The sequence below is a fragment of the Schistocerca piceifrons genome, chromosome 8 (genome assembly GCF_021461385.2).
Source record: "Schistocerca piceifrons isolate TAMUIC-IGC-003096 chromosome 8, iqSchPice1.1, whole genome shotgun sequence".
Lineage (NCBI taxonomy): Eukaryota > Metazoa > Arthropoda > Insecta > Orthoptera > Acrididae > Schistocerca > Schistocerca piceifrons.
The window spans coordinates 225,064,006-225,136,094 of NC_060145.1; the positions used below are offsets into that span (position 1 = coordinate 225,064,006).

The following is a 72,089-nucleotide window of genomic DNA, read 5'->3' on the forward strand; positions in this document are numbered from 1 at the left end:
TGAAGGGAATTTGAGCGAATGATCTGCCCACCCACGTCTCCCGGCATGAATCCCATCCAACATCTACGGGACGTAATCAAGAGGTCAGTTGTCAGTTCGAGGACCGGCAACACATTCACAATTATGCACGGCTACAGAAGTGACTTGCTTAGTATTTCAATTTGTTTAGTCCATGCCACGACGAGTTGCTGCAGTGTGTCGGGACAGAAAAGATCCGACACGATATTAAGAAGTATCCCATTACTTTTGTCCCTCAATGCACAGAGTTTTTACGTGAGTGGCCCTCTCATCTTGGCACCGCATACTACCGCTTGCGTCGCATTGACCTTGATTCGACCTTGAATATGTCTGTAGTCAACAGCAGCATTTCGCCTTGCTATCGCTGGCCGCTGTCGTAACCACGTTTGAAACAAACTGACAACAGTTTAAGCAATCCCCCGATGTAGTTTCCCTTCCCTGGTCATTAACATGCGATGCGTGTAAAAGTCTATAGTGTAATTAGCAGATACATATGCTAAATTGGTAATCTGACGGGCGCCCAGACGATTAACAGCTATCGCTGTTACCTTCATTAACAACTTACTCTTGTTTCCTTAGCCGGGGGTATCGGCTGGTACATAAAGGGTGACGTTTCTGACTCGGGCTGTAGTCCGCCATGCAGAAAACACTCCTCGTCGTCGTGCTCGCGGCCTTTGTCGGTAAGTCCCCTCTACGAAAACTGTCGGCGGGAAATGAATCTCTGCTTCGACTACATTTTATGTTTGGCTTACAAGGGCACCCCATAGCAATCAGTTTCTTGTAACGATTTATATTCATGGTGTGTGAAGTTCAGGAACCCAGTATACCTCTCCCAAACCATTTCGGTGCAACTCTCAAAAATACTCGACAAAGATAGATTTTGAAATTTTGCTACCGGCATAAGAATGCTTAGCTAATGTGATGTTATTTCGACAAGGAACTAGTGTGCTCACCTACTGCATGGGGAAATGGATTCGACACTTGGTGAAATCAAATTTTCAAGCAAGGGTGCATGTTCTGTGTACGCTTCCGTGAAGGGTAAAAGAAATGTTTTTGTAATTTATTAGTGATACAATCTTTTATAAAAGAAACGTAACTAAGAAATATTGTTTCCAAACAGAACTAGATCTTCGTAATTAGAACTAACAAGACACGCTTTTTTTATAAAAATTCTAATAGTGTATTTTCATTAGCATATAATTCATTAATTTTATGTTTAGATGACGGGGTATTCGAATAAAACGAGAAAGAACAATGACCAAAACACGACTCGATCTACCGATTTACAGTCTTCCACACTTAATATACACCGCGGCGACAAAAGCCATGGGAGACCTGATATGGTGTCGCACCTCCTTCTTAGGAGAGTAGTGCATCATCTCGACGCGACATGGACTCAAGTCGTTGAAAATGCCCTGCAAATATACTGAGCTATGCTGCCTTCAGTAGCCTTCCGTAACTGTGAAAGTGCTGCCGCTGTAGGATTTTGTGCCCTAAATGATGGTTCAAATGGCTCTGACCACTATGGGACTTAACATCGGAGGTCATCAGTCCCCTAGAACTTAGAACTATTGAAACCTAACTAACCTAAGGACATCACACAGATCCATGCCCGAGGGAGAATTCGAATCTGCGACCGTAGCAGCTGCGCGGTTCCGGACTGAAGCACCTAGAACCGCTCGGTCACATCGGCCGGCTGCTCGAAATGACTCTTGAGTATGTCCCATAAATGATCGATAGGGTTCATGTCGGGCGATCTGGGTGGCCAAATCTTTCACTCGAATTGTCCAGAATGTTCATTTAAACAGTCGTTAGCAAAAGTGGCCCAGTGACGTGGAACACTTTCACCCAGAAAAATACTGTCGAATTTTGAGGACGTGACTGGCTGCAAATGGTCTCCAAGTAGCCGAGCATAGCCATTTCCAGTCAATGATCGGTTCGACTGGACCAGAATATCCAGACCATTATGGAGCCACCACCGGCTTGCACAGTGCATTTGAGTTTTTCTGAAGTTCACGTGCCATAAATACAAGACATTAGGAAGATATGACTGTCGGGTGATCGCCTTGCTAAACAGAGACAATGAGCGGGACGTTCCGTTCATTCTACGACTTTCGATTTTCATCTGTCTCTGTGAAATTTAATTACCAGAATATGTAATTAGCATTATTTACCATACCAGTTTCACAACAGTGTCCCACTTATTATGCTTATTTCTTTTGCACTGATTTTCCTTTCCGGTAGATAAGAGTGATTAGAAATAATACCTGGGTTCTTACAAGTGTACAGTTATTAACACTGTATTATAGAAAATGTCACCATACTGACCACAAACCCATATTACGATATTAATAAATAAATAATAAGCACTTGACAATGGCAGAGGAAATCTATACCGAAAGCTCGTGGGTTCAAATGGCTCTAAGCACTGTGGGACTTAATTTCTGAGCTCATCAGTCCCCTAGACTCAGAACTACTTAAACCTAAATAACCCAAGGGCATCACACACATCCATGTCCGAGGCAGGATTCGAACCTGCGTCGTAGCAGCAGCGCGGTTCCGGACTGAAGGGCCTAGAACCGCTCGGCTATAGCGGGCGGCGAGCTCGTGGGCAGCTAAGCACTTGATACGGCTAGAAACCGGAAAATACTTTATTAATCAAATCATAAATTAATTCATAATATCCCCAGTAGTTTTCCATATTTCGCAGTTTTGAACAATTCTATTGAGTTTAGAGATACTCCACGAATTTGAGATATTAGGAATCATATGCTTCACAATGGAAAAATAATTCAGTAAAATGATTCGTAACATAATAAGGTATATGTCGAGTTATCCGCAGATCAAAGTAAGGGAAGATAATAATTTCACACAGTTTAGAACAGTGTATGATCAATATGATTTTCGTTATACTAAAAGACCTCTATGCCGTGAAGTATTCCGAAAATCGTGGTTCCCACTGATTCTTCATTCGGTGAAAAGAATGATAAATAAAATAAATTTGAATGTCAGATGGTATGCTGGAGTGATATTCCATGTGAAAAGTTAAATAATTGATTGAAAGGCCACCAAATATTACAGTAAAATGAAATTAAAAACAGAAATTTTAGTTTTATGGGCAAGACACACAGAAACACCTGTCATTCAGCACACACTTAGTATTCCTAACGAGTACTTTACACGGTATTGACGAAAGATGAATCAATGGAAGATGATGGAGGTGTGATATCGGCCACCACTCTATCATTCTTCCGGGAACACAGATTTTAATACTTACGGTGTGCAAAAGGGCTTAATTTTATGAACTGAAGTAGTATAGTAACACAATTCATTTGGTGGCTTTCAGAGCTTCATGTATTCCGCTGCAGATGAGTGAGTAGCTGCTACTCTTAATTTTAGATACTGAGCTGCATCTGGGTGTTGAATCCTGAGTGGCAATAGGGGGTGTGTTTTGGGAGTTACTGGAGTTGGTAAGACAACCTCGATTTTCTGCGAAGAATGGAATGAGGAGGACTGTAACAGAGTTGAAGTAAACATTTATTTAAGTAATTCTGAATCAGAAAGTGGGGGTTTCTTAACATAACCTTGTAATAGGGTTTGAAGTTGGTGGATATGAAGAGAATGAAGTATATGATACCAGTGTGAGAGAGGGGTGCGGTTTGGTTGAGGAGTGGGGACTGTATGGTATTATGGTATTTTGTTTATTAATTCTCGCAATACTGTCAGGAGGGGGGTGGGGGGTGGGGGTGTACTTCATGCCTATCTTTTGCAAAATTGTCATGTAATCGCTTTTTTTGTATTTTATAAATCTAGAAGAAATGTTTGTTGTCTTTAACGAACTGTTCTACCAGATTCCAGAAATATCTAAAATTTTTCAGTTACACTTAATCCACGAATCTAATTCTTACTGGCAAATATCACTCTTCCCAAAGATGGCCATACTGAATATTTTCAAGCTGAGGACCTTACTTACACATTAATACTTATTTAAAAAGTATGCTATGAGTAAAAGTCAGCAACAATTACCGAAATTTTCATTTTAAATTTTTTTTGTGGTCATAGTTCCGTTGTTAATACATTTTACTCACAGTGCCTTAATATCACTAAGAGGGTGCTAAGCAACATTTAGATGTTCTGGACCCTAAGTACACACCATTTCCTCTTTAAAGAGAATGCTGTTAACACAAATAAACAACAGTTAACGAATTTTACTTTTCTTGGACTATAAAGTATGCACACCCTTTGGTAACGCGCTTTATGGAAAATGCATTGGTATTGGTAGGATTAACACCTTGAGATGTATAGGATTTTTGGAGTTGTTCTAGGAACTTGAGGAGTGCTGGCAGTTCAATTAGATGATGACGGGTACATTCACAGGAATGTAGATGAATGTGGAATGTAAGAGTTTTTTCTTGTAAAGAGTGGGATATTGGAAGGTGGCCAGAAATCCTAGCAACAATGCCAAAGGTAAAGATTGGTCATATAAGAACTTTGTAGATACGGTGGAAGGAAGTGGTCTCCATTATGAACCAGTTTGCAATTTTAACCTGTTTTTGCCACAGAGTAACCTAGTGGAATTACAAATTAGTTCACAGTTGAAAGATAGACAGGTATTTTAGTATTTTAGGACGTTGGGTGAGATGCCTTTGTGCTTTCAAAGAGGACTCATGTGGGTCGTCCTATAATTATTGCGAGAGTTTTGACAGGATTGATTGTTAGGTACCATACGTCGCACATGGAAAATTTATTGTTTCGGAGTCACTGGAATCTTCAGTTGCTGGACGGAGGGCCACGAACCCAGCAAAGTGGTTTCGCCGTAATAGAGCACGAGGACAATAAAGAAGGTATAGCAGTGGGAAGCTGTCAGACACTTCTGCGCATAGATGATTGAAGATGAAGAGAGTGTAAACATGGATGACGAACGAAGGAATTACATTGTTCTTTACTGGTTAATATACAGGATGTTCCATCAATTGACTTCTGATACCGTTTATGATATCGCAATTAATCGTTCCCTTGCAGGAAGTCTGCAGAAGTTGTCAGTAAATCACGGTAAGCCTCTTTTCATAGCTATATTGATTACAGAGATATTGGTATAAGATTTTTCAAATATAACTATAGTTCCCTCTGATGCTGGTATACTAGTTCTAAAAGGAACAAATTCAACGGCGTTTCGCTCTTGAAAATCCGATTAGCAGTTCCGGAGAAATTACAATATTTAGAACCGGATTAATCTGTTTTGAATATGGAAGCAATTAGTGTTGTGGGCAAGCGGTTTCCTTCTACGGGACCGTCGTTTTACACTGTACTCAGCTAAGAAAGTCCACTTAAAATAACGGAATAGTGATGAAATGTTTACGTTTACGTCACAAAATTACATCCGGAACAGGAACAAAAGGATATCGCAAAAGAATCTGGTAATAAACACCTTATTATTCCATATATATATATATATATATATATATATATATATATATATATATATATATATATATATATATAATTCCATATATATATATAATAAGGTGTTTATTACCAGATTCTTTTGCGATATCCTTTTGTTGCTGTTCCGGATGTCATGTCAGCCCAGAAGTATTTACACTACCGTCTGCCAAGTTGTATTGCAGCCGACGATAGATTTTTAGCACTTTTAATTGTATATATATACTTTATTATTACGTATATATATATATATATATATATATATATATATATATATATATATATGTACGTAATAATAAAGTATATATATATATATATATATATATATATATATATATATATATATAATTAAAAGTGCTAAAAATCTATCGTCGGCTGCAATACAATTTGGCAGACGGTGGTGTAAATACTTCTGGGCTGACATGAAATTCCATCAGCATCATTATACATACTGCAACAATACATTCTCTTCAATCCTGTGGAGTATTTCGCACTTACGAATAAGCTTCATTTTTGAGTTTACACCAGAGAAAAAGTTGCAGTACCGACAAATCAGGTGAACGTGCTGACCACTGATGACGCTTTCATGTACTACGCAGCCACCAGGAAAAAACTAAGTTAGCGCTTCCGTGGCCACAAGGCAATAGTGAATCGGTTACCACATTCCTCTATACATTTCGAACTTCACTTGGTCTAGGAGAGCCGGTAGCATTCCGCTAGGAAATTGGACGTCATCTCCAGTTCGTTAAGGTATCTTCGATGAAGCAAGGACCAATCACATTCTTGAATAATCCCACACTAAACGTTGCCATCACACAGCCTGTGATGTCTAACATTTATCAGCCTGTGTAGATTTTAAGCGTCCCAATAATATATATTTTCAACACTCATTTCCATGATTTGTAAAGGTATTTTTATAATGAGGACTCTTTGAAGAAAAATTCTTCTGTGCTTAGGTCGCATCAGAAACGATCGACAGAATTCCATGCGTGTACCACAAGCCCACCAATTAATCTGTTAGTGAAGTGAACATGGTAAAGATGGGCGCTGTTGGCGCGCTAAATTTGAATAATGTTGGTCTGACTTAATACAGAAGCAGTCGTAGTTTCTCTGAAGGTACCATTCGCATTCCGAGCAACAGCTGCCAGAACACCTGTTTCACTGATCTCGCACGGTGCACCTTAGCCTCTGTCTAGTATTCCAGTGCCCTTCCCCTAATTACTTTTGGTACATGCGACATAAGTTCATTCTTTTTGGACATCATGTGTTCGGATATCTTCGTGCATACAACTAATCTGTTCTCTTTGCTTTCCTTTTGCAATCTCAAGAAGGAAGTATCCCATAAAAGCTCTCTTGGTTTGCGCAAGATGTTTGTACTATAGCCAAGTAAACCACGACTCGACACGCTTGAATGGAATAGCCACGGTGAAGGCTATAATTCTTCTGTACACCTTTTATACCGTTATCCGACATGACATATTTTCTTGTTAAGTAAGAAATCGCTATTATCTGCGTCATAGAGCAAACGATTTTATGTTCAAATTAGAATAATGCCATACTGTAAATATTGTAACCACACTGAAACTACTAATCGCATTTTGAACCTTAAAACGTCATTTAATTTGTCTCTTCTAGGTATACGGTTCTAGTACCAAAAAGTACCATACACTGAGAAGAAAAGAAGTCATGCGACAACGACATGCACATGTACATACTTGGAGCTGGACGCAAAGGACATTCCATTTCGGAAATCTCTATGGAATTCAATATACCAAGATCCACTTTGTCAAAAGTGTGCCTATAGCGCCGCATTTCATACATTACATCTCACCACGGACAACGCTGATGCCGATAGCCAACACTTGACTACCGAAAGCCGCGGCATTTGCGTGGAGTTGTCAATGCTGACACACGAGCAACATTTCATGAAATAGCCGCAGAAATGAACGCGGGCCATTCGACGAACGTATCCGTTAGGGGAGTGTGGCGAAATCTGCGTTTATGGGCTATAGCAGGAAGCGACTGGCGCGAGTGACGTTGCTAACAGTACAACACCGCCTGCAGCGCCCCTCCTGGGCTCCTGACCATATCAGGCTGGACCCTAAACGAATGGAAAATTGTGGCCAATCAGATGAGTCCCCATTTCAGTTGGTAAGAGCTGATGGTAGGGTTCGAGTCTGTAGCAGACGACACGATGCTGTGGAACCAAGTTGTCAACAATGAACTGTAGAAGTTGGTGGTAGCCCGATAATGGTGTGGGCTCTGTTCACATGGAACGGACTGGGTCGTCTGGTCCAATTGAACCGTTGACGGGAAATGGTTATGTTCGGCTACTTGGAGACCACTTGCATCCATTCATGGATTTCATGTTCCCAAACAACGACGGAAATTTTATGGATGAGATTGTGCCAAGTTATCCGGCCACAATTATGCGACACTCGTTTGAAAGATATGCTGGACACTTCGAGAGAATGATCTCGCCACCCGCATGGCACATGGCCCTATATGAATGCCATAGAAAACTTATTGGACATGAACGGGGGGGGGGGGGGGGGGGGACGGCTATAGAGGCAGCGTGGCTTATTTCTACAGGGGACTTCCTACGACTTGTTGAGTCCATGCTACATAGAGTCATTGCACTACGCCTCAAAAGGAGATCTGACACTACAGTAGGAAGTGTCCAATGAATTTGGCACCTCAGTGTAAGTCTGTTTGAAAATTGATGTTGATAATGATATCAGTGTAATCAGTACCCTTATGAAAAACGGCCAGACGTCATTCGCTGAAGACCTGTTAAGTGTTCAGGTGATTGCAAACAAAATTACGATATTTTGAATGATTCCGCAAATGTTTGAGACTAAGAGCTCAGGTGACTTAACGTATAGATACATGCATATACCTTCAATGGAACGGTCTGAAGTCTTCAAAAGTTAAAACAATCAGCAAGCGGATTTTAGCTATAGAACCTAACCCATCAGTGTCCGGACAGTCTATGTGGGGGCAGAATTTTGTAAGTATACTGTTGAATCCCGATGCTTCAAGCGTTACACCGTGGTGCTAACTACACTCATGTTCGTATTTCACCTTAGCTATGCCTTGATTTATTGTCCGTTTTCCGAAATCATGCGGCACGCTGTAGGGAATACTGACGTTTAATCTCCAGCACAAGTTAAAAACAGTCAAACTTTTTTGATATAAAGGCACAAAATATTTGATCAGACGAACGTATTCATAGTATAAAACATCATCTTCAGTAGTCAGTAGTTTCTTCATTTACAGCAAGACCGGTTTCGGAGCCTAAAGCTTCATCACCAAATAATTCAGCAGTGCAACAAATTAAGAAATTACTGGAAACTAAAGCGTGATTTTTGTTTTATAAATATAAGCTGAAGGCATAGCAATAGTATTTCATATCACGACAGCGTAGTCCTCACATAGCCCCAACCACCAGATGTTTAGAAACATCTTTTCTCTTGCACACATACCCTCTCCACACATAAAATCGAGCATGTTGATCACGTTTTGCAGTTCATACTGCCTTCGAAGATATCCCACACATCCAAAACTAATTGGCATACCTTTTCTCCGTTTCACTGTAGTACTGATCCATCACAATTTTCGCGAAATGTACTTTGTTTTCTGTTCACCATGGGCGGTATGGCACTATAGGCCCCAGACATTCTACGAGATTACACAGACGAGAAATCTAAGCCAGGACAGTGAAGCTCGACACCATTGCCTTTTTCTTTCTCGGCTGCGGCTCTGGATACGAACGCAAAGGGCGATGGTTTTACAGCCCCATCTCGTGGAAGCTTCATTTTTGCCGGCGAACTAGCGTGTAAATTGGCAAGCTGCAATGGCTAGCCACAATAGCATCTGAAGATGACGATCAGTTATCTGGTAGAAATATTGCGCAGTTTCAACAGTATGATACAATGATTTGCTCTAGACCTTTTCAAGCAGTCGCTATATCGAGAAAAATTCAAATAGGCCCTTTTGAAACGTCACAAATAATCACCACGGCCTACCTTTGTCTTACTGTGCCTTTTCTCTCCCATAGCATTAATAACTAGCAGCGGCGATATGTTTGTGTCCACGTCTTCTGATCAAACCCCATACATCTCATAAATTACGGAAAATATAATTTGATGATCTATTCCATGACGATTTATTAAAAAAAATTCTCTAAAAGCATCAGCTATAAAGGCATGCTGTTAACTCAGCACAGACAGTAGACTTTAAAGGCTATACGTGCGGAAACGGTTAGCATCACAGCCCCGGGAATTTTATGAGACAGCCATTCACCACCTTTTGTCACAGTGGGACAAGTGTCTCAACAGCCAGGGTCAATACTTCTGACATACAGGTATTGGCTTCTGCTAATACGCTTCCGGTTCGTTTCATTTTGAACGCCCTTTAGAGGTAGGTTTCAGTAAAAGCAGATTCTAACAGAGGTCGAATTTCATAACTACAGTCCTGGGCAGAGGTGGTAGTTCCTGTAGAGGTATGACAGTATAAATATTAATCTTCTGTTGCCGAGATCAGTGGTTGAATGTAAAGAACCAATGTAAACCAGTCTCAGCGGCATAGTACACACATGTTCAGGAAAATCAGAATACCTTGAACTAATAGAGATAGGCCGTTCGTATTCACAAGACATGTAAATAAATATGTTCTGCAGAGAGGATTAGCATTTGAAACGTGTCGGCCCGTGGGTTCAAGGTCAACATCGATATCGCGGCCCAACACCATCTACCAGTAAAATTTTCCTGCGGCTCCCGTTGTCGCTATAAAACAGAGGTAACGGGTCAGTGTGACTTTAGTAGACGTACAGGACGCCTCGCAGACGTATGTGTGAACAGTTAAGTCAGTGAGTTTGAAAGCGGACGCATTATTGGCATGAGAGAATATGATCCAGCCATTCGGAAATTTGCTGCTGGTGTGGGATGAAGTGTTTCGGCAAGTGCAACGGGTGACTGAAGAATGGTTCTCGGAGAGCTGAAGAATACGACGAGATGGGGCAGAGAATTCGAATGGCGTTGCAGGACAGATCTGTGTTATTCTCGGCTCCATCGCAACAGCGGAACAGTGCAATACATCATACACGATGAGGTGTGACAGTCCGTCGTCGTTTATTACGGCATAGGTTACGTGTGCATTGTCCGCTTCTCCGCCTGCCTTTGCCAAATGTGCAGATAGATACTAGATGGCAATGGTGTGTGGAACAACGAATCCAGGTGCGGTTCGTTTGAAAATGATGGCCACATTTAGGTTCGCCGCAGACAAGGTGTACGGCATCACTGTGACTGCATTCGCACAAGACATACAGCGTCAACTCACGGCCTTATGGCGTGGGGTGCTCTTGGGTACAGCCACACATCACACTTCGAACGTGTCCAGGGCACTATGACCAGTGTGACCTACGCGACTGACATCCTGCGACCTGTAGCCACACCCTTTCTGCTCAACACCCCACATACCATTTTTCAGCAGGAGAATGCACGACTACATGTTGGTGCATGATCCGTGTCTTATTGGTGTCACAGGATATCAGCCTTTTGCTGTGGCCTGCAAGATCACCAGACTTGTCGCCAATGGAAAATTTTTGGGATATGGTGAATGTCTGGTGCAGTGCTGTGACACATTGCCAACCACCAAAGACGAACTCTGTAACAGGGTGAAGGCAGCATGGATGGCTATAGCACAGGGCGCCATTCGCGCCTTATACACGTCGATGTCTTCACATATGGAGCAAGTCATCAGAGCCCATGGCCGCCCCAGTGCCTACGAGATAAGATGACACATGCTACCGGCCGGGGTGGCCGAGCGGTTCTAGGCGCTACAGTCTGGAATCGCGCGACCACAACGGTCGCTGGTTCGAATCCTGCCTCGGGCATGGATGTGTGTGATGTCCTTAGGTTGGTTAGGTTTAAGTAGTTCTAAGTTCTAGGGGCTGATGACCTTCGAACTTAAGTCCCATAACACTTAGAGCCATTTGAACCATTTTTTGTTTTTTTTTTTACACACGCTGAATGGAGGTGACTGAAATGCTAATCATTTCCGCAGAATATACTAATGTACATGTCTTGTGAATTTGAACGCCCTAACTCTATTCGTTCAAGGTATTGTGCTTTTTTCTGAACATGAGTATATTTGCATTGAAGATGCATATTTGTGAGCAATGAGCATCAACAGTCGTTGCAGTGTCCCTCCGGAAGCGTTTCCGCGGCATGCTGAATGCAAGTACTACGTTGGACAAGCACTTAGGTCTCTTCAGTCGTCATATCGCTGCAGGAAGGACTGTACATTAGGGCTTCACGACCCGCCGACATTGTGGTATTAGAGATCATAAGCTTCGAATATTTCAAGGATGGGGAAGGAAGTCGGCTGTGTCTTTTCTACATAAAGATCACGGGGATTGAATGGAGCGACTTTTGGAAATCACCGGAAACCTAAATGGCTCTGAGCACTATGGGACTTAACTTCTAAGGTCATCAGTCCCCTAGAACTTAGAACTACTTAAGCCTAACCAACCTAAGGACATCACACACATCCATGCCCGAGGCAGGATTCGAACCTGCGACCATTGCGGTCGCGCTGTTCCAGACTGTAGCGCCTAGAACCGCTCGGCCACCCCGGCCGGCTGGAAACCTAAATCAAAGCTGTGTGACTCCAGAATTCGAGTCCAGTGTGCTAACCACTTTTCTTTTCTCCAGTGGAACATTTCCGCCGCCTGAAGGGAGGGACGGGGTAAAAGTCGGCATGGGCCGCAACCCGAGGCGTAGCCACCATCTCCTGTCTCAACTGCAAACAAGGAAAGTGTAGGGGACGAGGAGCAGAATTACAAAGTATATCAATGACACAAGGTTTTTTTTGTTTTGTTTTGTTTTTTTTTTTCCTTTTTTTTGTTACACTAATATGCGTAGCAGGAAACTGGCATCGCGAGGAGGAGGGAACCTCAATTCGTACACTCGGTGAGACTATTGATGCATATTTTCTGGGAGAAGACCTTTCCAGTGGCCAGAGGTCCATCGTAATGAGCAGTGGAAAATGCGTGAATCAACTGCTCAGTGCAGTAACAGTCCAACTCCAGAGTGTGTTAAAAGCAGTACTAGAAAAAACACACACACACAGAAAAATTATTGGGATTGCGCAACTACAAAATGTTGGTCACTAAGGAAGTCCCAAATTAAGGACGTTTTCCTTGCCATCAGCAAAGAAGTAATGAAGTGAGTCTCCACAAACCCAAGGAGTTCGTAATCGCTTGTCCCGAGTCCATGGAGTTCTGAGTCCAGAAAGAGGACCAGGAGAGGAAATATTTGATGAGGAGTCGCACAGGTAATAAAGGCCAGTATCTGTCGCACCGAGATCCAGACACCTATCGCCGATCCCCACACCAGGCGATGCTAGTCACTGTCCGGAACACCACAGGCGACACAGTGGAGTGACTGCAACGTGAATCCCTTGGAAGTGTGACCGTGACAGGCACACCTTCCTCCTATCGACCATAAGGTACGAGGCGTATAGGACGTCAGTACTGAGATAAGGAGTGCACACGGATCGCCAGACGGCGCTCCAAGCGTCGTGGGACTGCTTCCATTCTGCCACATCCACTGTCGTGTTCTGCTGCAGACAGCCATAGATCACCTTCGTGGACACCAAGCGCATTGGCATTAGCGCTTCACGGATACAGTTAAGTTCGAGTGCGAAAAAAAGCGAAAGTAATAGATGGGTAGCAGGATGTCCTAAGGCTAGATAAGGATTGAAAGCGTGGAGCAAGAGTCTCCAACAACAGGCTGGTTAGGCTCGTGGGGCAACGGCGCCACCATACCATTTGAAAGCTGATGAAGAAGGCTCTCGCCCTATCACGGACATGATGCAGGACTAAACCGTCTCTGCAGCGTCGGAGGGTGAAGGTCTCGTACCGAAACTTGAACAGTAAGACGTGGCAAACATGCGAGCCCAATGCTGCTACTATACAACGGGCTATGTAGGGATGAATGGGAAGTGTCTCTTTCACATAGGGGACACTTGACGCCAAAATTCATTAATATATTGCGTCCATTGCATAAGATCAAGAGCTCGTAAACGATGATGTAGGAGCCCAGCACGTAATTACGCCAGTAAGCCTCAGCAGTTGACGGTAGTAGTGCACCGCAGATCACCTACTATAGCCATAGCGTTCGATTTATGTACATTGAAGCAGCTACCACAAGCTACACCGCAGGTGGTAAACCATATTAAAACTCGCTGATCTTAGCAGCGCTATGAAGAAAGAGGACGAGATCTTCTGCGTAAGCTGTTCAGCTAAAGACATGTCCACCGAGAGACATCCCAGGCAGGCGTTGACAGAGCAACGGTTCCATGGCGGAAGACTACAACAGTGTAGATAGCGGACAACTTTGTAGCAAGGCACTGTGGATTAAGATTCGAATAGTGAGACAGCCATTGTAGAGTACACGGGACGTCGCTCCGCGAAGGAGACATTTTACGACCTCGACGGTAGTATAAGGCTGTCCCATACTGCAGACCACCCCTTCCAGTAGTTGTGATCAACCCAGCCGGCCGGGGTGGCCAAGCGGTTAAAGGCGCTACAGTCTGGAACCGCGCGACCGCCACGGTCGCAGGTTCGAATCCTGCCTCGGGCATGGATGTGTGTGATGTCCTTAGGTTAGTTAGGTTTAAGTAGTTCTAAGTTCTAGGGGACTGATGACCTTAGAAGTAAAGTCCCATAGTGCTCAGAGCCATATGAACCATTTGATCAACTCAATCAAAAGCCTAGCTGAAGCCTAGAGCAGCCAAAAGCCCATGCAAACGATGAACGTGATCAAGCGACAGAGAACCGTGATTATAGCGACAGAGGACAGTTGGCGACAGAAAGGGTATCAGGTCACCCCTTAAAACTAACATGCCACATACGATTAACCAGCAGACACCGCAAGTCGGGATAATTGCTTGGTAAGAGAGAGAGCGACAGAGGACAGTGCGGATGTTATTGGTACTACCCAAAGATGTTTGACCTGGGGAAACTTCGTACTGGGCTGTCTGTTTAAGCCACACATCCAATAGCTGAGTGAAGATCTTTGTGTCGCTGTTGAGAAACGTCATGTAGCGATGATCATAATTCCAGTTTATCAGTGGGAATAAGGGACGACTGAGGAAACCGTCAGGAATCTGCACAATGGGCAACAGAAGGTCTCGACAAATTTCCGTCCAACCTGGCACCAGTAGGTGACGAAATTTCCAATACCGTGGGAGCCCGTCAGAGCTCGGCGACTTTTTTATAGAACGCGCCTTGCTAGCATAATGGACTTCGTCCTCCACCATATCGCCCAGCAGATCCAACGTTTCATCCCCAGGAGCTAAGGGCAGTGGACAGGTTGCTCGTTGTTGGTGGGTTGGTGATGTACAAAGGACTGTGTAAGATAATGTGCATGTAGGGAAGACTCTTTATCACATTGTGTATCTAAACACTGTCCATTGTCTGTCATAAGAACATTAGCCAAATTCCTTCGATGATGGCACTTTTCTGCTATCATGTGGTACATATACGGACTCCCCTGCACTAACCCATCGTGTGTGTGCAACCTGACTGTAGTTACTTTAAAGTGGCGTCGAGAGAGTATAGTGAGTTGCGCTTTGGCACGATTCAACATTTCCTAATGCTCTGGCGATTACAGTGACATATGACATTCCTGGATAACGGTAAAGTAGAAATCGTGGATTCGTCACCTCCACAGCGTGAGCTCCCTTCTGTATCAAGTCAAGGCTTTGTGGAGGAAGGTTTGCGCAGAGGACCCACCATGTTAGGGCATTTCCATGAACATGTCCCCAAGAGACCACAAGGCTGAGGCGCTGGACAATTGTAGCCAGTGCCGCTCGTGGAAAGTAGTCAACAGTTGGTCTTTGGCCGCCTGGTGGAGCTGAAGTCGTCTGAGAACGCAGGAAGAGGTGCGTGACCGCCCTGAAGGAGAAAGTAGAAGGTTCATGGTGGTGACCTGAAACAGATGCTGCTTAAACGTTGATCATCCTGACGCCATCAAATGTGAGAACCACATCTCGAGGGTCTGGGAGATCGGCTACTGCATCAGAGTGTATAATGTCATCTAAGAGGATCGCCACCTACCACTAGTGGGGGAGCGTAGAAGTCGTCTGATTTAAAGACATGGTGAGCACAAAGAGCTGCAACAAGCAACTCCTGAAGGAGGGCAATGTCATCACCTGCACCATGTAGAATTTCATGGAGTAATGCCAGCTTATGGCGTTTGGAAATGGCATTGACATTGACTGTGGCTATGCAATAGGTTGGAAAAGCTATATCCAGTTGGGCGGGTGATGAAAACATAGAAGAAGCATTGGGAGCTCCCTGCTCAGCCCCAGTGGAAGTGCGCATCACTCTGACAGAAAGGAAGTCCAAACTATCAAGAGGGCCCCATCACCCTGTACACCTCCAGAACGTCCATCCTCGGAATCAATGGGACGTTTTTTGCAACGCATAGCGAGGTGTGCTCATAAGTAGCATAAGACACAGAAAAGAGGGCAACTGCATCAGACGCAGGTGGGTGAAGGCTGGCGCCCTTACTTGTATGCTGAATGAGAGGGAGAGACATCGTGTTGTATGGTACCAAGGCGTCGGAGGACAGAGCATCATCCTGGTCATCATCCCATCCACTCATCTGATGGAAGCAGTCATCAGAAGGGAGACAAAATTGTCTCTTACGCTTCCGAGGTGTCCATTGCTTTCTAATATGCTGTCCCATTTTGGATGGCAGACAACTGTAGTCCAATATGAAAGACAGCAGAACAGTGGAGGTCGGTACAGTTAGTTGCATGATCAACAAAGGAGGTGTCCCGTTGCTTCTGACGGCCATCGTCTGTTAGTACTTCTGCCGACGGCAGAGTAGGAAAGACAGGCAAAACGTCCATCTCGTTTTTGAGAGGAGTTGACGCCAGTGTCGACTGATTCAGAGAGGGTATAGCGGGCAGCCCCGTTGCAGACGTGTACGATAGAGGTAACACAGTGGGTGCCATAGGTAGATTGACGTCTCCGATCGGCTGCTGAACCAGTCTGCGTCAGAGACATTCCGAACGGACTTGGTGTATATGTCGACAGCGCTGCAGCCGGAAATAATCAAGTAAGAAGGCAATTGTTCCCTCCGTTCAATTTTTATCTCACATTCACCACTGAGGACATGGTAGGTATCGAATGTCTTCCACGTTTCAGCAACGCAGCTCATGTCAATGCTGTAAGGTTTAAAGGCGACCATGACACCTCAAACAGAAATTCTAACAATTCAAACACCTTCAATGTTCCGTGGCCAAAACCGGCTCGATCTATCACGACAGCCTCTATGTGGCCGTCATTGTATCGAACTAGAGATAGTGGGCATGGCGCTGCACAACGTTGACGCACAGCTCTTCATTCCCCATCCTAATATGCACAGTACTACTAATGACAGAAAAATTAATCCTGAGACTATCTTGAAGAGGCTGCCCCATTTTATCCAACAAAAACCGTTCATTTCATACGCTTTTGGTCCTGCATGCTCCAACGGAAAAGATAATTTAATCGTGGTTTGGCGATCAGATGGTGGATTAATACGACACGGACACAAACCATTATGTGGACGTAGACGGAAGCGAGCTCGCTCGCAAGCAGCACAACAGGCGGGAAAATAAACAAGATGTGCTCGCCTTACCACTGGCGAAGGCAGACTGACCACTTCTGCTTCAATGTGATATCGCCGTGAAGGTTGACCATTCAGGATCTCAGTTATGACCAGACATGTTAGATAAACTCAACCAGAACACGAGACTTTGCACGCTTGAGTAACTTTTGTGGCAAATACGCTGATCAGCCAGAACATTATGACAACCCATCTACTACGGATATAAAAAAAAATCCAGGCGATAGCAGCGTCATCGGCGGGGAATAACTGCTAGTTAAACACGCACATGGGCATGTAGTAACAGCGACCGTGCTGTGTGTGAGTAAACTGGGAAGGCGCGCAATCAACTTCAGTTGACCAAGGACAGATTGCGATGGCCTGGAGGCTTGGCACGAGCATTTCGGAAACCGCACGACTTGTGTTCGAGAAGTGCTGTGGTGAATGTCTTCAGTGCGTGGCGAAACCAAGGTGAAACCACGAGCAGACGTCGGAGGGCTGGGTGGCTATTCCTCATTACAGATGTCGGACGTCATAAGCTGGGCAGACTGTAAAACAGGACAGGAGGAGAACTGTGGAGGAAATAACATCATACATTAATGCCGGACAGAGTACATGTGTGTCTGAATAGACAGTGCACTGAAAACTCCAAACAATGGGTCACCGTAGCCGACGACCAATGCATGTGTCAATGTTAACACCAGGACTTCGACAACTACGACTGAAACAGGCACGTGACCATCGACACTGGACATTGGTGCAGTGTTAGAGCGTTGCGTCTCCATTAAGCTATGGGGAACGCTTCAGTTGGGCATTCATGGATACAGTGGAACTCATGCAAGGCACCATGATGAGCAAGGAGAATCGTACCCTGGTTGCATGTTTTCCGAAGGCAGTGGTGTTTTTCAACAAGATAATGCTCCATGTCCCAAGGCCAGCCGTGTGATGGAGTGATTAGAGTAACGTAGTGGCGTGTTCAAATTGATGTGCTGGTCCCCCAACTTGCCAGATCGGAACCCAGTCGAACAAATCTGGTTTGTGTTTGAACGTGGCGTCAGAGTTCATAGCCCTCCTCCGGAATTTACTTATGTTTGCAGATGTGATGCCAACTTTCTGTAGCGACCTACGACGACCTCACTGCTTCCACGCCACGCCGTGTCCCCGCTGTTATCAGTGCCAAAGGTAGACATACCGGTTATTAGGTAGGTGGTAATCATGTTATGGTTGATCAGTGCATACCTCAATATTCATCATAAGAAGAGTATATGTGAATTCGCTAAGGAAGATGGAGAGAAGATTCTCACGCCGAAGACATCTGAGAAGATGCACTTCCTGAAGCTTTCACTTCACGTTTCAATCATTCCTATCGAATTTCCACAAAGTGAAAATACTCTACCTTCCTCAATAACCACCTCTCCGGTTTTCTATCAAAGGAGACCATAGAAATCCTGACAAAACCTTACAACTGATCTCGAAGAAAAGACTTGATATGTGTAGACAAGTGAGAATTCTAAAGAACGCTAGGTTTTTTGGTGGCTATTTGCTCAAGCTTTTTCCAAAATATACGCTGAAGCCTTGAAAATCATTAAGTTGTCCTAAAACCGAAAACCAATGCTAGAAACACCATTAGTATGTTACATCAACCACAAAATTCTAATCGCCTTAAATTGACATCATTAAGGGTTACTATTCTGATACATATAAAAATCTACGAAGCATTAATGCTATACCCAACCTAACGATTTGGCTGACTGTAGCAGCATAAAGATAATGGTTTCATCTCACATACACCGCAGCGTCTCTAGACGAAAAATAGTTCCAAAGCAAATAAATTTTCTCGTTGAGAATAATCTCTATCACCAGCTGTGTTCTGTTCTACCTCTGCCCGCTATTCATTCCCCCCAAAATGTATGACACTGGAGCAGTTGTTGCACGGGGAATGAAAATGACTTCTTCTGGAAATACTGGATAAAATCATCAACGATTTGCCGTATTATTGTTCTGGATAATAACTCTCTCCCAGCTTCGCTGCACCATGCTATTCTGACACCCTCAATTTTACCATTATATCCCTTAACTCAATTATAATATATATATATATATGTATTACTCTGAAACTATGCTTGCAAGGGTTTTTCATGTTATGACGTCCAGAACTTGTATTTTCTGTATTGGTCTCGTCGTCAACATTATATGGTTTCCTTACTGTGGATGTACAAACTACCTAGGCGCTAATTCAAAACATGCCTGCTTGAGTTACTGCTTTTTTATATCTGGACATGAGCAGTTGATTCTCTTCAGTAAACAATTGTTTTTATTTTCTCAGGCAGCAGCTCTGCACAGGAGAGATGCTCCCCGCAATGCATGGACCTGGCAGAGGGAGTTCACAGCGCCAATTTCATTAACAGACGTAAGTATCGAACATCCGGTTATTAGTAAATTTACTCTTTCATAAGTAATAATTTTTGTAATAGCTTTAGAGAGGTAAATAAGCTGAAAGAAAATTTGCCTGTGGTTCCTAGATGTTGCTTCTTCGTATTAATAAAAACGTTTGTTAATTATTTTATTTACGTATTTATAGTTAAATAGTCATCTCGCAATGTTTCGTAACTGCTAAATATGTATGGGTAAACCTCATGATTTCCTTCTCTTCTTTTCCTCCGTCCTTCTTCTCCCCCATATGTAATACATATATACAAGTATGGGAATTGGATAACGCTTCTACTTTAATCATATACATATATAGTGAATCAGGGGGAAAGATACATGCTGTGACGGGTGATACTACTGGTGATCCTGAACAAAACATTTCTAACAAACGTGTGCCTGAAACGACTGCTAAACCCGCTGGGCGGAATGGGCAATTGGATTGTCGAAGGGGCCAAAGGTTGAGGTCAGTTTCTCCTTCTAATTGTCATTTACTGTAACTTAACAACCTTTACAACCAAATCGGCACACAGCCGGACCTTTACCGAATGCAACTCTTTCACGGCTGAAAGCCTCCAAACAAGAAATCTCAACAAATCAACAAGTTAAAAATCCAATTGAGATACAAATAGAATAATTTAAAAAGAAAACCAGCGAACATATGCAGAGTGCAATACAAATGGCTGACGGCCACAATAAAACCTAAAAATTTTAAAATATGTGACCATAATCTTTTAAAGGCAGAAGGCAGAAATGTTTAAGCTTTAAAGATATTTTTAAAAATTAATTTTGCAAAACTTTAAAAATTGAAAGATATAACTGTAAGCCTTGAATTTAAAGTAGCTGACAACAAATAATTAAACACCAATGGCGCTCAGAAACCTCCAGGGAGGTCGGTCTGCCCTCGTTCACTTAGACGAGACAGGTGGTGAGCCCAACTATTCTTAATACGTCGGAACCCAATGACTTCCTTCCAGTCCATCAGTACATGAGAACTCAAACCGGAAGGGTTACAGATGTGATAATCGACAATGGACTACGTATTAGCTGTCAAAATTACACACCATGTTGGGCGGCGACAACAGGTGAGGAAAGGACGCTGCCTGAAGTTATGTCAGTGCCCAGGGCAGGTCAGCAGAACACTAACGGCCATAAGACAGAAAAATTCCACCGGTGCAATCAAATTGCAGTCGACCAAAATAGTTAATTGCACCGCATGGCGGATAAATTTCAGCAGTGGAGACACTCTGTGTTGCTCACACGAAAACCTCCCCAACAGCAAACCACCGAAACGAACCACCACAACCTGAATGATCGTGGCTTGGGTAGTTGAAACTACTATTCAGCTTTGACGTCCTGGGTCGGTGAATCACGAAGCTCGTAGCGATCGGACAGCTCTACACACGCCCCGACACTGCGCAGGGGGTGTCAGCGGCCCCAACCGACTGCACCGCGCGGAGATAATCCCCCTCGCCCGCAACAACCGACCGACTGGCTGCTGGTCCGTCGCGACTGCTGCTCCGTCGCGACTGCACTGCTGGTGCGTCTCCCACTCACTCCCAGACACACGACGGTGGATATACTGGCTCGGACCCAACCATGCAGAGGAAACACGCCCACTGGCTACCCGACTTCCCTGCCCCGGTAAGAGACAGAGCTAAGTTCCACAAGATGGTAATTGTAGGGGTCCAGAAGCGCTCAGAGAACCAGTTACACGTCGCCCGATTAGACGACCGATCTCTCAGATACAATACACCGACGACGTTTGAAATAACTTGCCTGTCAAAATTACACAAACAACGCCCACAACCTTACAAACAAGTGCACGAAGACGGGAACGATAAGCAACAGTAACTAAGCACACACGAAGACAAATTGGTAGTCGATGCGCACACACACACACACACACACACACACACACACACACACACACACAGCCGACTCATGAACGATCGGCGAGCCCAAACGCGTCGTCCGGTTGGACGACCGACCGACTATCCGCTAGGACCGTGGCCCGGCTCGTGATGCGTAGCTGCAATGGTTGAGCGAGCCGTGTCAACGCAGGCCCACTGTTGCCCACCCAGACTGCACTAGCTTCGCATTGCAACTCCCGACTGGCAGGTCCGGACTGCTCTCCAGACACGTTCCAACTGACTGGCATACCAGTACTCGCAACCCGAACTCGCGACGAACTGCCCTACGACAGACTACGACCAGGAAGTAATAGCATTCAAGCGAAGATACTACGAGAGGAGATGTATCGATACGCGCTGCTAACGCGCCTCACGCTCAGGCAAAGCAGCAACTCATTGACAGTAGTAAATTAAATTAACATAGTGAGGTGGAAGTACGTTAAAAACAGGGTGTAAAATAAATGATGGTGGGAACACGAGCCACGCACGGCTCAGTGCTCTTTTCTTAACCGTCTCCAGGTAAACTAATGAAATCAGCTAGGAACGGGAAAGGTGCAGAGGACGGTAAATTAAGATACTGTTGTGTTATGGTTTGTTTAATTGTACACTCCTGGAAATGGAAAAAAGAACACATTGACACCGGTGTGTCAGACCCACCATACTTGCTCCGGACACTGCGAGAGGGCTGTACAAGCAATGATCACACGCACGGCACAGCGGACACACCAGGAACCGCGGTGTTGGCCGTCGAATGGCGCTAGCTGCGCAGCATTTGTGCACCGCCGCCGTCAGTGTCAGCCAGTTTGCCGTGGCATACGGAGCTCCATCGCAGTCTTTAACACTGGTAGCATGCCGCGACAGCGTGGACGTGAACCGTATGTGCAGTTGACGGACTTTGAGCGAGGGCGTATAGTGGGTACGCGGGAGGCCGGGTGGACGTACCGCCGAATTGCTCAACACGTGGGGCGTGAGGTCTCCACAGTACGTCGATGTTGTCGCCAGTGGTTGGCGGAAGTTGCACGTGCCCGTCGACCTGGGACCGGACCGCAGCGACGCACGGATGCACGCCAAGACCGTAGGATCCTACGCAGTGCCGTAGGGGACCGCACCGCCACTTCCCAGCAAATTAGGGACACTGTTGCTCCTGGGGAATCGGCGAGGACCATTCGCAACCGTCTCCATGAAGCTGGGCTACGGTCCCGCACACCGTTAGGCCGTCTTCCGCTCACGCCCCAACATCGTGCAGCCCGCCTCCAGTGGTGTCGCGACAGGCGTGAATGGAAGGACGAATGGAGACGTATCGTCTTCAGCGATGAGAGTCGCTTCTGCCTTGGTGCCAATGACGGTCGTATGCGTGTTTGGCGCTGTGCAGGTGAGCGCCACAATCAGGACTGCATACGACCGAAGCACACAGGGCCAACACCCGGCATCATGGTGTGGGGAGCGATCTCCTACACTGGCCGTACACCACTGGTGATCGTCGAGGGGACACTGAATAGTGCACGGTACATCCAAACCGTCATCGAACCCATCGTTCTACCATTCCTAGACCGGCAAGGGAACTTGCTGTTCCAACAGGACAATGCACGTCCACATGTATCCCGTGCCACCCAACGTGCTCTAGAAGGTGTAAGTCAACTACCCTGGCCAGCAAGATCTCCGGATCTGTCCCCCATTGAGCATGTTTGGGACTGGATGAAGCGTCGTCTCACGCGGTCTGCACGTCCAGCACGAACGCTGGTCCAACTGAGGCGCCAGGTGGAAATGGCATGGCAAGCCGTTCTACAGGACTACATCCAGCATCTCTACGATCGTCTCCATGGGAGAATAGCAGCCTGCATTGCTGCGAAAGGTGGATATACACTGTACTAGTGCCGACATTGTGCATGCTCTGTTGCCTGTGTCTATGTGCCTGTGGTTCTGTCAGTGTGATCATGTGATGTATCTGACCCCAGGAATGTGTCAATAAAGTTTCCCCTTCCTGGGACAATGAATTCACGGTGTTCTTATTTCAATTTCCAGGAGTGTATATGTTTCCTCACAGTCCACCGTCAACTTCAATGCATTTTGCTACTCTTGTAGACAGGTGTTGTGTAGCCGATTGTAGCTCAGTATTGAAAGCCTGTACCTGGGCTCAGGCATGTAAAACACTAAAATGCGAGCGAGAAGTTCCTCTCTTGTGTCCACTCTGCGCTTGTAGATGGCGCTCTTCAGCCACCCCCACAAACAGTAACCCAATGCGGGAAGATCGGTTGACCTCGGTGGCCAAGCAATGTCTCCATGGCAACCTATCCAACGACCAGGATACGGTTGTGTTGAGATACTGTATCACTGGCCGTACGGAACGTGTAGGTGCTCCGTTATGCTGAAGGTACAAAGGAGCTCGTGTTGCCAAAGGGATATCCTCCAAGTATTCTGGTAACACAATTTGAAGAAACTCAAGATCTCGTGTCCAAGCAAGACGGTTATCTAAAACAACTGCACCGATGAGTTGGTCATTGATAATACCGCACCACACGTTGACTGAGTCGTTGAAAACTCGTTTCCGCAGTAGCGTGCACATTTTCATTTGCCCATACATGAGAGTTGCGCGTGTTGTTGATTCTGTTTCGGGTAAATTTTGACTCATCAGTGAAGGAATTAATCGCTCATTGGCAATGATCTGTCGACAGAATTCTTGCTAGTCGGCAGAATCTCCTTCATGCAGATGTAGTACACACTGCCGATGAAAGGGATACAGACCGTGCTCGTGTACTGTGACTATCGTGTTTGTGGAATACCAGATTGGGCAACAATTCTTCTAGAGCTAGTTCCACCACTTGAAGAACGTTCTAATCTTTATCAAGAGTTTGTTGTATGGGACGTTCTGAGACAACATTTACGCTGGGAAGCATACCACGCTCACGCAATCCGCGAAACACGCTGCTAAACACCCTGCTATCTGGCACTCTGTGATTCGGAAATCGTTGTTGGTATTCTAGCACAGCAGTACTGGAATTCCCATTGGTCACACCATAGAAAAACACCATGTTAGCATCCTCTGCATATGTGCAAATCCGTGGCATTTTCACTACAAAAAATTGTATTTGTTGCTCACGTAACAGCACTGTAGTACCGTGCACTAGGACAAGAACTGTCGGACTGAGACTTGGCCGGCCGGTGTGGACGAGCGGTTCTAGGCGATTAAGACTGGAAACGCGCTACCGCTACGGTCGCAGGTTCGAATCCTGCCTCGGGCATGGATGTGTGTGATGTCCTTAAGTTAGTTAGGTTTAAGTAGTTCTAAGTTCTAGGGAACTGATGACCTCAGATGTTAAGTCCCATTGTGCTCAGAGCCATTTGAACTGAGACTTGAGGTAAAGAACTGGACCATGCGTAAGTGAACTGCGTACGGACACGGTTAGTCAGGACGACTGTACACGTCTCCCGTTCCTAGTTGTTTTCATTGGTTTACCCGGAACCGGTTAAGAAAAGGGCATGTGTTCATTAGGTGTATCTTGTTCAGAGTCACCACTAGTAACACCCTTCAAAGCATGTACCTTTCCTCCTGACTCACAGTATATATATACACAGAGAGAGAGAGAGAGATACAGTAGGTATATATAAACATGTAAACATGTATGTATTTTAATGCAACACTGAGTCCAAAGTCTAAATTTCAAAGCAGTCGTTGACGAACTTTCCGCAACTTAAGAATTTGAACTAACGAACATTTACATTTGTTTTTTAGTAGATTTTATTGACACTTTATTTCATTAGACCACATGCAAAACAGTGTCTTGTTGCGGATTTCTGCATAGTAAACCGACAACAGCTGCTTACTGAAATGTGTTTCCACATAGTCCAGTGAGTAAATTCCAAATATTGGCACTATTATCTTGTTCGCAAGTCATTTAGTCGAAGCGATTAGAAACTATCAAAAATATCCAACATATTGTGCTCACGCTATACTTCTTTAATTTGCGGAAACCAAATAGAATTGGTCTGCGAAATCAAATAGAGTACGTTGGTGATTCGCATAGAGGAAATGCAGTTCCACTTAAGGTTTTCTGCTCCACTTGAGTCAAATGTAGCCAATACGTTTTATGGACAGCATGCTAAATTACAAAGAATCTAATCAGCGAAATTTAGCTTATTGTCGTTACGATACACTGAACAAAATAATTTATGTAATGATGACATAACAATGCTGAGATGCCTGTGTAATGATCCAGTCGTCGTATATTTTAATATTTACATAATAAATAAAAATGTGAAATATATATGTGGTGGCTGGTGTTTCTAACCTCTCCGATAGAACGGTCACTACATATATATAATTAATGTGACGGCGGCCAATGATCTCTTCAGTGCGGATGTCCTCCGGAATCGAACTCTTACGGGAAACGGCGAAATGCCGCGAGTAATGAGAATAATGGGCAAGGGGCACTACGTTAGTGGTGTCTGGATAGGTTGAGAATTTGTGTATGGCTGGAGGCGTGCTAGGGTAGACGGTACAGTAGCGCTGACCAATGTGTCGGGAGGCTTAACGGTCAGATTATCTGCCTAGTAAGCAGGAGACCTGGGATCCAATGCCGGCCTGGCACAAATTTTCAACTTTTTAATCAGTGCCAACTTGCAGCCAATGTCAGTAATTCCTTCGTGTCTTGAAAAATGTAACAGTACATCTTGTATTAATAAAAAATACAAATAAATTACCAATAAAAAACCGCACAGACACTGGTTAACATCTCTCTCAACTTAATTTTCTAGTTTGATGCTAATATCGCGACAGGTTTATAATAAAATAATAACTTTTAAGATCATCTGGCGTCTTTTCCGAGAATTTGTTGTGATGTATACACCATCAATACGAAAAAGACTATCTCTTTAACAGAACTGCGTAGACTGGAAACTGTGAGCATGCAAACATGCACCAGTTATATTGTACAAGCGCAGGATGTCAGTCTGTGGGACTTCCATATCTATTGCATTTGGTCATTCAATGCATTTAACCCGATTAGGGCCTTCAAGCCCTCTCTTACATCGCACCAGTACTCCACACGTACAGAACTTTTTGTATACCTAAGAAACCTTAGTATCTTTCTCTCACCCATTCCCCCTTATTCTTGTTTTGAAATATTCTTACCTATTATTCGTTTCTTGATCATCCCGTGAATTGAATAACGTCAGTAACAACTCCTTGTATTTCGTCATACAGTACTGCAGTGTTGTTCATGAGAATATTGCAGATTGCCATTCCATGTAACGTTTTCCATTTCTTAATGGCTACTAATAAGAGCTGAAATTAACTGACTGACATTATGTTAATGGATCTGGTCTGCGGTTTAAATGTAAAAGAAATTCAAAATAATTTTTATTTGCAGCTATACGTTACCTTGAATTCTGGTTGGCCGGCTGCGATTCCCAATGCCTGAACGATCTTGGAGGAATGCAGGTATGTCTCAGTACATTAGGTGTGGATACTCTGGTTCACTTTCCAAAGCGTTATTCACGCTTCAAATTTAGATCCGAACACACTCATACTAAATGTCAAATAATATTTTACTCGTTTTAATTGATGTAAAGGTAGGTTAAAAACCTGACAGGTTATCTGTAAAAAAAGTGACAGTCATACGTATGGGGATGAAACACAATCAACAGTGAGTAAAATAGAGTGTATTTTGATGTCCATATCACAATCCGATTATAAAGAAATAGAATTTATGATGAAAATGGGGAATTGTGGAAACAAATGAATGGGAATAAAAATTTGATAGTCTTGTTGTTTGTGTGGTCTTCAGTCCCGACATGAGTCTGTTGCAGCTCCCCATGCTACTCTGTCTTGTGTAGGCCTTCTCATCTGTGAATAACTATTGCAACTTATATCCTTCTTCATATGCGTATTTCATTCATGTCTTGGTCTCCCACTACGAAGACTTTTTTAATTTTTTCTACTCAGAACATATATTTCTAATACAAAATTGTTGACCCCTTGATATCTCAAAATGTCTCCCACTGACCGATCCCTTGTTCTAGCAGTTGTGCCATGAAAATCCTTTCTCCCCAGTTCTCTTCAGTACTACCTCACTAGTTCATGATCGGCCCAGTATTCTCTTGGAGCAACACATTTTAAAAGCTTCTATTCTCTTCTTATCTAAATTACATACTGTCCACGTTTCACTTTCACACGCGGCTATACTTCATACAAATACTTTATGAACACAGTTCTTAACACCGAGATCTGTACTCGATGTCAGAAAGTTTCTCTTCTTCGGAAAAGCTTTTCTCGCCATTTCTAGTCTACATTTTATACACTCTCTACTTCGGCCGTCATCAGTTATTTTACTGCCAAAGTAGCAAAAGCGATCCACTACTTTGTCTCCTTTCCTTATCTAATTCCCTGCACATCAACTGCTTTAATTTGAATACACTCCATTATCGTTGTTTTGGTTTTGTTGGTGTTCACCTGATACCCACCTATCAAGACACTGTCCATTCCGTTCAACTACTCTTTCAAGCCTTTTTCTGTCTCTGAGAAAATTACTATGTCATAGCCAAACCTCAAAGTTTTTAATTCTTCTCTTTCAACTTTACTTCCTTCTCCAAATGTTTCTTTGGGCTCTTTTACTGATACTCAAGGTTAGGAATTTAATAACATCAGGGATAGGTTACAATCCCTTCTGACCCTTCTTCTGAACAACAACTTCATTTTCATGTCCTCGTCTCTTGTCACTGCTGTCTGGTTTCTATAACAGTTTGGAAATAGCCTTTCGTTCCATGTATTTTGTTTGTCTCTGCTACCTTCAGAATTTCAAAAACAGTATTACACTCAACATTGTCAAAAGCTTTCTGCAAGTCTACAAATGCTATTAAAGTAGGTTTGCCTTTCCTTAACCAATGTTCGAAGATACCTTGTAGGGTCGGTTGTGCCTCGCGTGTGCCTACATCTCCGGGAATTAATACTGATCCTCCCCAAGGTGGGCATCTACCAATTTTTCTTTCCTTTTGCAAGGAATTCGGGCTTCTTTCTTGCAACCACGACCCATTAAACTGATAGTTCGGAAATATTCACACATGTCTACACCTTCTATCTTCGGCATTGGATATTATTACATTCTTCTTGAAGCCTGGGTGGCTCTCCCAGGACTATCAGTTATTCTCACAGAATGTCGTCTGCTCTCGTGGACTAGTTTTGACTTATGTCTTCCAGTGATCTGTCAAATACTTCTCGCAGTATCATATGTCCCATATCGTATTCATCTACGTCCTCTTCCATTTCTATAATACTGCCTTCAAGTTCATCTCCCTTGCAGATGTCTCTTTAATTACGTTGTAGGCGGTATCTATCTTTCCCCTAGTGTTATTTGCTTCTAAATCCCTACATTTCTCGTCTAGCCATTTCTGCTTAATCATTTTGCGCTTCCTGTGGATCTCATTTCTTAGACGTTTATATTCCCTTTCTCCCTTTCGTTGCTGCATTTTTATGTTTTCTCGTTTCATCACCTAAATTTAATATATCCTGTGTTATACGAGGACTACTAGGCCTTGTACTGTTACCTATCAGATCCTCAGCTGCGTTCATCTCCAAGGTACATATTCCTGTTCCACGGTATTCCTTTCCCTTTCGTTGCCTTATGCTCCTGATGAAATTTTCAACAATCCCTGGTTATTTCCACTTACCCAGTTTCCATCCCATTAATTTCCTAACTTTCGGAAATTTCTTCAATACAATGAGGTGAGAGTCAACATCAGCACCTTAAAATGTCTTACATATTAAAATCAGGTTCAGAAATCACTGTCTTACCATTATATAACCTTCCGGATTGTCCAACCTCTTTTCGTTATTTTTACAGCAAATGTTAGCGATTGTTGAAATATGTGCAAAATTGTACCAGGTGGCTTCCTCTTTCACTCCTTTCTCCCGCCCATTTTCTCTTTCTACGCTCCCTTCCCTTCCTTTGCCTACAATCGAATTCCAGCCCAACATCAGAGTTAAACTTTCGTCTTCCATAACTACCTGAATAATTTATTTCATCTCATAATATATTCCTTCAAACTCTTCATCAATTGCGGAACTAGTTGGCATATATATTTGTACTACTTGGATGTGTTTGGGCTTCTTGTCTAACTTGGCTACGATAATGCGTTCGCTTGCTGTACATAGTAGCTTACCCTCGTCCCTGTTTACTTATTCATTATTAAACTTACTTCTGTATTACCCCTAAAATGCTTTTGTAGTTGTAACACTGTTCCTCCCGCCACCGAACTTCATAATTTCCACTATATCTAACTCCAACCTATCCTTTTCCTTTTTTAAATTGTGTAACATACCTGCCCAATTAAGAGATCTGACATTCCACTCTCCGATCCATTGAACCCGTCTCCAGACGAGGGAAAGCTCTTGAGTAGTCCCCGCTTGAAGATCCGAATGGAGGACCTGTTTTACCTCAGGCATATTTTACCTAGGAGATTGCCGGTATAATTTAAAAACACAATTAAATTGGCATACCTTCGGCAGCAATTACGGCTGTAGTTCCCCATTGCTTTCAGCCATTCGCAGTTGCAACACAGTAAGGCCGTTCCTGTGTATGTTACATGGCCAGATTCGTCAACCATCCAGAGTGTTACCCCTGCAACTACTGAAAAGGATCCCCTTCAGGAACCACACTTTTGTCTGGCTTCTCAACAGACACCCCTTCGACGTGATTGCACCTACGGTACTGCTATCTGTATCACTGAGGTACGCAAGCCACCACACGAACGGGAAGTTCCATATTAAAAAAAAAGTTCGAATGTGTGTGAAATCTTATGGGATTTAACTGCTAAGGTCATCAGTCCCTAAGCTTACATACTAGTTAACCTAAATTATCCTAAGGACAAACACACACACCCAAGCCCGAGGGAGGACTCAAACCTCCGCCGGGACCAGCCGCACAGTCCATGACTGCAGCGCCTTAGAGTTCCATAGTTCATGGGGGGGGGGGGGGGGGTGTTATGTGATTGCAATGCTTTAATAAGGCAGAGATTCTGAGGCAGAAAAATTATTACTATGGAAAGGGAAAATAAATATGTAGGGTAGCTGACTCTGAGGCGACAAGTTCTGCCGAAATCCTAAACAATGAAAACGTATTTCAAAATCCAAACATGAAAGACGATAATATTTGTACCGAATCAAGAATTGACAGAGATTTAGGAAGAATGTGCTAGCATTGAAGTCCATACAAGTGCAGAACAGGACTCCACTTGTATCAGAGTAGCTATGAACAGTAGGCTAAAATTCCAAGTCACCAAAATCCAAGAATAAATGATGAAATGTCAGTACAGATGAGAGAAGGTAGGAATTTTCCTTCATAGTCATCAATGGGCTACCCGGATACTATTGAACAACTTCAACAGAAGATGAATGGCATGTGATAGACAAATTGTTAGAGAGGGAACGAGAAATATAGAAATCTCAAACAAATGAGAACGTGTATGGGAGATAGATGGTAAGAGTATAAGTAAAAAGTCTGCATGATGGATCAGAGTTATAGGAGACTGTGCCAGAAGATGAGAACACGAGTGCTGTGGATGAAAAGAGGGGACTATTAATTCGATCAAAGTTTTACTGGACACCGATCTTTCTGACATCTCGTAAACCAGCGGAATGCAATTACACTCTTCGGAAATAAAATGAGCAATGGAAAAGCACGAAATGGAGAAACTGTGAGATGTCTATTGCAAAAAACCTCGGAAGATTCATAGTCAGTAAATGTACGAAATGAAGGTGTGCAAGAAATAGTAGACGAGCAAAGAAACCTTTGCAAATTTTTACCATAAGAAGTGACACTTTAATGGGAGAACATTCACGGCAAGCATGCATAGTTAGCTAATCCGAATGCAGCAGATGCATGAAAGTCGCAAAATGATTGCATTTCGACTTTCTTAGGTAACTGTCGTATGTCTCAAAAATAAGGCAGCGAGCACTTCTGAGCCCATGGCTCTTGGCACCTCAAGTCGATAGGTCAATTATTGGGAAATTGAGCAGTGAAATGTAATCACACCGAGGCTGAGCTCGGGAAAATGTCGCTACGACAATGAAGAGAAGGCTAGATTTATGGGCTAGGAGAGGCAAAATATGCTAAATTTCAATCCTTCTTCCTGTACCTGAAAGAGAAAAAAAGATACGAAAAACAAAGTAAATGGCATTCATAATAAGCTACTCAATAGAAGAAGAAAGCAGCTCCTATAACAATAGATTGATAAACTGATACCTAACGACACTTTTCGTGGTAGGTAATAACAAAGAACTTCAGATTAACACAGGAAGGAAGGCAGGTACATTCCTGGTCAAGGATACACGTTATTATGAACAACAAGCACACCGCTGTATAAAACTCTATCAAAACCTCGATAACGTTAACTCTTTGGTAACTGTCGTCATAAAGTTGATCATGTGCGAGATGAGTATTGTAAGTGGAGTGCAGCTCAGACTGCCACTGGATATTCCCTCAGAACTAAGATAACTTGTACTGGATTCTTGTGTTTCATGTTGGTATGAATACGTTATAAAGTAATGATGCAACAGACATGTCTTACCAATAGGTTAAGGCTCAGTCTGATTGTAGTGACTTTGTATTCAGAATATTCATGTTGGATGAAATGAAAGGTTAGATATTTCTATCTGTTTGGTTTTACATTAATTGACTTTTAAAGTGAGTGCACTTATTTATTCCCCGACAGCTTCACATGAGAACATCTGTTTGCCAAATCTGAATGGATATCTTAGTCGTCTCTGAACTGCGTTAGAGAGGTGTAATACGCACTCTATGGATGAGAAGAACTCTTAAGGACTTACAGGATAGTGTAGATGAGAATACCTTTCGCAAGCCTCATCAGTGAATGTTACGCGTCTGCTGTGTGCTTCCAAATTGGTATCACATTACAGTGCTTGTAATGTTTCCTGTGACAAATGGCTACGCGTTATTGTCACTGTGAGGATAAAAGTTCATAGCACATAGGGTGTATCTTAAATGGTAGCAAAAATTATTCGTATGAAAGTAGACGGTAATACAATCCAAACATAGAGATGTGTACGCAGTTGGGTAAACACTTTCTTCAGCATGATGCAATGTCCTAGTTAGTACTAATTCACTTGAGATGTAACTGTTCCAAGAAGCCCTCACTATATACGGACCGTCATAATACACTGATGGGGAAAAAATCGCAACACCAAGAAGTAGTTGTGCGACATAAACAAAGATGGAATGCATATTTCTGCATCCGAAAAATGATGCATAGTAGCACCACGATTGGGATTCAAATCTGGGTTTCTTTAAAGACACGCTGTAAGGGTCATGAGCGTTAGTTAACTTTCAGATGGGACGTGGGGATTTGAAGTTAGTCAAAAAAGCCTTTAAGGCGACAAAGACACCATTATCAACACCTAGCTGACTTTGAACGAGGTCGTGTAATATGGCTACAAGCCGGATGTTCCTCCTGAGATGCTGCAGAAAGACTTGGCAGGAATGTGGCCAGTGTACACAGTTGCTGCGCGGGGGCCACGAGAATGTACAGGCGCAAGAACACTGGGCTCCCGAAGGCCACTTACTACTACAGAGAGAGAAAAAATTGGTTCAAATGGCTCTGAGCACTATGGGACTCAACTGCTGTGGTCATCAGTCCCCTAGAACTTAGAACTACTTAAACCTAACTAACCTAAGGACATCACACACATCCATGCCCGAGGCAGGATTCGAACCTGCGACCGTAGCGGTCGCGCGGTTCCAGACTGTAGCGCCTTTAACCGCTCGGCCACTCCGGCCGGCACAGAGAGAGAAAACCAAGGTGTTCCACGTATGGCTCTGGCGCATAGTATTGCATCAACATCCAAAATTGCAGCAGCATTTGACGCAAATATGGCACAAATAAGTGTTACAAATCGCTTGCTTTAAGGATAGCTTCGTTCCAGACGCTCTGTAGCGTGTATTCCACCGACCCCACATCACCACCATTTGCGACTTCCGTTGTGTCAAGCAAGAGCTCATTGGAAGGCAGGGTGGACATTTGTAATGGTTTCTGATGAATGCTGGTTCTTCCTGGATGCGATTTCGTATGACAGGAGTACTCTCGTGCTTATCCCACGGACCCTGACTGCAAATTTGTACATCAGTCTGCTAGTTCCATCTGTTTTGCTTTCATTCATAAATAGCATTCAATGGAGTGTTTCACAACAGGATAACACTCCACCAGATTCCGATGTTATAACCCAACATGCTCTGTAGATTGTTGACGTGTTACCTTGGGCTGTTCGATCACTGGACCTGTCTCCAGTCAAGCACATATGTGACATCTTTGGACGACAACTTCAGCATCACACACAAACAGCATTAACCGTCCCTCTATTGACAGATATCACACAAACTGACTTACTCCAGCTGTACAACATTATGCATAAACATCTGCATGCTTACATTCAACATTCTGCAGCTACACTGGTTATTAATGTACCAGCATTTCACATTTGCTATGGCTCACCTCGCGCTTACATTAACTTGTTTATATGCAATATACATAAAATAACCTTAAATATTTTACCTATACAAACGTATTCTCGAGATTTCATTACTCTACATTAATTATTTTTTTAGTGTTCGAACTTTATTCCGTCAGTGTACTTTCCGAGAGTGTTTTATGGAAATCTCATAAACTAACGACTGTCATTTGATGATCTGATGCTCGCTCGTGTGGATAACATATGCCTGAACTGATTTCTAACTGACATGAGACACCACACTGTAGATGTGGTGTTTACAATAGCTACTTTATAGATAAATATGTCATAAAATTCCCTTGCGTAATTCATCTTATAAAACTCAAATCGTTAGAAGAAACTCCAGTATGAAATACTTATGATTGAATCTCTTGTATAGTCTATGTCTACGGATACCAAAGTCTAAGAGAATTTTTTCCAAAGGAAACTATGTCTTTATTCATATTTTAATTGAAGCTTATAATAATTCTGTCTTAATGTCGGTATAGTTACACCTATGAAACTATATCGAATTATATAAAGGAACAATAAGCTAAAATGAAGAGACATGATACTCTCAGTTCTCAAACACTACATGAGTAGCAGCTGATGGCGGGATAATGAGTCACGTACTGGATTTGCGACGATTTAATAACTGTAAAGAAATGGTACTGGTTTATAGGATAGAAGGGATGGGAAAGTCTCAAAGAAAACTTCTCAAAATTTTAATCTCACGTAAAACAAAAGTTTGATCAAGTTACTTAAAATGTTGAAATAAAACTGAGGTGTTCACGTCAAGTTCAGACTCTAATAACAACTGTTATACTTCAATTGTTTCCCTTTGAATTGCAATGAGAGAAACAGTTATGTCGTCAGTGACGCAATTTGTAATTAAATTTACATGTTGGCAAATTTATATTTCCAAATTTGTGTTAAATTCTCAGTGACAGCTCTTGATAATTGTCGTAAAGCATTTTATCCTTTATTCAGAAAAGTAATTTGTTGTAATAGAACCAAAACATCTTTTAAGATGATAATATTGAGTGAGGCCTCGACTTTTTTGGGAATTCACTAATGTATTGGCTAGGATAACAATCACCAATAAGCTCGAGGTGTGTTTAATCTCTCAGGCATCGCGATACCTTGTCTACCAAAAGGTATCTCAGCAGTAGGTTGTTGGTACAGTTACACATTGAATATTCCTTGTAAATATGGTTGATAATGTGGTTAATTTAGTAACATTTCTAGTGGCATAAAAGCTAGTCGTATTCAGTTTACATTTTTCTCCGGTGTTTCAGACAACGACAACACAAGCACCAGCAACATCACATATGATGGCACCAACTTCCTCAATCACAACAGCTAGAACAACTACTACAGTCAAGGGAACAACTATGACTACTACAAAACCTACAATGGCACAAACTTCCTCAACAACAACAGCTACTACAGCAAAGTCTACAACAATGGCTGCAACTGCAACAGCTACAGCTCTGACAACAACCTCAACTAAAACATCTATGATGGAATCGACTTCTTCAATGACAACCACTACGCCAGAAACTACAACAGTGACCACTACAACAACTACAGCTCCAATGACAACCTCAGCCACAACACCTGCATCAGATGCAATTTCATCAACCACTTCAACAACAACCTCAACCACAACACCTGCATCAGATACAACTACAACAACTGTTTCAAGAACTAGCTCAACTGCATCATATACAACCTCAAGCGATGCACCAAGTTCCAGCAACACAGTACCTGAATCATCAACATCAACAACAGAAAGGACTGAACCCAGTGAAACAACTGAGTCAGCTGTGGATACAACATCAGAGGGTACAACTTCTTCTACCACAACAAATGTATCGACCTCAGCAGAAGAAGAAACAACAGTTGCTGATACAGCAACTGCTGAAACTGATTCTTCCACGTCAGAGGAGACAAACGTTTCAACCTCAACTGCCTCAACTGCAGCAGACGCCTCAAGAAAAAGTAATGCTATCGCATTGGGTAACAGAGGCCAGCACCACGACTTACGCCATGGCTTTATGCGTCACTCTAAACACGAAAACCGTGGGAGACACGTAGAACATGGGAGAAATGGTAAGCATGGCACTTTTCACAGGCAACAGAACTGAGAATTTCACAAGCGGTGTAACAAGAACGGTTCAACCAAATTTTAAGTAACCATAATAATAATCTTTTACTTTTACGTGGATGAACTGATAACTTGCAATTAGAAAGACACAAACACGAATAATTGGAGGGTTCATGCAGATACTGCACTGCAGAAGTGAATGCATAATATGATGGCATGATAACAATTTAAAAAACCCAGTCATACTCATTCATGCCACTACATTACTAATCATGCACTAAACAACAATGAAAGTAATACATACACAACTATGAAAATAACAAGTCTATTAGTCTACTGCCATTGTTGAAAATGATGTTCGTGAAGCAACTTTATATTTTGATACCCAACTTTAAAGAATAACCAATGTAAATTTAGGATGATAAGGTTTAAACAAGCCAATAAAAGATTGTAGCCTTCTACAACATATTCAGTTTTCAAATTCCTTAACATGAACGAAAAACTGTCATCGAGGAGAAGTACTTTACGGAAGATCGTCGAACTTACGTATACTGTTGCAATGTTGATGTGGACTTCGCATGTTTGATTGGCATCTCCATGACCTAATTATATCTCGTCATCCAGGACAGTAAATTTCTTCTTCCCGCATTAATATATCACCTCTGCAATTACGACAAGCCCCGCTTTTCATCTAGATAAAAAAAATTCCATATCACTGCACTTCAAGCAACACATATCATCACAATGTCAGCCGCCCACAGACTAGTACTCCACGCTGCTACGGTAATAAATTTTATGTCTTGTACAACCATAATGAAATGTTTTGTATGTTTTAATTAACTTTTCAGTGCGTTGATCACAAAAATATTGCATCTTTCGATATATGCGAACCAAGGAACACTTATCTCTAGTAGATGTGCGTCAGATGGATATGTTGTGAACATGATGGTTTATGAGACACTATTCACTGTAATCATCAAACGTAACCTCTAACGTCTGTTACACTAGAAAACGTCTGTTAAGTCGTACTTACTATTAAAATGTCTTATAACATACCAGCTGAAAAATGCTCCTGCAGAGCACAAAAAAGCCAACATACTCTTCTTTATTAGAAGAGTGTTGTCAATCTGCAAAGATTCACAGCAATATTTTCTTGTCTGCTATGAAATGAGGAGAAACTGAACGAAATACGTTCAATTTTACAACTGTAGAGAAAGGCAAACAATACCCACACTTTCAGTGCCAGCAAGATGTTTAACACGATGTTTTGTATTTATATAGGTTCCGTAGGTATCATGACGTTGCTCTAAGTGGCTTATTAAGTCCAACAGTGACTTGTTAACGACCTAAATTGCAAAGCTAATTGAAATTGAATTTAAATCTTAACTATGTGAAAAATACGTTACATACAAAAAACCTTTACCAACATTGCTATTTCAAGCATACCTGATGTCTAAGTAACAATGCATCAGAAGTCTGAGAAAAAAATATAATTATGTGGTCATTGAAAATTTGTGCAACTGGGTATGCTTCGGGTTAAAACTGCAGGTAGTTTTGAATTTGTGTGTAATTATTCTAAACTCGGAAACTATATCAGGAAGTTTGCATAATACACAGGATCGAGACTACATGGTTTGTGTACTGAGGTGATTATGGCAGTTTCACCAAAAGGAGAGTCACGAACAACGATCACCATAAAAATGTAGATCACTAAAATTGCTGAACTGTATTAATTTTAAGTAACCCAACTAAGTGACATGCCATGAATACTACGGAATATTCACAAAAATCCTCTCTAAAGCTGATTTGGCTTTAATTTTTCAATTAAAATCGAAAGAATCCAGAAATATTTTTCTTTTAAACATCTAAATCTGCCAGTATTAATGTAACAATCCTGGGTCGCTGTACTGATCTTGCTTACGTGAAATATCTAATGACGTGGATGATAAATGAAAATGTATAAGCAGTGATCTAAATCGCAACTTAATTCAAAGGATAACATCAGCAAAGAAGAAGGTTCGACTTTAATAATCAGATAAATGACAATAGAGCACCCACATGCTCGATCGTTCGGCCGGCAGATAAACCACGAAACAATTCAGAAAAAAAGCTTGAAGAAAACCGAAGTTCCTAAGGTAATTGGTGGCAGAAACATAAATCTTAAATAAGAAATGCCGTAATATTTAAATATTTCTGGTATCGTGGTTGCGTATTTATTACTTACAACAATAAGTCAATGGCGCAAGCACGCACTTGTTAACATGACTTTTGAAATTCTGTAGCCTCCTGTTTATATCAGTTTATATGTTAAGTCAAAAGCTTCTGTTATGTATAATATATATAGTATTGTGTTGTCTTTGTTTACATAACGAGTAGTATGGAATACGGGCCACAGAATTTCAAGTTGTTGGTTCGTCGGATAACAGTCTAGTGAATATACATGAATCCAGTCAATATTTTAGTCTGAGAGACAAGTATATATATTAATTTTTTATGACATCTAGCTGTGTTTGAGGCACGTCTTTCAATGCAGCGTTCATATAAGGTAAGTGTACTGTTGCGAAAGATGTACTGACAGAGGTTGGGTTATTTTAAACCTTTGATTAATATTTTCCTTCTTACACCGTCTTTCGGTGTGAACAAGGTCTTCAGACTCTCATGACAATGGTTATTAAAAAAGGGTTTCGTTCTTTGGTGTACATGTTTAAGTTTCCCATTTGATCATCCACACATACGTTTCACTGCTACTACAGTGGAAAGTTTATTTTCCAACGCATTACATATACAGAGAACAATTTCATTACATTGTAAGCAGAGTAATATTAATATTAGCCTTATGATTTGTTTATGAAAGCGAATTCGTTACAGTCATAAAAATTAAATTGCCACTGATGAGCCAAAATATAGTGTCTACCTGCTTAATAGCCTGTTTGTCAATCTTTGGAACAAAAAAGATCACATTCTGGGTATCAGGGATCCGACAGTTTGTTGCTATGTTTGTTTAGGGACGCGACTTTAGACTCTACGCACTGGTCACGTAATTTACGTACATAACGGGACACTGATTTGCGTATGCAGTGATGACGCCAAATAACGACCCACACTTTTTCCATAGGGTTTACATCAGGTGATTTTGGTCGCCGAAACGTTAACGTGAATACACTAATGCTCCTCATACCACTGTAGCTCGGTTCTGGCTCCGAGACACGGAGAATTACACTGCTGAAAGATGAATCGCCGACGGGAATTCATCAAACATGATGGGGTTGAGGTGACTCGCAGCTGTCTTCGTGTCTTCGATTATAACTATAGGTCCCATGCAAGCGTAGTACAAAGTCTCCCACTGCATAATACTTCTCCCACCACCCTGCGCCCATTCCTCGCTGTAATTTTGGAGCCACCGTTCATCTAGATGACGGCGTTTGTCGAGATTGCCATCGACCTAGAAAAAATGTGATTCACCCGAAGAGCTAATACGTTTCCATCGATCGACGGTCGAATCCCGATGGTCCCCAGCCCACTGCAGTTGTAACGGACGGTGGCGCTGGGTCAAAATGTCAACACGTAGGGTTTGTCTGCTGAAGAGCTCGACGTTCAACAACGTACAATGTACGGTGTCCTCCGAAACACTTGTGCATGAACGAGCATTGTGCTCTGTCGATAAAGATGCCAAAGGTCACTATCTATCCTGCTTTACAGAACAGACAAACCTTAGAACCCCACGTTCTGTGAAGAGTCGTGGACGTCCAACCACATGGCACCTATTGGTAGTTCCACTGTCCTTCTACGCTACTGGCCATTAAAATTGTTACACCACGAAGATGACGTACTACAGACCCGAAATTTAACCGACAGAAAGAAGATGCTGTGATATGCAAATGATTAGTTTTTCAGAGCATTCACGCAAGATTGGCGCCATTGGCGACACCTACAACGTGCTGACATGACGTTTCCAACCGATTTCTCTTACACAAACAGCAGCTGACCGGCGTTGCCAGGTGAAACGTTGTTGAGATGCCTCATGAAAGGAGGAGAAATGCGTACCATCACGTTTCCGACTTTGATAAGAGGCGTATGAGAACATGAAGATACTGTTTTCAACTATCCATTATGAGGAACTTAAGTGGCTAATCTGTGATGACTTCAAAATTATCGGAATAGTATTATTACAACAAGTCGAGTTCACAAAAATGCTTTGCTGTATACACGAATGGGAGAGTCGTGCTAGGAAAACATGCTGGAGAGCGAGAGTTTGTCCATAACGGAGAAATTTTGTGCCTGGAACTAGTAATATTTTGCACGGACCGCTTGTAGAAACACACACAAAAAAAGTAAAATCCTGCTTCCACCACTACACACATAATTGGGTTTGATGAAGCAGTTTGTAAAGGCTCTACCACAGGAAGGACGCTGCTTCAGGCAACTTTCCAGAGAAATTTCCTTTCAACACACGAGACAATTATTGTTGATCCTCAGGAAAATGATGAAGATTTTGACAACACAATGAAAAGGAGAGAAAAAGACGCATGGTCCGCCTTGCCATCAGTTAATGACAATGTTCTGGGAGTAACAAACATCCTAATTTCAAGGCATTTGCTGAAAAAATACTGCAAAATTTCTAGAAGATAGGATGTATTTTGAGTTTGAAAGTCCACTTTTCTACACTCACTGACCGACAACTTTCCGGAAACGTTGAAACTTTATAGTGAAGCGTAGGGCGAACGTTTTCACCAAGTCATTAAGGAGATGGCGAGGAGATTCCAGCGGAACTGTAAATCAGATATTATTTTTCAAGAACGTCATAATTCTAATTCTTGTTATGGTCACCACGCTTCATTTTATAATAAGCATGGTAAGCTTGTTTCACAACGTCTGTTTAACCCACTCTCCACCTAGGCATTGTCCAATTTCCACAAACGGAACAGAAAACATTTAGGTCGTTCAGGCATTTGAGCGTTAACGTTGTAGAAACTACAAATAGTAGGTGAACTGTTTTATTAATAGTGTCTTAAATACACAGAATAATCAAATTATATTACTGGTAACGCAAGGGAGCGAGATAAAATCACTTTCAAGGTCGCTCAACAACAACTAGCATCAACGGGTGTAGCAACCGAGATGTATACAGTGCGAATTGACAAAATTTCTCTCAAACAATAGGCATTACCTAACACAGCAACATACGGTGAAGCAGATTGCTCCAAAACTTTACGTTACAGGAAAAAACTGAAAACAGATTTAGAATCAGAATAGAAAGTAGAAGTAATATCAAATATTAGTTTCCCCACTTGCAACCCATATCTACTCTAGGGTGAGCCCACATACGAGTCTGCTCCACTTACATACAGTTGTTACCGCGTCAAAGTCCCGCAACGCCACTGGACGGCATCCAACGCCGCGGTGGGCAACGGTCATAATACTTTGACTTACCAGTGTTTACAGGGTGTAGACAATGACATTCCAGGTTCAAAACGCATGTAGAAAGAGAAGTATTCTTCAGAACGACCTCAAATTTTAACAGCATATTACTGACGCAGGGGGAATGGTCAGTGGACAAAAATACATGTAACAAAAATTTGCCCAACAGATGGCGCTGTAAGAGTGAGAATATGCACGCAGACAGACACGCGACACACAGCTGCTCCTCAGTTGGCGTTCGATACGCCCAACATGGCTGTCTGCACTTACGATCCCGCGCTGCTGGTAAGACACTTTTACAAGAACGATGTCTGTGCGCCAGCGTTCATGCAGGAGTTCCGGACACTCAAGGGTATGAGAAAGGGCATTGGCTCGATGTCTGCTAAGGGTCTGTAGAAAACGATTATGAAATTGGAGAAGACAGATTATTTTGATTTCCTTTTTTGGCAGAGGGAGATAAGCAGCTATTCCGATGTGTGTCGAAGATGAGATCACAGCATTGCAGGAATGGTCGAGCAGTTGTGTGGAAACATGCAGTGCACGAGTAATTGCCCGAACGTTCAACGTGCGTGAAAGCACGGTGCATAAAATCCTGCGAAACATCCTGCATAGTTATCCATACAAAATCACACTTGTTGAAGAGTTGCTTCCGGCTGACCTGCCACCAAGACAAACATTCGCTCCGGAAGTTCTTGCTGACATGGAAGTGGCCACAGAATGGCCATGGAACATTTTGTCTGCAGACCAAGTAAATTTCCATCTCCAAGGACCCTCAGTACGCAGAAATGTGGAATATGGAAAACATAAATTCCGCACGCACGTCATTCTGCAGCGTTAACAGTGTAGTTAGGTTTGACGGCGCAGTTTATCGTAGGGTAGTGTGTTTTCGAGGAAATGCGCACTGCGGATCCAGTAACCCGTGCCGTCACTGGTTAACGCTATGGGAGTCTTTTCCCCACCAACGTCATTCCAACCCTTCAACCGTGTGGATGTATGGTTAGCATTATTTTCAATCAAGGTGGTGTTCTTGCCCACGTTACGTGGCCAGTGAAGCTGCTGCTATAGAGGCATTTCGGAAATGCTAGAATTTTCAACCGTCATTTTCCGGCATTCTCTCCGTTCTGAACACCTGACAATCCGTGTGTTACCTAGACTGTATGTTATCTCAAAGATGTTACGTTCGGTGCTCCGGTTATGAACGTAGATGAACTGAAGCCACGCATTGCGTAAGGGATTCTGAATGTGATCCCCGACACGCTCCGATCTAATGTGGAAGCTGCTGTCTATTTCATTTTGTGACAAAAACGCTAGACATCACACTGGACATACCTTGCGACACTCTCACGACAGTTAAAAAACGGCATCGGTTTGCTTTTTTTGCAGTTCTCGGCTTCACGACCATTAAAAACTGATATCATTTTGCTCATTATTCGCTGTTTGGCTGCAGTACATTGTAACGACCCCACAAAATATAATTTGGGCTCAGGACAATTAAAACCAATTTTCCCTTAGGACGCAGGACGACCTTGTCGTGATGAATCAGTTTACCTAAGTAAAGAGGCACAAATGTTAACTGTAAAGTTGCTCATTCAAGATAGTGTGGACTACAATTCAAATCACTCTCGTAATTTTCGGGTAAATCTGTCATTTGCAGCCTACCCAATTCAAGGTAAAATGCTTATAGCGTCCTCTACTGCTAAAATTTTTGTAAAATTTATTTTCGTTCCTTGGCGTTTCACCCTGCATCAATAATTTGGAATATTAATTATGTGACTAGTATCCCGAGTGGGTCTGCTCCTGAAACTTGAAGGGTAGGCCGAGTGTAGGAAGCTAGGAGGAGCAGGTGAGGTTGAACATGTGGTACTGCAATTGAAAGTGGTTTTACTCTGTACTTAACTTTGGCTCAGATGAGCATGTAGGTGCGATGCTGTACAACAAGTTAGTTACAAGTAGTGGCTCTCCCATTTTGATATAGAAACAATGTCGCTTGGTCGTCTGCTCGGCATCAAATGGGCAGAATCTGGAGCGGAGCTCGTAGATGTGCACAGCGCCGGCGAGAGGGTGCCATCGTCGTTGTCGGTGTCGTAGTGCCAACCTAAGAACTTGCACCTACGCCGTGCCATCCCTCCCCTCTGAAACAGCGCACCGTCGATGAGTAGGACTTCGGACGGCGGGTGGAGGGGACCCAGGTTCGGCGCAGCTGAGGAGCTGGACAGCGGAACTGTCGGGGAGCGCTGTCCATCCACGACCCCTAATTGCTCGCGAGGGGGCGAGGAAAACGCCGCGTGGAAAACCTTGCCATGCCGCGCACCGCCACTGGGTATGCTCGGATGAGGAGGCGGAGCAACGACCTCCATGGGCGACGGAGGCGGCGGCGTGACGGCAGCCTCAGTGTCCATCGGTTCCGGCACCGTGGAGGAACACGGAGGCAGCGGGGACGTCGACGGCCCGAGGTGGGGCCGTGGCGGCGGCGAGAAGCTCCCACCCAGAGCTGGTGACCGTACCGGCAGCGGCGACGACGGCAGGCGCGCCCGCGGCGCAGGCGCGAGCGACGGAGGCGCCGTCGGTGGAGTGTGTTGGCTGAGACGGTGGAAGCCGCGAAGCCTCCAATTCTGCCGGAAAACTACCAGCGGCAGAAAACCGAGGACGGCACAAACGGATCTGGTTACGGTGTCGCTTGACAGTGTCGGAGGGACCAGAGATGACAAATAAGTAGCGGCCAAGCTGGCAAAGAATGGGCCCCTGCTCACAGCGCTGCCTGCCAGAGAAAAAGCGATAGAACACCAAATCCTGCGGTCCCAAGCCAGAACGAGGTGAAACAGCGGGAGCGCGCGGCGACGGGTGCAATAACTGCTGGAGCGACTGATGGGGGCTGCCATGTAGCAATTCCGCTGGGGAACGGGTGCCGCGCGGCTGGGAGCGAGATGAAGCAAGGCAAGCCCCGAGTGCTCGCTCGCGAGAGTGCGTGGCGCGCAACTTGCACATTCGCACAAAGCGTTCAGCCTCGCCGTTCAACTGGGGGTGGAACGAGACTGCGGTGAGATGGCGAATGCCATCAGCAGCATAGATCGCTTCAAACTCTGAGGACACGAATTGGGAGCCATTGTCGGAGACAGTAACTTCAGGAAGGCCCTCGATACAAAAAATAAACATCAAAGCCTGAATAGTACTGGCAGACGTAGTAGAAGACATGGGCACTACAAAAGGAAACTTGCTGTACGCATCAATGACTATCAGCCAACAAGTGTCCCAGAAAGGACCCGCAAAATCAATATGAACGCGCTGCCAAGGTGCAGTAGGAGTCGGCCAGGTAAAGAAGCGCTGGCTGGGAGCAGCTTGATGCTCCGCGCAAGAGCGCCAGTTAGCGATCAAATTCTAAATTTGTTTGTCAATGCCGACACAAGGGCATTGACGACGCGCTAATTGCCTCGTCCGCACAATACCCCAAATGACCAGCGTGCAGCAGTCTGAGGATTTCCGGCTGCAACGAACGAGGTACAACCACACGAGACAGATCATTGTCAGTTCGTAACAAGTTAACACCGTGGTGCGAAGACAAGCTGTGACGTTGCGCAAAGTAAGGTCGAACAAGTGTATCACGAATCTGCGTAGCAGATGGAGGTCATTGGATACGAATATACTGCAAAAGAATCTGCAAAGAAGCATCGGGGGCCGTCGCGGAAGCAATGCGACGAAAATCCACCGGAAAACCATCAGCTAATTCCTTACCTTGCAAATCAGTAAATATACAGGGCAATTCGGAAAAATCAAAAACGTCCTCAGGACCGATAGGGCGACGAGACAAAGCATCAGCATTGCCATGCTGGGCCGTAGGCCGAAACAAAATTTCGTAATTCCAGTTAGACATAAACAAAGACCAACGTTGCAACTTTTGAGCAGCACGGGCCGGAACTGGCTTTGAAGGGTGGAACAACGAAACAAAGGCTTATGGTCGGTGACCAAATAGAACTTGCGACCCTACAAAAAATCACGAAACGTTTTCACTGAATATACAATAGCTAAAGCTTCTTTCTCGATTTGAGAATAGTTTTGCTGGGCAGAATTTAGCAACTTAGACGCAAAAGCTATCGGGCGATCGATGGAATTAAGGCGGTGTGAGAGAATCGCTCCGATGCCAAGAGAAGATGCATCGACAGCCAAAACAACTGGTTTGGAGGGATCGAAAGGAATTAAACAGCGATCACTCAACAAAGCAGATTAGAGCTGGTAGAAAGCATCATCACATTTCGAAGACCAAACAAAAGGAACGTTCTTACGCCGAAGGTGATGCAAAGGCGCTGCAATCTGCGCTGCATTTGGTATAAACCGAATATAATGTGTAATTTCGCCCAACACAGACTGAAGTTCTTTCAAGTTCCTGGGCGCTGGCAAGTCTCTAGTCGCACTGAGATGTGATGGCGAGGGGTGGACACCCTGTCCGTTAATCATATGTCCTAAATAGTGGATCTCAGTGAAAAAATTTGCACTTGTCTCTGTTACACTTTAGTCCTGCCTACTAAAGTACAGTAAATAAGGCACGCAAATTCTGCAAATGTTCGTAAGGAGTGCGACTTGATACGACTATATCGTCCAGATAGTTGGAAGAACCAGGAACAATGGCACAAAACTGCTGCAAGTAAAACTGAGAAACAGCAGGAGCTGAAGCACAACCGAACGGAAGGCGGCGAAACTTGAACAATCCAAAGTTGTTGTTGATCACAAAATAGTGGGTCGAGAAGAATCTGAAAGTATGCGTCCTGCAAGTCAATCATGGAAAACAATTTTCACGCACCAAACTTATCGAAAATGTCTTCAGGACACGTTAACGGAAACGTAGCTACACTGTCTGGGGATATACAGCAGACTTAAAGTCAGCACAAATACGGAGACGACCGTTTGGTTTCTTCACACAGACTATAGGCGGAGCCCATGGCGGAGCAGAAACAGATTCAATGACACAACTGTCTCGCAAATGCTTAAGTTCAGCGGCTACGGCGTCGCGCAGTTCGTGCGGTACCCTGCGTGTGCACCGGAATACAGGTATGGCACTGTCTTTAACTACAACATGCGCTGCAAAGTCTGTGGCACAACGAAGGCCATCAGAAAAAGAGTTCAGCAAAATCATCGCATAGTGCGGCAACATTGTCTGCATGGTCACTAGCGTTGATGCAAAATACATTGTCCTGAATTGAGAGGCCAAAAAGTTCGAATGCGTCCATGCCAAAAATGTTCGTAGCATCACTAGAGCGGAGCACAAGGAAAGACACTGTACAGGTCGTTGCACCATATGTGACTAGCAAACTACACATGCCGAGCATCGAGATTTCCTGTCCAGTAAATTCAGTCAGTGTGGAATGCGAACGACGAAGCAGGGTCGAACCAAGCAAGTCGTACGTTGATTTGTTCAGTAAAGAATCTGACACACCAATGTCCTGCTGCATGCGAACAGAACATTCACAAATGTGCAAAGTAACAAAAAGTTGCCGGCCGGGGTGGCCGAGCGGTTCTAGGCGCTGCAGTCTGGAACCGCGCGACCGCTACGATCGCAGGTTCGAATCCTGCCTCGGGCATGGATGTGTGTGATGTCCTTAGGTTAGTTAGGTTTAAGTAGTTCTAAGTTGTAGGGGACTGATGACCTCAGAAGTTAAGTCGCATAGTGCTCAGAGCCATTTAAACCATTTGAACAAAAAGGTTCCTCGCATCCCGCTAAATGCGAGAGGAAGTGTCTGGCTAAACTTGATCCACACGACGAGCTGTTGACGCACGTGAAACAGAAGGCTTTGAATAAATGGCATTAACGTCCATAGGCTGATGTGAATCATGATCATGGCGGTTGCCGCTGCGGTGACGCCCACGCGAGTCGCGTGAACGGGAGACAAGTTGTGAATTAAGAGTTTCTCTTTCACGTGTTCTGCTGCGCTAACAGTACACACACCAGGGGTCACATCGAACGCGGAAGTAGCCATATCTGATATATCTTGTCTGTCTAGCAAGTACACTACTTCCTGCAAAGACAGGTTTTTAAATTTGAGGATTTGCTCGCGGATGCGGTGATCCACTGCATTCTGCGTAATAGCGTCTCTCATCATTATATCCAAATATGAGCGTCCACACAAGCAATTGAAGTCTGAATCAGAAGTTAGTCCCTCAAGGTCCCTAACCAAGATCTATTGAACTGAGTAGGGCCACGCCGGAGACGAAATAATTTGTACTGTGCAGTCATCAGATTTACACTGTCACGGAAGTGGGAGTTAAAAGCATCAATCACTTCGTCGTAAGTTTTAGGTTCTGGGCGGGTGGTGGAAAACAGTTTTACGAGCACACGATAATAACACATCAGCCGCACTGACAATGAAAAATGCAAGCCGCTCTGTACCTGTAATGTTGTAAGCTGCGAAGTGGGCAATGTATTCTGGCCAGCGTTCAACGTCAGGACTGAAGGCACGAAATGGCGGCGGCGAAATGGCGGCGTCGGTACTGGCAGTGGCGTCGGAGGCGCCGAAGTAGCTGCAGCAGTAGTATAGTGTGACCAGTCCATTTATGGCAGCAAGCACCTGCGTCATTTGCCGAGCCTCAAAACGTACAAGATCGGGTAGCGTAGCCTGTTCCCGTGGTGAAAACATGGCTTACACAAATGTAAGTCTTATTGGGAAGGGTGGGAACGCACATTCACTCAGTCACACGGAGAGAGCTCAAAAAAGATAAAGCAGTACCGAGCAAACAACAAACAGAGGAAAAGGAAATTCCATCCTCGTCGCCAGTTTTAGTATCCCGCCTGGATAGGCGGCGCTTGGGTCTGCTCCTGAAACTTGAAGGGTAGGCGGAATGTAGGAAGCTTGGAGGAGCAGGTGAGGTAGAACACGTGGTACTGCAGTTGAAACTGGTTTTACTATGTACTTAACTTTGGCTGAAATGAGCATGTAGGTGCGAATCTGAACAACAAGTTACAAAGTTACAAGTAGTGGCGCTCCCATTATGAAACAGGAACAATGCAGCTTGGTCGTCTGCTCGGCATCAAATGGGCTGAATCTGGAGCGGAGCTCGATGTCTGCACAGCGGTGTCGTAGTGATAACCTAAGAACTTGCACCTAGGCCGTGGCATCGTAGCTATCGATACCACAATGTGCACCATATATATATATACACTCCTGGAAATGGAAAAAAGAACACATTGACACCGGTGTGTCAGACCCACCATACTTGCTCCGGACACTGCGAGAGGGCTGTACAAGCAATGATCACACGCACGGCACAGCGGACACACCAGGAACCGCGGTGTTGGCCGTCGAATGGCGCTAGCTGCGCAGCATTTGTGCACCGCCGCCGTCAGTGTCAGCCAGTTTGCCGTGGCATACGGAGCTCCATCGCAGTCTTTAACACTGGTAGTATGCCGCGACAGCGTGGACGTGAACCGTTATGTGCAGTTGACGGACTTTGAGCGAGGGCATATAGTGGGCATGCGGGAGGCCAGGTGGACGTACCGCCGAATTGCTCAACACGTGGGGCGTGAGGTCTCCACAGTACATCGATGTTGTCGCCAGTGGTCGGCGGAAGGTGCACGTGCCCGTCGACCTGGGACCGGACCGCAGCGACGCACGGATACACGCCAAGACCGTAGGATCCTACGCAGTGCCGTAGGGGACCGCACCGCCACTTCCCAGCAAGTTAGGGACACTGTTGCTCCTGGGGTATCGGCGAGGACCATTCGCAACCGTCTCCATGAAGCTGGGCTACGGTCCCACACACCGTTAGGCCGTCTTCCGCTCACGCCCCAACATCGTGCAGCCCGCCTCCAGTGGTGTCGCGACAGGCGTGAATGGAGGGACGAATGGAGACGTGTCGTCTTCAGCGATGAGAGTCGCTTCTGCCTTGGTGCCAATGATGGTCGTATGCGTGTTTGGCGCCGTGCAGGTGAGCGCCACAATCAGGACTGCATACGACCGAGTCACACAGGGCCAACACCCGGCATCATGGTGTGGGGAGTGATCTCCTACACTGGCCGTACACCACTGGTGATCGTCGAGGGGACACTGAATAGAGCACGGTACATCCAAACCGTCATCGAACCCATCGTTCTACCATTCCTACACCGGCAAGGGAACTTGCTGTTCCAACAGGACAATGCACGTCCGCATTTATCCCGTGCCACCCAACGTGCTCTAGAAGGTGTAAGTCAACTACCCTGGCCAGCAAGATCTCCGGATCTGTCCCCCATTGAGCATGTTTGGGACTGGATGAAGCGTCGTCTCACGCGGTCTGCACGTCCAGCACGAACGCTGGTCCAACTGAGGCGCCAGGTGGAAATGGCATGGCAAGCCGTTCCACAGGACTACATCCAGCATCTCTACGATCGTCTCCATGGGAGAATAGCAGCCTGCATTGCTGCGAAAGGTGGATATACACTGTACTAGTGCCGACATTGTGCATGCTCTGTTGCCTGTGTCTATGTGCCTGTGGTTCTGTCAGTGTGATCATGTGATGTATCTGACCCCAGGAATGTGTCAATAAAGTTTCCCCTTCCTGGGACAATGAATTCACGGTGTTCTTATTTCAATTTCCAGGAGTGTATATATATATATATATATATATATATATATATATATATATATATATATATATATATGTGTGTGTGTGTGTGTGTGTGTGTGTGTGTGTGTGTATACAGGATGAGTCACCTAACATTACCGCTGGATATATTTCGTAAACCACATCAAATACTGACGAATCGATTCCACAGTCCTAACGTGAGGAGAGGGGCTAGTGTAATTGGTTAATACAAACCATAAAAACAATGCACGGATGTATGTTTTTTAACACAAACATACGTTTTTTTTAAATGGAACCCCGTTAGTTTTGTTAACACATCTGAACATATAAACAAATACGTAATCAGTGCCGTTTGTTGCATTGTAAAATGTTATTTACATCCGTAGATATTGTAACCTAAAGTTGACGCTTGAGTACCACTCCTCCGCTGTTCGATCGTGTGTACCGGAGAGCACCGAATTACGTAGGGATCCAAAGGGAACGGTGATGGACCTTCGGTACAGAAGAGACTGGAAGAGCACATTACGTCCACATGCTAACACCTTTATATTGGTCTTTTTCACTGACGCACATGTACATTACCATGAGGGGTGAGGTACACGTACACACGTGGTTTCCGTTTTCAATTACGGAGTGGAATAGAGTGTGTCCCGACATGTCAGGCCAATAGATGTTCAATGTGGTGGCCATCATTTGCTGCACACAATTGCAATCTATGGCGTAATGAATGTCATACACGCCGCAGTATATCTGGTGTAATGTCGCCGCAGGCTGCCACAACATGTTGTTTCATATCCTCTGGGGTTGTAGGCACATCACGGTGCACATTCTCCTTTAACGTACCCCACAGAAAGAAGTCCAGAGGTGTAAGATCAGGAGAACGGGCTGGCCAATTCATGCGTCCTCCACGTCCTATGAAACGCCCGTCGAACATCCTGTCAAGGGTCAGCCTAGTGTTAATTGCGGAATGTGCAGGTACACCATAATGCTGATACCACACACGTCGACGAGTTTCCAGTGGGACATTTTCGAGCAACGTTGGCAGATCATTCTGAAGAAACGCGATGTATGTTGTAGCTGTTTGGGCTCCTGCAATGAAGTGAGGACCAATGAGGTGGTCGCCAATGATTCCGCACCATAGATTTACTGTCCACGGTCGCAGTCGCTCTACCTGTCTGAGCCAGTGAGGATTGTCCACGGACCAGTCATGCATGTTCCGTAGATTCACTGCCCCGTGGTTTGTGAAACCCGCTTCATCGGTAAACAGGTAGAACTGCAACGCATTCTCTGTTAATGCCCATTGACAGAATTGCACTCGATGATTAAAGTCATCACCATGTAATTGCTGATGTAGCGACACATGACACGGGTGAAAGCGGTGACGACGCACAATGCGCATGACACTACTTTGACTCAGTCCACCGGCTCTCGCAATGTGTCGTGTACTCATGTATGGGTTCATGGCAACAGCAGCGTGCTACGACCATACCTGTTGCATACAGCTGGCGGTAGATGTTTCGCAATGTGCGGCACGCTGGATGCTCTCGTCTGGGTACCGATCTGCATACACCCTGCAGGCTACAGCTGCATTTCGTCGACACTCGCCATAGATGAGTGTCATCTCCGCCTTTTCAGAGTTCGAATACACCATGGTCACAGTTCCTACAACGCTACACTATCACAGATGTCTGGTAACAGGGTGTACTACAGTTGGTCTGCGTGCGGAGACGAATGCAGAATAACGATAGCAGCAAGCGCTACATGCGGACACTGCGACAGCTAGACCAAACCACAACAGTGCACTACAGCCACACTCGTAAACACGGTCGTCATCGTAAACATGTCCCTGCAGATGCTGCTCGCCGACCGTGGCCCGTGTTTGTTACAACACGCAACTGAACGTCTGAGGTTTCAAGCGTCAACTTTAGGTTACAATATCTCCGGATGTAATTAACATTTTACAATGCAACAAACGGCACCGATTACGTATTTGTTTATATGTTCAGATGTGCTAACAAAACTAACGTGGTTCCATTTAAAAAACGTAGGTTTGTGTTAAAAACCACACTTCCGTGCATTTTTGTATGGTTTGTATTAAACAATTACATATATGCTCGGGTCCAAACTAAAAGCAACAAACGGAAAATTTGCTAGGTCGTGTTAAATTTTTTCCATAAATAAAAACAAGGGATAGTAAAGAAAAAACAATGTAAAGAACGCTGAGTGTATAGAACCGCAACATGCACAACGATGGACAAAAATGGTCTTCGTTTTATCCAACTTAACCTATTTGCACACACATTTCGACAACTGATTAATATGCTCCTTGTGTGGTGTGTCCACGTCTGGCAGCAACACCGGCCTGACAACAACGGGGAATTCTGTGATTGATGTCATCAATCTCTTATTGAGGCAATAACGCCCATTCTCCCAGCTGAGCTGCTCGCAAGTCTTAGGAAGCGCTTTGTGGGTACTGATGTGATGCAATCCGTCTCCGCAGTGCACCCCAGAGATGCTCTGTGCGATTCAAATCGGAAGAGCGAGCAGGCCACCCCTTGTATGCAGTATATTCCGTTTCCAAGAAAACATCAGATACCGGTACCCTACGGAGTCGAGCATTATTGTACATCGATACAAAGTCTGAGTCCACAGCTGCTCGCAACAATCTTACGTGAGGTCCGGAGACCTCGTCACGATACCATACAGCAGTTAAGCCTCACGCGATCCGTCCGTACAATTTCAAGTTCGAGTGGTCAGCGCAATCCCTGCTTAGACCATTAGAGATCCATCTCGATACCGGTCTATTTCCACAATATTTGGGTCCCGAAATAGCGTTCCACGTTCGTTCCAGAGGCGATTCCGTCGAGAATCACTCTCCAGACCAAATCGGGACTCATTTGTGAGAAGAACATTTGCCCATTTTTCGACCGTCCAGACGGTATGTTGACGACTCCCACTCTGCCGACGGCTTCTCTACACTCTTTACCTCGATACGAAACGTCCAGTGGATGCTGCGACGTCAGATGCCCGTCACTGTGCAGTTCTAAGACGATAGTGTCGTACCCTCATAGCCAAATAACGGTCTTCTCTTTCTGATGCCATGTGTGGTTGGCCCTGCCCTAGTCTTTGGGATACAGTTTCCGTCTTTATAAACCCTCGCCACATCCGAGAAACAACAGAACAATTCACCTCAAGCCATCGGGCTACAACAATTTGGGACTGTCCTGCTTCCATTCTTCCCATGCCTCTCCACTACACAGAGTCTCGTATGCGTCTTCTCTCTGCCATACTGCACCATCTGTGATTGTGTATACAGCGATTGTGAATGCGAGACAAGTAATACTCCGTTTCATCAGTACACTGATGTCATCGCTGGCGTGGCTGTCCGTTGAGTGGAATGACATCTTCCGTACAGAACACTATCTTACGGACTTCTGTTGAAGCCGGACAGTGTGGCCGAGCGGTTCTAGGCGCGTCAGTTTGGAACCGCGAGACCGCTACTGTCGCAGGTTCGAATCCTGCCTCGGGCATGGATGTGTGTGATTTCCTTAGGCTAGTTAGGTTTAAGTAGTTCTAAGTTCTAGGTGACTGATGACCTAAGATGTTAAGTCCCATAGTGCTCAGAGCCATTTGAACCATTTGAACTTCTGTTGAAAGTTGGTACGATCATATCGTGACTTACACACAGGACGGGGAAAGAGCGGTTATTTGCTTTAATTTTGGACATCTATATGCGGTGGAAAGAGTCTCCATTATGAATAACACAAGAGTGCAGAACAGATGGCATAAAAATGTTGTCATTGTTAGTGGGTTGTCGTTCGGTATACAGTTAGTATCAGCAAAAGAGACTGCAAGAAGTATTAGCACCAGCGTATAGAACAGCAGGCTAGTATATCAGATAGGGAGTACCTGAAACATTCGTAAAAACATAATTATTATAACAACAACATCTAAAACTAAATGAGAGATAAACATCATCATCATCACGTAGAGGCAGAGGTACACTATGTGATCAAAAGTATCTGGAGCCCCCAAAAACATACGTTTTTCGTATTAGGTGCATTGTGCTGCCACCTACTGCCAGGTACTCCTTATCAGTGACTCAGTAGTCATTAGACATCGTGAAAGAGCAGAACAGGGCGCTCTACTGAACTCACGGACTTCGAACATGGTCAGGCGATTGGGCGTCACTTGTGCCATACATCTCTATGAGATATTCCCGCACTCCTAAACATCCATAGGTCCACTGTTTCCGATGTGACAGTAAAATGGAAACGTGAAGGGACACGCGCAGCACAAAAGCGTACAGGCCGACCTCGTCTGTTGACTGGCTGAGACTGCCGACACTTGAAGAGAGTCGTAATGCGTAATAGCCAATCTATCCAGACCATCACACAGGAATTCCAAACTGCATCAGGACCCACTGCAAGTACTATGACAGTTAGGAGGGAGGTAAGAGAACTTGGATTTCATGGTCTAGTAGCTGCTCATAATCCACACATCACGCCGGTAAATGCGGAACGAAACTGCTTGATCCGATGACTGGCGCCAGCCGCCAGGTTCATCACAGCATCGGCAGGGCAGCCACCCTGTCCAGGACGTCGCACCCTCGGCCTGCTCCGTGGTTCCGGCGCGGACCGTCGGTGCACAGAGGCCCCGACGCCCTCGCCAGCACCGCCAGGCCCTCCGGCTGCCGTCCTGCTCAGGATGGTTTCAGGACCATGCACAGGAAGACTGCCCTGACAGCTGGGCATATTGTACAGTGTGTACCAGTAACGGACATGTCAGTTCGGTCTGTTGCACTCGGCAGCCTTCTCCTACTCCTCCTCCTCCGGCCATTGACCGTCAGGGACCTCTACCCATGGACGTCAAACAGTTTCAGTCTTTGGGATCTCTTCCAAGCTGATGATCAACGTTCAAGTCAACGGTCGGTCGCTGCAGATGCAGATGGATACCGGAGCAGCGGCCTCTCTGATCAACTATTCCTCTCATTACTCATAATAAGCAATCTATGACTCTTTTGGGTCAGTTCACGGCTTCCGTCCTTTATAAATCGATTCTCCAGGAAGTTACCTTCCTTGTGGTCAACAATGCAGCCACTGCGGACCTCTTTGGGTTGGATGCCCTCTGTGCCTTTGGCTTCACCATCGACGACAATGTTCATCTGGTGTCTTCCCAGGTTCCGGTTCTGGCAGTCGATACCTTATGCACGAAATTCCAGGACCTCTTCTCGCCGGGCGTTGGCCGTGCTCAAGACTTTCAGGCGTCGCTACAGCTGAAATCGTCTGCCCACCCAAAGTACTTCCGGGCTCGGGAGGTCCCCCTCGCTCTCCAGCAACCTCTTAAATAGAAACTGGACCGTCTCACCTTGGAGGGAGTCGTCACTCCAGTTCGTTACTGATCGTGGGCGACACCCTTGGTCGTCCTCAAGAGACCCAATGGGCATCTTTGGGTTTGTGGCGACTTCAAGGCTATGCTGAAAACCTTCAGCTACAGGTTGAAGATTACCCCTTCCCTGTCGTGAGGACGTGTACTCCAAGCTCGCTGGGGGACAATTTTTTTCGAAGATCGATCTTGCGGATGCCTACCTCCAAATACCTTTTGATGAGCCTTCTACGCACTTGGCCGTCGTCAACACACCGTTTGGGCTGTTCCGGTTGAACCGCCTCGTCTATGGCGTCGCTAGTGCACTGGCCATCTTTCAGCGTTACATGGAACAGCTCTTGCGGAATGTGCCCGGATGTATCAACTAACTCGAAGACATCGTCGTCACCGGCCGTACTGTGGATGAACATCACAGTCATCTGCGACACCTGTTCCGGCGCCTGCGGACTGCAGGCCTAAAATGCAACTTTGCTAAATGCTCGTTTTTTCGACCTGTTATTTCCTACCTCGGTCACATAATTTTCAGCTATGGCATATCGCCTATCTCCTCCCACATCGCAGCTATAACGGTCCTTCCTCGTCTGCGCGACGTCAACCAATTGCGGTCTTTCCTTGATAAAACTGCTTACTATCGAAAGTTCATTCCCTCCGCCGCCAACATTGCGGCTCCCCTCAATCACCTATGCCGAAAGAACGTGCCTTTTCATTGGTCCTCGGCTTGTGAATCGGATTTCTAAACCTTAAAGCGGAGGCTGCACTCTGCAGAGTGTCTCATTCTGTATAACCCCACTCTTCGTCTCCTTTTGGCTACGGACGCCTCAGACTATGGTGTTGGAGCTGTCTTTTCGCACCATCTACACGATGGACCGGAACGCCCGATGGCGTACATCTAAATCCCTTACCGAGGCCCAATGCTAATAGTCTCAAACTGAAAAGGAGGCCCTAGCCATCATGTTTACTTGTACCCAATTCCTCCTGTACCTTTATGGTAGGTCTTTTCGCTTAATCACTGACCGTAAGCCCCTCGTGACCTTATTTTCTCCGTCAACCCAGTTACCCATGAAGACTTGCCGCCGCCTGCAGCGATGGGCACTATTCCTTTCACGTTTTAGGTACACCATCAATTGACAAACTGCCTATTAGCTTCTGTCCCGGATTCTTCGGCCGACGTTCGTCTAATGATTTTACACACGTTTCACCAGCACGAGTGGCTGGCATTATCAAAGCTTCACCGTCCATTGCCGTGACGGCAATGTTTAGAACCTTCGTTTAATTGAATATTGATGTAGTATATTAGTTTAGTGTGGGAAAGTGGTCATCTTGAGTCAGATCATGTTGATAGAGTTTAAGATCGATGTATTTTTGAACAGAATAGCCTTCAGCCCTTGGATAAGCAGACAGCAAGCAGAACACTACAGCAGTCAAGTGGAGACTGTATACAGCATTTATTTTATTTGAATATTTTTGTAATATATTAGTTTAGTGCCGGAAAGTTGTTATGTTGACTCAAATCATGTCTGTAGAGCTTAATAACAAAGTGTTTTTTGTGGGAACAGCCTTTAGTCAATGGAAAAGCAGACAGTAGCAGAACACTACCGGAGTCAAGTGACAACAGACTTCCTGAATGAAGAGCTCAAGGGAGCAATTCTGCACATTTGGATTATCGTTCTGAAACAGGGCAGACCTGTGTGTGATAACATGTAATATTCGCTCATGTCAGTGATCGACTCTGGCTGGTGAGCAGTCACTACTATACTTTAACTTCTGAAGGGTCTTTCTATTTGCAGAAGTTTGAATGTGGTTTAGAGTGGTAATTACACTGTTTCTTTTAGAATTACGAAACTGAGGGTATCATGTGTGTTAGTTTGTATATCAATGTGTTGAACGCCGAACTGTTTTAAGCCAGTGAGTTCATGTACTGTGATCAGAAAATGGACTTCATTTTTTCGAGTCTTTGATGACTACTTAGTTTGGGGATTTTGCTACCATTGTCATCACACTGTCAACGTAACTTTACTGAATTTGATAATAATACTTTCTGTCTGCTTTTTAGTTGAGTATCGCAGGACAGCACCATTTATTTGAGATATTCTTTTTTTGAATAAACATAGTTCAACATAATTTTCTGTCGTGTACATCAATTACAGACAGTAGAAAAGAACACGTTTTTAAATTATTCATTTAACTTTCATCTCCTGTTCCTGTCTGTTTTATTAACTCACCCTTCTAGCCATTGCGTACACCGATTGACAGTAGGATCACAGCTGCAGATATACACTCCTGGAAATGGAAAAAAGAACACATTGACACCGGTGTGTCAGACCCACCATACTTGCTCCGGACACTGCGAGAGGGCTGTACAAGCAATGATCACACGCACGGCACAGTGGACACACCAGGAACCGCGGTGTTGGCCGTCGAATGGCGCTAGCTGCGCAGCATTTGTGCACCGCCGCCGTCAGTGTCAGCCAGTTTGCCGTGGCATACGGAGCTCCATCGCAGTCTTTGACACTGGTAGCATGCCGCGACAGCGTGGACGTGAACCGTATGTGCAGTTGACGGACTTTGAGCGAGGGCGTATAGTGGGCATGCGGGAGGCCGGGTGGACGTACCGCCGAATTGCTCAACACGTGGGGCGTGAGGTCTCCACAGTACATCGATGTTGTCGCCAGTGGTCGGCGGAAGGTGCACGTGCCCGTCGACCTGGGACCGGACCGCAGCGACGCACGGATGCACGCCAAGACCGTAGGATCCTACGCAGTGCCGTAGGGGGCCGCACCGCCACTTCCCAGCAAATTAGGGACACTGTTGCTCCTGGGGTATCGGCGAGGACCATTCGCAACCGTCTCCATGAAGCTGGGCTACGGTCCCGCACACCGTTAGGCCGTCTTCCGCTCACGCCCCAACATCGTGCAGCCCGCCTCCAGTGGTGTCGCGACAGGCGTGAATGGAGGGACGAATGGAGACGTGTCGTCTTCAGCGATGAGAGTCGCTTCTGCCTTGGTGCCAATGATGGTCGTATGCGTGTTTGGCGCCGTGCAGGTGAGCGCCACAATCAGGACTGCATACGACCGAGGCACACAGGGCCAACACCCGGCATCATGGTGTGGGGAGCGATCTCCTACACTGGCAGTACACCACTGGTGATCGTCGAGGGGACACTGAATAGTGCACGGTACATCCAAACCGTCATCGAACCCATCGTTCTACCATTCCTAGACCGGCAAGGGAACTTGCTGTTCCAACAGGACAATGCACGTCCGCATGTATCCCGTGCCACCCAACGTGCTCTAGAAGGTGTAAGTCAACTACCCTGGCCAGCAAGATCTCCGGATCTGTCCCCCATTGAGCATGTTTGGGACTGGATGAAGCGTCATCTCACGCGGTCTGCACGTCCAGCACGAACGCTGGTCCAACTGAGGCGCCAGGTGGAAATGGCATGGCAAGCCGTTCCACAGGACTACATCCAGCATCTCTACGATCGTCTCCATGGGAGAATAGCAGCCTGCATTGCTGCGAAAGGTGGATATACACTGTACTAGTGACGACATTGTGCATGCTCTGTTGCCTGTGTCTATGTGCCTGTGGTTCTGTCAGTGTGATCATGTGATGTATCTGACCCCAGGAATGTGTCAATAAAGTTTCCCCTTCCTGGGACAATGAATTCACGGTGTTCTTATTTCAATTTCCAGGAGTGTATTATTTGTTGCAAACTATCTGCGGGTCTCGAAATCAGACACTCGTTGCCCAACAGTGTGACTATATTGAGCTGTTCTTTTTGAAATAGAGACGTGCGTAGCCAAAGAACCTAAAATACGTGTGACCGAAGCAAACACGCAACTGGTCTGCTCGTATAGGATGAAGTTAGGAAGAGCAGCTACACTTCCAGTGACTGTTAGGTACTGCCGCATTTCAATATACAGGGGGTTTGAAAGAGAATTTACGTATTTGGAATGCACATATTTGCTAAATTGTAAGCCATACAGCTATGAAGCTTGAGACACATATTTGCAAATATTTTAAGTTTAGATTACAGATGTTGATCGCGAGGACGATGGTTCAATCCCACGTCCGGCCATCCTGATTTAGGTTTTCCGTGATTTCCCTAAATCGCTCCAGGCAAATGCCGGGATGGTTCCTCTGAAAGAGCACGGCCGACTTCCTTCCCCGTCCTTCCCTGATCCGACGAGACCGATGACCTCGCAGTTTGGTCTCTTCCCACAAACAACTCAACCCAACACATGTTGAGTTCATCCTCCAGATGCAACACATTACATCGGTACTCGAATTCTTCTTATACTCGGATAGACATGTCGATCGCACTGACGCAATGGCAGCTCATATTCGGTTCTTCAACTCCTCTAGGTTCTGAGGTAGTACTAGTGCACAAACGTTACCCTCAGTGAAAACCCACAGGAAGACAGGAAGAAGCCACAGTGCGTCAAATGTGGTAACCGTGAAGGCCGGCTGAAAAGCGTTATGTGAGCACCTGCTTGATGACATAGCCAACGGCCCCGTAGAGTTTCGTTCAGATATTTACGTACCAGGTGACACCAGTGAGGTGGTGCCCCCTCTTGTTGAAATATGAAGTTGTCCTCTTCAGCCTTGGAAACAAGATACTGCCGATTATTAATTGTGTTTCCACCAAATTAAAATGGGCCATAAACAGATAAGGGGGGAAAGTCCCTTCATCACTGAATACGATACGTTGTTCGAAACTATTATCATTGTAAACAGCATTTTGAAACTCGTCAGAAAATATCAATTATTTGTGTTTGTCGTCATGAGGTAGAACCTGTAACAACTGTAACTTGCACAGATTCATAAGCGACCGACATCAGAGAGCAAATTGTTGTTGGAGGCAGTTGCAACTCCTGACTAGGACGAAGATTTGATTTTATAGGACTGCCTTGGAAAGAGGTTTGAGTCCGTGCGGCATTGTCGTCGGAAACACTAAGGACGCCAGGACTCTTTTCTTCAGATACGCATCCTGTGTCTGTACATTGTCGATACCATCTGAGAATATTCACGCATTCGGAGGATCAGTTGGCTATTTCATCCTGAAAATTCATTCCATTGTACTTACGGAAATACAGTTCGAAAACTCAAGAATACAAAACGATTGCTGCTGTGGAATAGCCATTCTGCAACATGTGACGGTAACCAGGGAAACAGAAAACAACCGACATTTAGCAGCAATGAATACAAACTAGACTATGAATTCGTTCATCCAATAACCGAGCTGTAAACAGCGATATTTAATTTTGACAACATAATACATTGAAATCGTATATTGTTTTCGGAACACACTGTATTTCCCTTTAATGTCTCTACAGTTGTCATTCTTTGTTGCAATGAACGGAGTGTCGATTGTGGCTGGGTGCATATGCCTATGATGCACAGGACCAAAGCTGCGCGGGATTAGCCGAGCGGTCTTAGGCGCTGCAGTTATGGACTGTGCGGCTGGTCCCGGCGGAGGTTCGAGTCCTAACTCGGGCATGGGTGTGTTGTTTGTCCTTAGGATAATTTAGGTTAAGTACTGTGTAAGCTTAGGGACTGATGACCTTAGCAGTTGAGTCCCATAACATTTCACACACACACACACACACACACAGGACCAAACTCTGGTGAGCACTAGAGTGAGGAATCTGGTGAGCAGTAGAGTGTGGAATCACCCGAAACGATCAAGCGAATTAATTTAATATAAGAATAAAGTCACGCAAACGAAATATCTTATTTAAATGAATATTACTATGGGTAGCCCAATGAAGAGTTAAAGAAACAGGTGCCAAACTGCTATTCACACAGATGTATTAATTGGAGTAGGTATCTTCTACCTATGAATGGAAACGAATGATCACTATTGTCTTTACACGTGAGAATTACACATTGATATAGTCTAGGACAACTAAAGTCTTGGGATACCTCCTAATATTGTGTCAGATCTATTTTTGGGCAGCTTAGAGCAGCAACTCGATGTGACATGGACGTCGTTTAAAGTCCCCAGCAGGAGTACTGTCTCATGCTGCCTGTATTGCCGTCCACAACTGCGAAAGTGTTGGCGGTGCAGGGTTTCGTGCACAAACTGACTTCTCTATTACGTCCATAAACGTTCGGTGGGCTTCATGTCGGGCGATCTGGTTGGAAAAATAATTCGCTCCTAATGGCTTGGACGTCCTGCACAGCAATCGCAACCAACTGTGGTCCGATGACAGGGCGCATTGTCAGCCATAAAAATTCCATCGTTTTAGGAACATGAAATCCATGAATGGCTGAAAGTGGTCTCCAGGTAGCCTAAAATAACCATTTTTAGTGAATTATCCATGTATTCACAGCCCACACAATTATCGAACCGCCACCGACATGGTGCAGAGCGTGGTGACCGAGAGGTTCGAGGCACTTCAGTCTGGAACCACGCGGCTGTTGCGGTCGCAGGTTCGAATCCTGCCTCGGGTATGGATGTGTGTGATGTCCTTAGGTTGGTTAGGTTTAATTAGTTCTAAGTCTAGGAGACTGGTGAGGTCAGATATTAAGTCCCATAGTGCCTAGAGCCATTTGTACAATTTGGACCAACTTTGTCCATGGTTTCGTGGAGTCTACACCACATTCGAAACCTACCACCAACGCTTACGAACCGAAATAGGGACTCATCCGATCAGGCAACGGTTCTCCAGCCGTCTGCGGTCCAACCGATGCAGTCACGAGCCCAGGAGAGACAATGCAGGCGATGTTCTGCCGCGTTGGTCGTCTGCTGCAATGGCCCATAAACTAAAAACTTCGACACTTAATTCTAACGGATACCTTCGTCGTACGTCCCACACTGATTTCTGTGGCAATTTCATACCGAGTTGTTTTCCTATCAGCTGTCAGTGAGGCCTCGCCACAGACTCTGTCAACATCTGAACTGGGCCCTTAACTGACACCAGCGTCTTGCGTTCCTGACAGGCCGGCCTTTCCACTGACCATGCTCCAAAAGTTACCTTCCTGTAACTCGTTAAGGCTAGCAGGCTGATCAGTTTCCTGTTGACTCTCTAAATCAACTCCATTGTCCACTTTCTCCAGATTACCGTCATCTTCTTCCACTAGATTCATTCTAGCTATACTTCTTGCTCATGTCGATTTCTACTTAGGTATTCCCCATCAAGCCTACAAATATTAATCAACAAGAAGTTGTACCCTTGAACAGAAGAATCTAAGATTAAAAGCTCCCTCTAATTTGTTATTGTACATACAAAACCACATTAGCCCTTAGCGGGAAGAATGATTTTTATAACCTTAATTGGAAATACGTTTCTGACAGACACGGTAACAAAAACAAGCAAACGAATGTTTATTTTCTGACGTAGTGGCACATAAATATGTAAATACTATGAACGAACATGTTTATTATTTTCATGAATAGTCGTGTAGAGTAACTCTACAAAATTATATGAATTGTGCCAAGAAATCAAGGGATAAGCTATAAATTTAGAAATATATTTAGTTAATTATTCAATTAAACACTAATCGCAAATTTTTCTTGAACTTTCCTGGCATAATTGTCTATCAGAATTCGCACACTTACATGGAGTATTAGCGTGGTTCTGGTAAGTACCAATACTGCACTTCGTCTTTCCTTGCAGTTTGTCGCCTTTGAACTTCTCTTATACTGTTTATTTTTTCCTCGAGTCGTTTGCAGGAACATTTTCAATTATTATCTCAAAATGTCCTCTCAAATTGGAGACCGCTAGCCTGATTTCAAGGTCCGCGCGCGTCAGATTTACAGGCAGTTCCTTGATGGCTCTATACCTAGAGATACTTTTACTGTTTCTAAAGCAAATGTAGAGAATGCAGCTCCTGCTGTACTGATGCTTTTTTAATGTAAAAAACCTGTTGGTCGACAGCGTCTACATCTTCTGTTAGATGAATGGTTCACACAGTTTTGATTCTATGTGTCTATTCCACCCTTGGCCCTCTCACAGAAGCACACAAATTCAGGTTCCCTCACGACTTCCTCCACTGCTATTGATAAATGGATACCGGTCAATAGTACTAGTCTTATACTGTTTTCAGGATTTCTGGCCACAGAGTAATTTTGTAACGAAACCCATAAAATGAAGGGCTAACCACCCTATTCTTAGGAGATAAGAAATCGATTGACATTTCTGGTTTATTATTCTTCAACGTACCTATGTTCGTTACCCCTTGCTCTGCAGTTTTCTATCCGGTTCTAAGGAGGAAAACCAATTGTTATAATATTAATAATTAGTTATTTCCTTTTAACTGCTTAAACGTCCTTAGTCATTCGTACTATGAGCTTATTTCGGCGTTATTTTGTAGTACAACCTGCGAGCATTACACATAGAATCGATGTCGCCAGTCAGATAGAATTTTACATAGAATACGTACAAAGATTTAATTAAATTGAGTTGTTCATAAAGTATGTAAGGAATGCATCTCTGTCTAGTCGCAATTTTTTCTGTCTTATCATTAACAAGCAATTATTTTCCATGTAGTCGGTCTGTTGACTTGATCCATGTTTATACTGTGCTAAGTTGTTATAAGGCATTTATGTCCTTGATCCGTATATGGTCGTAATTTTCTTGCTGTCGTATGTTGTGAATAATTACGTATTTTCCTTAAGATTTGACGGTCAGTAGTTTGGTCCAGAAACGCTATATAGTTACATTTGTTTATTTCTATCATAGATACTCTAGTTTCACTTGTTTGTGCAATATTTGGCATACACTGCAATTGGTATATCGTTTGAAAATGGTAATGAATTTTTCCAAAAGTGTTTATGATTCGGGTCTGTTTATTCAATTACAATTTCTTGTGGGTTGCCATTTATGTGGAGGCTTTTCATGGATTGTTCATACTAATTCCATTTGCAATAGTGTCTAGTACCTGGATTGCTGATTCAGTGACCTCTCTTTTATGATCGTGGGCTTTTACATGAAGAAAGAAGGTGAATGATTTAATGTTGAAATATCCTGTGTAATGCCTTTATGAGATGTGGAAGTTACGTCCTGTTTGTCCTATGCAATATTTTTCGCAGTTTGTCCTATTAATTTTATATATTGCAGCATATGGGTATTCTGGTATTGTGGCTTTTGCCGAATGATTTTTGTGTTTAAGTTGTTAGAAATTTGAAACCTTAACGTGGCATTTAGTTTGTTTTAGATATTCCCATTTATAAATGACAGGCATGTAAATGCTTTTCTTTTCTTTGGTAGAATTTCTCGTGAGTGTTATTTTTTAGTTTATAGGCTGGTGTTTTGGCTCCTTTCAGTACATAATCGTTTTACTGAGTACAGATCAAAGTCGTTTTTATATGCTTCACATTCTAGTGTTTTTATTTCATTGCTTATGGTCTGTGGTTCAGGTAGCAGATGTATAATTCCGTTTCTCAGAGAATGGAAGAACACATACTTAAGGGATTTCGGGTTCCAGGGATTGTAATTTATTAGGGTGTCAGTTGTGGTCGGTTTTTCTATAAATTCGGAAGTGTGCTTGTTTTTAGTGTAGCTTATTTTTAGGTCCAGAAAAGCAAGGGATTTGTTTATTTCCATTTCAATAGTCAATCTTATTTTATTGTGTTGATTGTTATGCTCTTGGTGGATTAGATGTCCATCCTTTTCTGTTCCTTGCATTAGCAGTAGTGTATCACCTATGTAGCTATAATAATATATAATTTTGATTACGAGTGGACTGTGTGATTTGAAAAATATTTCTTGTAGTCTGTCTAAGAAGACACCAGCTATTGTTCCAGTTATTCTGCGATCTATAGCTATCCCATCACCTTGTCAGTAGACTTTGTTGTTAAATACAATGTAGCTTAGTGTCAATGTGAGTTTGAGGAGATCTTGTAACTAGGCTGTTTATGTTTTCTTATTGGCAACGTTACGTAACGCTCTGTATGAAAATCACTGGCTGTGCTGTGTGCAGTCTGTGGCTAGTTTGCATTGTTGTCTGCCATTGTAGTGTTGGGCAGCTGGATGTTAACAGCGTTGCGCAGTTGGAGGTGAGCCGCCAGCAGTGGTGGATGTGGGGAGAGAGATGGCGGAGTTTTGAAATTTGTAAGACTGGATGTCATGAACTGCTATATACATTATGACTTTTGAACACTATTGAGGTAAATACATTGTTTGTTCTCTATCAAAATCTTTCATTTGCTAACTATGCCTATTAGTAGTTAGTGCCTTCAGTAGTTTGAATCTTTTATTTAGCTGGCAGTAGTGGCTCTCGCTGTATTGCAGTAGTTTGAGTAACGAAGATTTTTGGTGAGGTAAGTGATTTGTGAAAGGTATAGGTTAATGTTAGTCAGGGCCATTATTTTGTAGGGATTTTTGAAAGTCAGATTGCGTTGCGTTAGAAGTATTGTGTGTCACTTTAGTGAATGTTAGAGTACGTTCAGTTTTTCTCAGCTGTTTGAAAAGCAAATAGTGTAAGAGTTTTATCAGCACAGTAATTCATAAATTTTTCTAAGGGGACGTTTCATATGGCGACCGTTAGCCGAGGATACCTCACTGGAATCTTCTGATTTTTTCTTGCAGTTTGTGTGATTAGTGTAGCTTTTGTTTATTGCTAGCGCGTAATTGTAGAGAGAATCTCCTTTGTGGTTGCAGTCTTTCATTCCTGTAAGTAGGCTGTTTATGTTTTCTTATTGGCAACGTTACGTAGCGCTCTGTATGAAAATCACTGGCTGTGCTGTGTGCAGTCTGTGGCTAGTTTGCATTGTTGTCTGCTGTTATAGTGTTGGGCTGCTGGATGTTAACAGCGTTGCGCAGTTGGAGGTGAGCCGCCAGCAGTGGTGGATGTGGGGAGAGAGATGGCGGAGTTTTGAAATTTGTAGGACTGGATGTCATGAACTGCTATATACATTATGACTTTTGAACACTATTGAGGTAAATACGTTGTTTGTTCTCTATCAAAATCTTTCATTTACTAACTGTGCCTATTAGTAGTTAGTGCCTTCAGTAGTTTGAATCTTTTATTTAGCTGGCAGTAGTGGCGCTCGCTGTATTGCAGTAGTTCGAGTAACGGAGATTTTTGGTGAGGTAAGTGATTTGTGAAAGGTATAGGTTGATGTTAGTCAGGGCCATTCTTTTGTAGGGATTTTTGAAAGTCAGATTGCGTTGCGCTAGAAGTATTGTTTGTCACTTTAGTGAATGTTAGAGTACGTTCAGTTTTTATCAGCTGTTTGAAAAGCAAACAATGTAGCAGTTTTATCAGCACAGTAATTCATAAATTTTTCTAAGGGTACGTTTGAATCTATTAACTCTCATATTCCTGTGGTTGGTAATTTTCGGTATTTGAAGAGCTTCTGATGGATGATGTCTATTGTTCCTTGTATGGGAATATTCGTGTGTAGGGTTGTAATGCCGAACGATACAAATTTGGCTTGGGTCAAGATTTATATATATTTTACTTTATTGGTAGGTGTTTCAGAATTTTTAATTATGTGTTTACTTTCATGTGCGTTTAGATTGTTGTTCTGACTGACCTCTAAGTTTACATCATTGTGTCTTGATGATGATGTATTTCATTTCGTAATTTGTTAGTAGAGTATGCTAGTTCATTATTAGTTTATTGACTTGGGTTGTATATTGATTTGTTTAATCATGTGATATTTCTGTTAAGTAATTTATTTCAAAGAAATTTAGAACTTAATTTGTTTAGCCCGTACGGTTGCTGATTACCGAGTTATTCCCTTTGTCAGATTCTATTCCTATGGCGTTGTTATTTCTCAGTTTCTGGTTAACTGCTAGTTAGTGTGCTTTGTTTGTCTCTGCTCATGGGCAACTTTTCTATTCTTCTCACTACTTTCGTTTGTCTTCTATTTTATGAGGTAGATGGAACACGCATCACGTTTAACATCTGTATAACACATTAAGAAAGACCTAGGAATCGAAACTTCAAATAATGTCTCAGAGCAAAGACAGTTATCTATATCTAGTTCTATGAACGAGGATTAAAAGTATCGCTAATGGATGTACTATTCTAATAGACATGCAGCAATACTTTTGTTATTTGAAATACGTGTTAGACATAAACATCGAGATATTTCAGAAAAAAGCTCTTACCGCACGTATAACAGTCACTATGAAGAATGACTCACACCGCAAGACTCGCAAAGGAATTGTATGAAGCTATTCACACAAATAATGTAAACAGTATTGTATACCTAATAAAAGAAATGTATGGCTGTCCTTCAGGCACATACTTGCTCTTTTGCGCTGGCAGTGTCTACGATCATTGAATAATTATTGCTCCGAAAGTAACACGTAGATGACAGCAAGATGGACACATAACAACAATCACAAAATTAAACGAACCCTTCACGGATATTACATTAATTAATTCTAAGTGCAAGCCACTTAAATTTTTTTCTCAGTTTCTAACGATTATCAAAGTCATGATTCGAATTCATTAAAATGTGATCTCAGTGACTCTAATTATTCCATCAGATATCAAATATCAGTCAATTTTTTTTACTTAATTTCCAAGAACCCATTAGGTCGTGGAAAGCACAGTCTAGATTTACAGGCTGAGTCACGTAAGACGTAACAGTCATTTCGTTTCGTGAATGGCTGCACATATCGAAACGAGGTTACAGCGTCGAAGGATACGTATGCTTTTGTTTGGTTAATGTTGTTAGCGCTGACATCAACGGAGATATTGAAGCAATTATGTTTTTTTAATGGAACCGTATGCTTCTTATAACTGTAATCGATATCTCTTGAGAAGAGAATTACAGTGATATAGCATTTGTTAATTTTGACGTTGAAACCTGTGATAAACAAATTCGATAAATGTCCTAGAATATTAGAGCACTGTGGCCGCAATCGGCGTAATCTGTTCTAACACCGCCACAAGGAGAGCTTTCGTGTTATGTTGTGACAGAATGTCAACACCTTTTTCCTGTTTACCTGTGTGCACTGCAGGCTGCTCACTTCTGATTCAACATTCGTAGCGTGTAGACACGTATACCAATGAGGAGAAGTTGGATACGACACATTTATATGGTAAATGTAAAAGAAATGCCGTAAAAAGAGTGCAACGGTATAGGGTTGTCTACCCGGAACACTAGTGTCCGATGCGTCAGGTACTTGAACGAATTATTAAGACGCTAGTGCGGACAGGCTGCTAGAACGGCAAAGGGAGGACAAGGAAGAAACCTGCAATCGACAGAGAACACAAAAAACCTGCTCGGGCTACGGCACTAATGAATCTGTACAGTGGTACGAAGCATATTGCCAAGGAATGTGGAAGCACGAGCGTCATTCGCATCCTGCATCGACAGAATTTCAATCCCTGTCACCTGTCGCTACATCAGGCACTCGACGACCATGATTTCGAACGTCGTTCAGAGCTTTGTCGGTTTTCCCTTCAGCAACTGATACACGCCCCACCTTTTTTCCAACGCTTGCTCTTTAACATTCTCAGGTGCTCCAAACAGACGTTAGTACGCACTCTTTCTGACAAACATTCTTCCGGTTCTTCTAGAAGAGGTACCACTGGATATGCGGCAGTGTACGTGGCTGCAACACAACGGTTGTGCAGCTCACTCGACCTGTGGTGCATCGCAAATACTGAATAAGAACTTTCCTGGATGTCGGATAGGATGAAATTCTCTTGTCAAATGGCCTACGAGGTCCCCAGCTTTCTCACCTCTTCATTTCTTTCCTTGGGAAACACTCAAAGATGCGATCTACGACGAGGCCTCAACTACGTCAAAAGGTATGTCTCGTCGAATCACCAATGCACGCTCTCCCGTATCATCCACTGCAATTATATGTGTTCATCGTTCTTTCGAACGGCGGTTTCAAATATGACTTTCAGTCGATGGTCAACAGTTTGAAGAAAAGCTTAAATAAAGGATAAGGATATTTTTAAAGACAAAATCCACGTTATCTGTTTGGATGGTTAATAAATCATCGTTAGTGATTTCTTTATTTCAGTTACTTCTGTACGACATTGCATTCCATTGTCAAATAAGTCGACAGCGTGTATTGCACGTACCTAGTTGCACTGCCATTAGGCGCTTACGTTCAGCATGAAACAACGTTTCTTTACGAAGAGTCGTCCGCTGTGGTGGAGCGGTTCTAGGGGCTTCAGTGCGGAACGACGCCGCTGCTACGGACACAGGTTTGAATCCTGCTTCTGGCATGGATGTATGTGATGTCCTTAGGTTAGTTAGGTTTAATTAGTTGTAAGTCTAGGGGACTGATGACCTCCGATGTTAAGTCCCATAGTTCTTAGAGCCATTTACATATTTAATACGGTAGTCGCTTTTTGGATTGTGTATTTTTGAAGAATGAACTTTGATATCTCTGTTTCAGCTCATGTAAATCTGGGAGGATAAGCAAAAGTAAAATAGTTTTTCTAAGCTGTTTTTGTTACTCTAGATTCTAGCCGACGTCGTATTTCCATACACAACATTCGCAGGTGGACCTACACCTAGGTCGTAAGTCGAGACGAGTGGAAATAAAAATTTATTCTCTTAGCCGTGGCCTATCTTACGGAATGCCACTACTCAGCCTAGTCCGAGACGCCTGCTTGGCAGCGTTTGAACAATAAATGCCATTTCCGACCACGGTGCTCTTCCATTATACGACATTTCTTCAATTCTTTACGACAGATTTCAACGCCAACATTACCAAACGCTATATCGCTGTAATTGTTGTCTCAAGAGCTGTCGAATGCAGTTGTAGAACGTATACAGGATCATTTAAATAAATTACTAACTTCAATATCTCATTTGTTACCAGTGCTAAAAACATTAACCAAACAAAAATACTTTCTCATCGACGTTCTACCATTTGCCGCAACCCGTGTTTTCCTATATGTCATCGTAAAAATTTGTGTCTCCCAAATATTTGATGGGATTCGCGTTGGACGATCTGGATAGCCAAATCATTCCCTCGAGTTGTCCAGAATGTGCTTGATATCAATAGCGAACAACTGTGGTCCGGTGACATGACGTCGTTGTTTGAGGACATGATGTCCATGACTGACTGCAAAGGATCTCCAAGTAGGTGAACACAACCATTTCCAACTACTTGGACCAGAGGACCAGTGCTTTCCACGTAAACACAGCCCACTGCATTGAGGAGCCACCACCAGCTAGCACAGTGTCCTGCTGACAACTTCCGTCTATGGCTTCGTGGGGTCTTGCCTTACTTCCACCTGCTCTTACAAACTTAACTCGGCACTCATCTGACCAGGTCACAATTTTCCATACGTCTAGGGTGCAGCTGATACCGTCACGAGGCCTAGAGAGGAGTTGCAAGCGATGTCGTGCTATTTGCAAAGGCACTCTAGTCCAACGTCTCCTGCCACAGCCCATTAATGCCAATTTTCGCCGCACTGTTCTAACGAATACGTTCATCGTACATCCCGCATTGATATGTGCGGTTATTTTAAGCAGTGTTGTTTGTCTATTAACACTTTCAGCTCTACGCAACTGAGTTGACCGTGGTGAGAGGTAATGCCTGAAATTTTGTATTCTCGGCATTCTATTTATACTGTGGGTCAAAGAATATTGCATTCCCAAAGGATTTCCAAAATGAAATGGTCCATGCGTCTAGCTCCAACTACCACTCTGCGTTCAAAGTCTGTTAGTTTCCATCGTGCGGCTATAATCAGGTCGGAAACCTTTTCACGTGAATCATCTGCCTTTTTATAACTTGTTAATGCTTATGATCATCTGTAAATATGGGTAGCGACGTCCATCTACCCTTTTATAACTTGTGAATGCCGAATTACCACCATCTGTATTTGTGTATATCGCTAATTCATCGATATATATATATATATATATATATATATATATATATATATATATATATATATATATATATATGTATATATATATATATATGTGTGTGTGTGTGTGTGTGTGTGTGTGTGTGTGTGTGTGTGTGTGTCCATAAACTCCTGTTTTTTTGTCGTCAGTCACTGCACGCAGTTTTGATAGTCAAGCAGTTCTTATGGTATCAAGGTGATTTTACTAGGCCACATACATCGCCATCATTAACTCTATATACTCATTACTGGGCCAAGCCGTGTGGCTCCCAAAGGTGACAGCAACACCACAGGTCTGAGGATGTGAAATTTTATAAATGGAGTCCTAGCATGAATGTGTTAATGCCAGAATGAATGTACCGACTGAAATCTTCTGCTACGTCGCCAGGAGTCTTCAATACTGACTGCTGCATTCGCCTGATAACCATAGGCAAGGAGATTGTGCACGTTACGTGTGGCTGCTTCAGCCCTTCCTCAGAAGGTATCGGCGTCCAAGTGGTTTTCCCATGAGACTGAGCGCGGAGTGTTGTTACGGTGCAGCTTCTAGCGACTCTCTTACATAAGCTGGCCATGCAGTGTGGTTTGGATTTAAAACGGTATTTTTTACAAGACTTGCAATATCTTCTTTTCCCAAGCCGCCAATTCTCCTACCTCATATACTTTGTTGACAATGTTGTTTACCGTAATGTGATATGATTTTTACAATATAATACAGTAAATACCTTCCTACTTGACGTTTTGTGTTTCAGATTTGTATGAGGAAGCTTCTGACTTTATGAAAATATGAGAAAGGATTAGATTTTCAGAGGATAGAGGAGATATAGAGTGTGAACTAAGGCGTCGTCAGAGACTGGAACATCCGCTACAAATAGCTACTATTA

The 72,089-nt window shown here is 43.9% G+C and overlaps 1 protein-coding gene across 1 annotated transcript; it reads left to right on the forward strand.

Moving 5' to 3' along the window:
* Positions 1–608: 608 nt before the first annotated feature.
* LOC124711870 (cell wall protein DAN4-like) lies at positions 609–36,469 on the forward strand. Its single transcript, XM_047242108.1, has 4 exons — positions 609–698; positions 19,453–19,536; positions 26,833–26,903; positions 35,258–36,469. The coding sequence occupies exons 1-4, from the start codon at positions 656–658 to the stop codon at positions 36,107–36,109; spliced, it is 1,050 nt and encodes a 349-aa protein (XP_047098064.1). The 5' UTR covers positions 609–655; the 3' UTR covers positions 36,110–36,469.
* Positions 36,470–72,089: the final 35,620 nt, after the last annotated feature.

What these genes read in the sequence shown, in the direction of transcription:
- LOC124711870 (XM_047242108.1), top strand. Translation starts at nt 656, where the DNA reads ATGCAGAAAACACTCCTCGTCGTCGTGCTCGCGGCCTTTGTCG. An exon ending in CGTGCTCGCGGCCTTTGTCG is followed by an intron (nt 699 to 19,452) that starts GTAAGTCCCCTC and finishes TTATTTTCTCAG; the next exon opens with GCAGCAGCTCTGCACAGGAG. An exon ending in CGCCAATTTCATTAACAGAC is followed by an intron (nt 19,537 to 26,832) that starts GTAAGTATCGAA and finishes TTTTATTTGCAG; the next exon opens with CTATACGTTACCTTGAATTC.